This window comes from Sceloporus occidentalis, unplaced genomic scaffold, assembly GCF_023333645.1.
Source record: "Sceloporus occidentalis isolate IW3139 unplaced genomic scaffold, rSceOcc1.0.p SCAF_1, whole genome shotgun sequence".
Classification (NCBI taxonomy): Eukaryota; Metazoa; Chordata; class Lepidosauria; order Squamata; family Phrynosomatidae; genus Sceloporus; species Sceloporus occidentalis.
Genome location: NW_028316981.1, coordinates 245,214,974 through 245,287,062, shown reverse-complemented (window position 1 = coordinate 245,287,062; position 72,089 = coordinate 245,214,974). Strand labels below are relative to the sequence as shown.

The 72,089-nt window shown below is 41.9% G+C and overlaps 1 protein-coding gene across 2 annotated transcripts; it reads left to right on the top strand.

Annotated features, from left to right (window-relative positions):
• Window positions 1–18,348: 18,348 nt before the first annotated feature.
• LOC149323703 (methylglutaconyl-CoA hydratase, mitochondrial-like) lies at window positions 18,349–62,805 on the top strand. 2 transcript variants are annotated; one of them, XM_089491253.1, is made up of 10 exons: window positions 18,352–18,645; window positions 24,652–24,719; window positions 24,802–24,889; window positions 32,786–32,872; window positions 39,313–39,405; window positions 41,220–41,276; window positions 53,795–53,982; window positions 58,585–58,635; window positions 60,399–60,446; window positions 61,641–62,805. In XM_089491253.1, the coding sequence occupies exons 1-10, from the start codon at window positions 18,390–18,392 to the stop codon at window positions 61,716–61,718; spliced, it is 1,014 nt and encodes a 337-aa protein (XP_089347379.1). In that variant the 5' UTR covers window positions 18,352–18,389; the 3' UTR covers window positions 61,719–62,805. The 2 variants fall into 2 exon arrangements, with proteins under 2 accessions (XP_089347387.1, XP_089347379.1); XM_089491261.1 differs by lacking the exons at window positions 58,585–58,635; window positions 60,399–60,446; window positions 61,641–62,805 and adding an exon at window positions 54,400–54,546 and having other exon boundaries at window positions 18,349–18,645.
• The last annotated feature ends 9,284 nt before the right edge of the window (window positions 62,806–72,089 follow it).

Below are 72,089 nucleotides of genomic sequence, written 5' to 3'. Positions count from 1 at the left end.
AGATGAATCATTCATACTGAGATCCCTTGAAAAATATACCAGTGCCACAAGAGTGAGATGGTGCAAGGTATCCAATTTGTTTAGGCAGAAGACTGCCCTAATGTTGTTGGAGACCACTTGAACCATCCTGCTCTGTAGGGAACACCTGAAAAGCCATTGTGACTGCCAACATTTCAAAAGTGTTCATGGGAAGAGTGCCCCTTACCAACAGACCTGCAGTGTGCACAACAATCTCCATGGCCTTATCAGTTTTTTAATTAAAGAGGCCTTCTTCATCTAAGAGGGGGCTTTCTTTTTTCTCTCTTTTTATAATATTTTTATTTAGTATTAATACAATACAAACATAAATGACATTACAAACAAATATTACCAATTATCACAATATGCATACATACCAACCAAATACATATAAATCTCTATACTTCTAAAACTAAAAAAGACAGAAACTTTTCTGATCTCTACCATCTTTATTGTTTTCCTCTCTTAAAATTCTTTCTTGTTGTTATTCCCCTTTCCTTTTCCCTGCTTTCTTTCTTTCTACACTACTACTCTAACTTTTTCCCTTCCCATTTTCTCCTTCTTCTCTCTCCTTTGCTCCTTCGTCTTCATCTCCTCTCTTCTACTTTATCTAAGAGGGGGCTTTCAATCCTCTTTTTGCTGTCTTCTGAGAGGCCTGCTGATCTCAACCAAGCATAGAGCTAGGGACTGATGGACACTGCCCATGGCCTTAGCAGCAAAATCTGTACCATAACGTGCTGCACCAATTTGTTTGGAACCCGATGGCGGGCCTCCTGCTGAAATAATACAGCTATGTTCCTCTTGTCCTGCAAGTATGGAATACAGGACACAATCTTTTCCCAGAAAAACTGCTGATACCCTGCCATATAGGCCTTGTAGTTGGCAAGTTGAGGAGATATCTCCCAATGCAAACAGAACATCTGGGAGCCCTGGTAAGATGTGCTGATATCCCATGACCTCTTCTTCTTTTCATATGTTTTATGTAAAGGCTTCTGGTGCTCACCACATTGATCCACCTTGGTACTGATGGATCTGACTGGAGTAGGAGCTTGGGACTGAGCTTCAGGTTCAGAGGCTGTTGTGCTATGGTCCTTCGGGGCCTTGCAGGACGTCTCCAACAAAGACTGTTTGAGTGCTATCTGAACCCAGCGTTGTTGGTACAGATGTGGAAAGTGGTGTTACAGATGAATGGGAAGAGGAAAAACCAACAGAGGCTGTGTGCAAACTCCTGTTCTCAACTGTCCGGACAACTGCTTTTAATGCATTTTCCCAAAGGAGAGCCTTTAGATATGAAGAATGAGTGTGGTAGGCCTAAGGGATGAACACCTAGCACTGTGTACCTGTCCCTAAGTTGTGCCCCTCATTTAGACACAAAAAGGCACTTAGTATGTCCATTCTTCTCTGGGATCTTCCTGCCACAAGTACACTTCTTAAAAGAAGCCAAGGAGGCCATAAACTCCTGAGGCAAGTACAGCTAATGACAGCTAAACCAAAACATCAAGGAAAAGATGTAATCCAAGAAGAGAAATTCAGGTAAGTTTGAAGTCAAGTACGAGAAGAGAAGCCATGCTAAAATACCAATGCTAAAAGGCAGAGAATGAGGGAGAAAAAAAAGTCTGCAATTCGTATCAAAGGCAGAAATCAGTCAGAATATATACTTGAGAACAGTTCCTAATGATGCTGCTGCAGCAGTGGACATAAAGGGATGGCAGGAATTGAACGGGAACCATGCTGGTTACATGACCAGAGGATGGGAGGGGATGTTACCAAAATATATATTACATAGCTCTAGAGAAAGGGTGGGGAACTACAACGGGGAAGGAGCTGCAATGAGCTTGGCTAAAATTTCCTTTAGATTGGCAGGAGGTGATGGGAACGGTAGTTCATCAGAACCTGGAGGGCTGTAGGCTCCCCATCCCTGCTCTAGAAGGTTCCAAGAGATGCACTGAAAAGGAAGAGATGACTCATTTGAATGAGTCAAAGACTATGCAGAACTTCCAGCTTAAGCCCACCAGACTTCTATAACAGTAGTTGTTCACACTTCCTGAAAGATAAGTGCTTTCTTGTGCTTTTGCACTCAGTGGACTTAGCCTGCACTGCTGTTGTTTCCCAAAATCCAAGAGTCATTACAGAGGATTTGTTTGGATAGTTCTAATGTTCACAAGCAAAAGTTAAACCTATATTACTGCCATTCTTTTCCTTATCCTTTGGGTCTTCTGTCTTTGATAGCTTGATCTGAAAACTACTTTTTTGTGATCAACTAATGTTTCTGTTGTATTGCGCAAAAGAAAACTAGGGTATGTTGTGTAGCTTATGCTGGGAGAGATTTGACTCTCAGTGTCTCTAAAATGTGGAGATAAAACAGAGCTATGCTTATAAATGTGGGACTTTTAAGAGTGATTTATTATGTGAAAACCTAAACTGCGTGACAAAGAATTCTTCTTAAAGTACATTAACTGAGTCAGCTTCTTAATAATGTGCGAAGCTCTCAAAGTACACACTGAGAGGTTTATTTATTTTTATTTTTTAAAAAAACCTAACTTCTGAAGCATTTGCAATTTTCTGAGCTCATTATTTTAAATAGCATTTTATCTCAGGCAAATAGTTGAAATTCCACAGGATGAATCATAGAAATACGAGGACAAAACTAATTAGGACTTTTTTTCTTCAGCAGTGCTGGATTTTTTTGCAGTGGTGGGGGAGAAACACACAGTTTTCTCCATTCTTCTGCTAACCTGACCACAAGCCCACAAGACTTACTCACCAGCAGTTGTACTGAAGAAAAAAAAAACACCCTACAATAGTTCAGTATTCCCAGGGGTCTTGTCTTTGTGAGCAAATGGTTCCAGGACTTCTGTCTTAGCTTTACATAGCTATTTGTTGTATTTAAACATGGCTTCATTTTATTTAAATGTGTATCCATTAGGAAGTTAACATACCTATAAACATGATCAGTGCTTGACAAAGTTATTTTTGGACTAGAAATCTCCAGTGGCTCAGCAGTGATTTGAGATGAGAGGTGCATAAAGATATCCATTAAAAATGTGCATGTGTGTTTGTAATCTCTTTTGTAGAGTAAGCACAATGCTTTTGATCAGGAGTAAAGAAAGTGTGATCTGCATGCCGTCCCAATCTCTTTTTTATGACCCACAAGCCCTCATCCCTCCCATTTTTATTTTTATTTTCATTTTGAAGGGTGGATATCCACCTGAACATCATCCAAATTGCCACCAAATCCACCCAAGTGCAGCCGTTTGGCTTAATTTTCCCTCTATGAGTCAACTCCCCCAACAGGGAAAAAAATAATTTAAAAATAAACGTAAATCAAAACTTGAAATTATTTTGCCCATGTGTGTCCCATGCGCAAGGCTTAATAGCAAAAACTGCCCCCCTTCAGAATAGTTTCCCATCCATACTTTTGACAAGAAATCTATTTTGGCTTGTACCTTCCCAAACTTTAAGCAACACCATTTTCTTTCTTGATGTGGTACTTATGAGTTTATCCAATCTAAGGTTTGTCTGGTACTTTATAAATGCACTGAGATGGAATGGTCAACCAGAACTCAGGAGAGTATAGATTCCCTTTCAGCCATGGTTGAAGTATATGTTGTACTACATCATATCCAGAGAAGTACAGTCCTTTTGGTGCTAGACAGGGAGATTGGGATTCTATTCCTCACTAAAACGCATCTTGGACTGCCTGAAGGAAGAAGCCCCTCCCTCCTCAACTGTCATCTCGGCCTCAGAGGGAGCCATCAGGCAGACCCAGCAACATCTTGGACTGCCTGAAGGAAGAGGCCCCTCCCTCCTCAACTGTCATCTCGGCCTCAGAGGGAGCGATCAGGCAGACCCAGCAACATCTTGGACTGCCTGAAGGAAGAGGCCCCTCCCTCCTCAACTGTCATCTCGGCCTCAGAGGGAGCGATCAGGCAGACCCAGCAACATCAGGGACTGCCTGAAGGAAGAGGCCCCTCCCTCCTCAACTGTCATCTCGGCCTCAGAGGGAGCGATCAGGCAGACCCAGCAACATCTTGGACTGCCTGAAGGAAGAGGCCCCTCCCTCCTCAACTGTCATCTCGGCCTCAGAGGGAGCGATCAGGCAGACCCAGCAACATCTTGGACTGCCTGAAGGAAGAGGCCCCTCCCTCCTCAACTGTCATCTCGGCCTCAGAGGGAGCCATCAGGCAGACCCAGCAACATCTTGGACTGCCTGAAGGAAGAGGCCCCTCCCTCCTCAACTGTCATCTCGGCCTCAGAGGGAGCGATCAGGCAGACCCAGCAACATCAGGGACTGCCTGAAGGAAGAGGCCCCTCCCTCCTCAACTGTCATCTCGGCCTCAGAGGGAGCGATCAGGCAGACCCAGCAACATCTTGGACTGCCTGAAGGAAGAGGCCCCTCCCTCCTCAACTGTCATCTCGGCCTCAGAGGGAGCCATCAGGCAGACCCAGCAACATCTTGGACTGCCTGAAGGAAGAGGCCCCTCCCTCCTCAACTGTCATCTCGGCCTCAGAGGGAGCCAGCAGGCAGACCAGCAACATCTTGGACTGCCTGAAGGAAGAGGCCCCTCCCTCCTCAACTGTCATCTCGGCCTCAGAGGGAGCCATCAGGCAGACCCAGCAACATCTTGGACTGCCTGAAGGAAGAGGCCCCTCCCTCCTCAACTGTCATCTCGGCCTCAGAGGGAGCCATCAGGCAGACCCAGCAACATCTTGGACTGCCTGAAGGAAGAGGCCCCTCCCTCCTCAACTGTCATCTCGGCCTCAGAGGGAGCCAGCAGGCAGACCAGCAACATCTTGGACTGCCTGAAGGAAGAGGCCCCTCCCTCCTCAACTGTCACCTCGGCCTCAGAGGGAGCCATCAGGCAGACCAGCAACATCAGGGACTGCCTGAAGGAAGAGGCCCCTCCCTCCTCAACTGTCATCTCGGCCTCAGAGGGAGCCATCAGGCAGACCCAGCAACATCAGGGACTGCCTGAAGGAAGAGGCCCCTCCCTCCTCAACTGTCATCTCGGCCTCAGAGGGAGCCATCAGGCAGACCAGCAACATCTTGGACTGCCTGAAGGAAGAGGCCCCTCCCTCCTCAACTGTCACCTCGGCCTCAGAGGGAGCCATCAGGCAGACCAGCAACATCAGGGACTGCCTGAAGGAAGAGGCCCCTCCCTCCTCAACTGTCATCTCGGCCTCAGAGGGAGCCATCAGGCAGACCCAGCAACATCAGGGACTGCCTGAAGGAAGAGGCCCCTCCCTCCTCAACTGTCACCTCGGCCTCAGAGGGAGCCAGCAGGCAGACCAGCAACATCTTGGACTGCCTGAAGGAAGAGGCCCCTCCCTCCTCAACTGTCATCTCGGCCTCAGAGGGAGCCATCAGGCAGACCCAGCAACATCAGGGACTGCCTGAAGGAAGAGGCCCCTCCCTCCTCAACTGTCATCTCGGCCTCAGAGGGAGCCATCAGGCAGACCAGCAACATCTTGGACTGCCTGAAGGATGAGACTTCTCCCTCCTTTAACTGTATTTTTATTGTATTAACGATTTTACTGTACACCGCTATGATCATCGCGGAATAGCGGTCTATAAATAAAACATATTATTATTATTATTATTATCAAATTTACTGGGTTACTATACCTGTCACTCTCTCAGCCTGATTTACCACACAGTGTGTTGTGGGGATTTTTACAGTCTTGTTGAGGCCATATATCAGTTTTAGGTTTTGTAAGTTAGAGTGTGTATGATGCAGAAGCCATATTATCATTTAAAGGAAGTATAGTAAATAAGGGAATATATTCATCAGTTGGAGGGTGGGAAGTCAGTAATATTAGTTTTGTTTGTTTTATTATTTAGTAGTATTTATAGTGTTGTTATTGTTTATGTATGTATGTTTTGGATATATAGATAAAATATGTGTCTTTTTATGTTAATAAAAATGATTTTTTAAAAATAGAGTGTTGTAAGGATAAAGTGGGGAGGAAGAGAGTCAAATTCCCCACCTGAGCTCATCAGAGGTATGGTGGAATATAAATGTTAGAAATAAAACATACAATGTTACAGTAGTCCTATCCTTAAATAAAATGTATAGAAGGTAATGGGTGGGATGCTAATGTCCCTTAATTTTTTTAAAAAAGTTAATTCACAGGAATAGCAGATTTTCCTAAATATCCTCTGAAGTGTAAAGGCCCAGTTCCAGAGTTTAGTTCCTAGCTGATACTGAGCTGCTCATCCAATTATGCCTGTCTCATTTTCACTACAACACAAAAATACACAGTGTTCCTTTTATGCATTGCTCTCACAATTTATTATTGGATAGTTCCTATTACACAGAAACTAACAATTTCTACAGCTTCTGTTTAAGGGGGAATGACAGTGAAATTGTTTTAAAATGATACATAAACACTTCAGAAAGTAAAAGCTTGCACAAAATCATCATGTGAAAACTGATTAATCTACTCTTATTACTTACAGTCTTCATTAACTTAATGAGGTGTTTGGATGTGTAAATCATGTTTGCCAACTGCTGCTAGCTCCAAGAAAGTACAAGATCTAATTTCTTACAAAGCAGATTGAATGTCCTTTTCCCAGTCAGCTGTACAAAGTTGCCAGTTGTACTTCCTAGACAAAGGACTATGGTCCCAGACTGTATAAGGCAGTAACACATGAACAGATGCTTTATGAAAAGTAGCTATTTATTACTGCCTTGTCTATGACACTGAAAACAGCCTTACCTACTTTTTATTCCCAATCCAATTTTAGCATTAAGTAATAAATAAACAGGACTACATTTTGTTCTTGAATTTTAATTAGTTTAGAATTTGACAGAAGGCCTAAGAATTTTTTTATGATAGCATATCATTTACTAAAATTAAGACTAGGGACCCATCCACACTATATAGTTACAGTGTTATCTTCCACTTTAACTTGAATGTTTCCATCCAATGAAATCCTGTGGTTTGTAGTTTAGGTAGGGATCTTTAGGATTTTTAGCCGGAGAGCAACTCTGGTGTTTCACCTAATTACAAACCCCAGGATTTCATAGGATGCTGCCATGGTGTTTAAAGTGGAATAATGATGCTATAATTCTATAGTGTGAATGAGTCCATGGTCTCCTGTTTTAGGACTTCTAAAAAAAGAAAAGAAAGTTCAACTTATTTTTTTAAAAGTTCCACCATGAAGAAGTCTTTATGTTATTCTCTCTGGACTCTTTCACACGAGGTTAAATTGGACGGTTAAAGTAGCACCAATTCGGTGTTATCCGTCAGGTTTACAGTATTTCGGGAAAGATGATCAAGCGAGATTGCTGGCAATGCAGAGCCAATGTGGATGCATCTATAAGTCATTCCAGGATTAGGTAAATTCAGAAAACATTGAAGTTACAAGTCCTTTTTCCATGCAAATTTGCAGTGAATTTGAAGGTGTGGTGATGTGAAAAACATCTGTAGTTTAGCCCTGGGATTCCCCCTGCATCAATTTGCATGATCCTGTGTTTTGTTTTGGCTTCTGGGGGCTCCTAGGTCCTGGTTTTGTCCACTGAGTTATGAGCCCTTCTCCCCTCTCCCAACCTCCTGGCTTTGCCAGGGTTTCTGCCTTCAAGTCCTTTCCGATTAGGGAGATCCCATGGCAACCCTGTCACAGCCTTCTCTGGGAAGGTTTATTCAGAAGAGGTTTGCCGTGGCCACCCTCTGAGGCTGAGAGAGTGTGACTTGCCCAAGATATTATTGTCCAATGTGTTGTTGTTTCACCAGGTCACCCAGTGGGATTCGATCCCTGCTTTCCACATACAATGTTACTTTGTACTGTTTTTATGTCCATATTTTTTTTTTTTGGTCCCTTCAAGTCATTTTTGACTTACGGCAGCCCTTCAGTAAACCTGTTTTGGGTTTTCGTAGCAAGGTTTGTTCAGAGGAGGATTGCTATTGCCGTCCCCTGAGGTTGACAGAGGAAAGGGAGGGGGGGAGATAAGGATGGGCCCAAGAGTGTCTCTTGCCTCCTCTGTCCACCTCTAACAGGGGGAGGGTTTCCTCAGGTCCTCATATGGTCCTCATTTGAAATGGTGAATTGCCGAATTAATGCAAAATAAAGGGTAATGAATAAACAGAATAATGTGAAACAAGGCAATGCAGAAAACCATGGAAACTGGAAGCAAGCCCCCACCAGAAGTGTAAAAAGGTCCTGATCCTATTCTGCCCTCACTGCATATGTGCAGGGATGCTAATTCGAATTCTAGACTATGATGGGTACGTGCTCATATGATAATTTATTTTGCATTCGCACTGCTTTGACTTTGGGATGGGCACTGTATTCTTCTGTGCGTGTGATACCCTCCATGTAACTGCGTTCATTTTCGAATTGGCCCCACTTTCTTTTCTTTTGCAATTGACATACAATCCCCCCATGTGAAAGAGCCCACTCTCTCTCTCTCTCTCTCTGTCACAAACACACACACACACACACACATTCAGTCACATAGGCAGCATATAAGACAATTGGTTCCAGGGTTACAGTTGGTTGTTTTGAATGTTCATAGTTCAAAGGCATGGGGGGAATCACTTAAATCTGAACTGGCATGTCCTTTATTTGTCATTCCTCATATAATTTATGAATCCAGCCACTATGCTGCCAACAGTATTAAATGTATGAGTATGGTTAGCTGATGGTTGTCATGGTTGTCATACACCTTCCTTCACTGGAAACAGAGATTAATTTGGGTGACAGCAGTTCCCCCACATCCAGTATTGCCATCTTCTTTGTCCTTGCTGTTTCAAATGTCCAGAATTCCTGCCCTTGCTTTGTACGGTATTTTGTTTTTCTGGGTGAATTCTTTTGACACATCCCCTGTTAGGGGCAGCCTGCCATTAGATTGCTAGTCCAGTCTTTATCTGCATAGTGTTGGGAGTAGCAAGTTGGACGCAGTCTTGTCCTTGGCTTCAGGAAGCCAAATGTTGAGGGCTAGTTCTGGCCTCTATAAAATGAAGCCAAAAATGTCATGGTGGCTCTTAGTTTGCCAGAGGCATTACATCGATCAGCCTGTAATGGGTATCAGTAACATGCTACTCCATATTCTGATGTTGCCCTGTTTACTACTGGCCAGAGAAACTCTCTAAGGTAGGGGCTGGTCTGCAGAAAGTATATGAGGATGAACCAAGATTTCTTCATAAATTAGAAAGACGTGTACAAGGAAGAGAATGTACATATGTTGTCTCATGCCTCTCCCAATGATATAATAAAAATTTGATTCTTCAGCGATTTGGACAGCAGTGACTCCTCCAAATAGCTGCAATTTTTTTTGCAAGTTTTTTTTTTTGCAAGTTTTCAAGTCCTTTCTTTGTACAATGACAAAATAACCTCAGTGCCCTGGCACTTTCCCTAGCAGTTAAGTATAGCTTTGGAAATATAAACACTGCATGACACAGTAAAAATGCAAACAAATTTCCATGACTCTATCTTGACATTTCACTTGTGAATAATTTCTGCATAATGTAACACATTCTTAAAAAATAGCTCTACAACCGCTTTTGAATTTAAAAGGAAGACATGAACAATTTGGTAAATGTGATTTTAAAGTTCATGGCATCTGCTGGAACCTGTTTACTCATCGTGAGCTCAGTAATTGGCTACAAGGATATTGTTGAAGCAAGGACATTAGCCAAGTAAAGTGTAATTATGCCACTGCACACAGGTTAACACATGGCCTAAAGACCTTAAAGGGCCCAGACATTGCCTGATCTTGGAAGCTAAGCAGGGTCAGCTCTGCACTTGAATGGGAGACCACTGATGAATACCTTGTGTGGCAGGCTGTATTTTAGCAGAAGGACCTGGGCAAAACCACATTTGACTAATCCCTTGCCTAGGAAAACCCTATGAAATTCATGGGATCGCCAAAAGTCAATGTGTGACTTCGGGGCACATACACACATTTTTTTAACACAAGCAGGAAAATTCCTGTTCAATTTAATTTAAATAAAAAATTATGTCTAAGAAACATCCCCTATAAATGGCCGTTGAAACTCTCATGGGCAGGGTTGCCAGAGTAAAAACTAAGTAGGAATTTAAGCAGGTGTTGCTTGTCATGCCACAAGGTAATGGTGTCTACAGAGGAGGGGAGATACAGGATAGAAAGGTGAGTTTCCAGTAGTCCCACAAGATAGTGTGTGTCTATGCCTGATGACTTAATGAATATATTTCATTATTTTTTTCCCTATCATGAATGGAAAAATAATGGTTAAATGACTGTCTATTTTGACAGATACGGCTTGTTCCTTTTTCAGAAGAGGTCATCCCATAGCATGACCAAGGCAATTTCCATTAAAAAAGCAGGGGAACTATTCTGAAATTTGATAAAATGGTTCTATAAAATCAATTTCATCCACAAGTGCTTCACCTAAAGGATACATCTAACAGTAAAGTTACATGGAAAGTCTTCTTCCATATTTTCCCACTTTTCTATCTTCCAGTATATATTGCTACCCAATCCCACACCAATTAAACACCTGCAACAGGGGAATTTGTCATCCTCCCATGTGACTTCTTTTTAAAATCAATGGAACTGAATTTCAATTGGCATGTTTAAATCTAGTGTATGATCAACCTTTTTCCAATTTGATATTTCTATACTATGGTATAATTTTCAGAAAAATATCCCCAAAATTGTGTCTTAGGGATAAACAATGTTTAAAAGGGCAGAGAGCTTAAAGAGAAAAGAAAATGTTCTAATCAATGCATGGTTATTTAGCCTTCGAAACTCAATACTGTACTAAACAAAGAGAATAGACAATTTGAGGAAACAGATGCCTTTGAAATACACTAAAGAGGCAGAGTGCCAAAGGGGGAATGCCATGTGTGCTGCTTGTTTATGAATGATTGATAACAATTAGGGAGTATGTTTCTGCCATAGCATTGTTTAAACAAAGAAAACAGGAGAAGACGTTGAAAAAACCTGAAAACAGGACTGGGAATACTGTCCCCAAGGCAATAAAATATAACTGAACTGCACAATAATAATAATAAGAAAAACCCTACACATTTGTTCTATACTTTCATGACAAACTATTGACTATATTCATTGCAAAAAAAAAAGTTCTGGGTAGGTGGTATGATACTGAAAACTTTCATAAACACACAAGTAGTCAAGAAACAGCTCCTGGAGTCCCCTGATAATAAGAAAAAAGAACCAAGAAACCAGTTTCACAAAGGCTTTGAATTTACACATTGTGAGATATGCATGAGTGGCTTCTACTGAATAGAAGGGACTATGACTCAGAGACTAAGCATTTCTAGTTATAACATATTTAAGAAACCTTTTTCATCTTCAGTATTAACGTAGCAAGTGTTCATTAAAAGCAAGAAATACAGTGCTTCTTTTACAGTCCAGAGCATCTTTTAATGAAAGTAAAAGGAGGTACAGTCACACAAAACCAAGAAATATAGGCCTCATTTGCCCATTCCTCCCAGAATCTATAAAGTCCACAAACTCCAAGACAGGAAGAAGGGTTTCCTCAAAGAAACTTCTTGATCTTTTTCCATCTAGATGCAACCATTCCCTTCACAAATTGCTACCGTGTTTTTCTGCCCAACTTGATGTTTGATGCCTCAAGAGTCACATCAAGTATCTCTTAGTGGTTTGGTCCACTGGGCAGCATTTGGAAGCCAAAGGACTGTTTTGCTCAAGAAACCTGACCTGATCAGCATAAAGAGGAGGAAGGGAAGGGAAAGGAAAAAAGAAATATGGTAGCACCTTTAAGACTAACTGGTTTTTATTTTAGCATGAGATTTTGTGATATAAACCTACCTTCAAATGCACTACAGAGTGATATTAAAGCCTCCGGTTATAAAGCATATTTATAGAGTTGTGGGGGGTGGGATGGAATGTAATAGCACCCAGAAGGATGCAAGCAACGTTCCTTGTCCTAAATTTTCCAAGGGTTGGGTGAGGTGATACAAGTCTTTCAGATCCATATAGTGGTCAGTTAGTGTTGATCCTTGTCCTTCGAAAAGTCAGGGCAAGGGTCATGATTTATATCCTTCTGGATCCTATTATATTCCATCCCGCACCCACAGCTATATGAATATGCTTTATAACCTGTGGTTTTAATATCACTCTGTATCTGAAAAAGTGGGTTTATATCCATAAAAGCCCATATTAAGGGGTTGTTCCCACTACAAAAAGCTCTGAATCCTGATTTGAGCTATATGCCCCTAATTCCCACTGGAAATCGATCCTGATCCTCATTTGATCGATTCCAGTGGGGAAAATGCAGAGCAAACGCAAACAGCCCAGGGTTTTTGGGTAGCAGTTATTTTAAGGTTCTTTTGAGAAGAATCGATTCCGACGTGTGTCCAGTAAGTGGGAATGCCAGATTGGAATCGATTCTTTCAGAGGGGAGGGACAAATAGCAGAGGGGTGTGTGTTTACCATCCCTCCCCAGAGATGTCACACATACCCACAATGCTGCCTTTTTGGATCCTTTTTTTAAAAATAAAATTAATCACAAAACTGATAGATTGGCAAAGCAACTACTTGCAAAGGCGAGTAGCTGCTAAACCATTCTACTGATTTTGCAATTAATTTTGATTAAAAAAAGGCTCCCCATCCTCCTCCTCCCAGCTCCTTCGCCCAGCCTCAGTGCTCCGTTCCCCAGCCTTTCCTTGGCCCCTTCCCTGGTGTCCGCGCTCCCTCCCCTGGCCTTACCTCCATCCTCCTCCTCTTCCTCCTCTCCGCTCAGGGTTCCCCTCTGCTCTTCTCCTCTTTCCTCTTAGCTCGGTGTTCCTTAGGCCCTTCTGCAGGTCGCTTGTGGGCCCAGGCACCTGCACCGGAGGGAGGGATGGAGAAAGTCAGTTGCAGGCGCTGTCTCTGCCCTCCGGGACCGGGGCGCTTCCTCCTCCAGCCCAGTGCCTGCAGAGTGACGCACCCGTTGGCATGCCACTGCTGCACATCCAGAGCCGAGAGGTCCTCCCAGAACAGCTGGCACCACATGCTCCGGAGCAGTGAGAGGGGCCCGGCCGGCCCCATAGAGACAGAGGAAGGGCTCTCCACCTGCTCCCCGCCTGAACCCCAAGCCTGGCCCCCCTCTGCCTCCCCGAGTGGCGGTGCCTTCTGTGCTGCCTGCCAGGGCCGCCACCAGCCTCCCTCCCCAAGCTCAACAGCTGATCCACACTGGGTTACAGGCCCTTGGGAAGGGAGCGTGGAGACCAGGGAAAGGGCAAAGGCCAGGCCAGGGAGCAGGAGCCAACTAAATGGGGATGAGAATTGTGCCAAAGAACACTGATTCCAAAAGGTCCCAATTCATAGTGTGGATGAGGGACCTTTCGGAATCAATTGGCATAGCGGAGCAGAACCGGATAGGGACTTGGATTTTTCTGTAAGTGGGAATGAGCCCTATAATATAAACCAGTTCTCTGCTAGGTGCTGCCACATTCCTTTTTTCTCACTCCCCTTCCCTTCCTCCATTTTATGCTACAAGAGATTTTGGCCTGAAACACATGGGCCAAATGACGTGGATTCTGAACACACACAGAGCGTAGCATTCAGATAATGCATGCCCTGAACACAGCTGGAAGCCGTGCTGACACCATGCCATCCAGAAAGAACTGGGCCAAGAAGGACATAGGACTACTCCTTCCAGCAGCCCGGTTCAGGACCCTGGCCTGCATCGGGGCTGGGTGTGTATGGTTGCGCACTGCTCTTTCGGTTCCGTCTGTTTCAGGCCTAACACAGATATTTCTTTAAAAACTACTACAATGAAAATGACCTGATCATGAATGTGTAAAGTACGCTCTTGTATTTTGCAAATATCTTTGCTATTTTTGTGCTTTTATAAAATTCACTTATTGCAGAAATGGTTTCAATTTATTTTTCTTGCTAGGGCTTCTAATTATGGGTTGGAAAAGTAGATTATATATTCATTAACAAATAAATACAAATTGATTGCAGACCTCTGACCTTGAGAGCAAAATAACTGACATTTCATTTGCAGGATGTGATGTGTTGCTTAGTGGCCTAACACATTTCAAAATTCCCAACTTAACAGAAGTGAGTGGGTAAAGGAAGAGCAATGACTAGGGAAAAAAATAAGTGTCATTTCACAGGTTCTAACATTAATTCAGTAGATGTAAGACAACTACTTAAGGAGAGAGAGAGAGACAGCAAACATCTTCCTGTTACTGTAGCAATGTGCCCTGGAGGTCCTGGACCATTGAAAACCAAATTTCCCAAATAATTAAACACCTTCTTGAGCCAGGAGTTGAAAAATGGACACCTGTTTCAAAATCAGTTTCTACAACTTCAGTAATAACTGCAACAAATTCATATGCTGTTCTGTTTCACTATTCTGGCTCATAGGATGAGTGGGATGAAGTATAATGCAGAGAACAATGAAAGAGTTCTGTATATGGAAAACTTTGCTTTCATCCAAATCTTCTGACTCATATTTGAAATGCCAGTGTAATGGGAGGAGTCACTGGGCATTTTGAAAACTGCATTGTGACTCTAAAAACAGGAACATAAAGCAAGCTTTTCCAATTGAAAATTCTGACAAAGAAAGGCATTATTCAGCAAAGGTACATTATTATTGAGAAAAGCTATGTATGCAGACAAAATATTGTATTTATTTATAAACATTATAAATATTATAAACATACAATATTACATATTCATTAAACAGTTTTACTGTCATTAATTATATAAATCACATATTGATTTTCGGATTTCCCCTGGACCTCACTGCTTCTGCATGACACGGTGACCCCTTCCTTTCAGCAGTGACCTCCACATACCCCAACAGTTCCAGTGGGCCAGACAACCCTCTGGAGTATTGCTAGGAGCTGAAGGGGAAAGAAAAGGAAATCCCAATTCCATTACTGCTGGATACTGAAGTATTGCTGAATTTGAGGCAGATTTAAAATACATGAAACAAACTACTCAGTGCATCACTTTCTTAGGGCCTTGACAGTGGTGATAAACACTGGTCTGGAGGCAGAGTGAGGGTGTGCCATCCACACAATGCATGCCCCAACACTGCCTTGATGCTGCCATCACACCATGTGCCTGACCACATGGTGGGCGGCGTCATGGCGCTCCTCTGGTGCTGTGTCCAGATGATGCAGCACTGAAAAGACGCAGCGCCAGCGGCTATGGCGCCCTTTCTGTGGTGCAAAAAGGAGCTGCTTTTTGCATCTCCCTTTTGTGCCATGGATATACCAGATTGGTGCCACGGCATGTAGTTGCTGCAGCCCCAGTTCGGTGCTGAAAGGGGCGGCCTGTTTAGCCCCTTACTGTACATTCCCGAATGGCATCTCCTACTAGGATTACTCCAGTTCTCTAACAGCAGTTTGCTAGTTTGCAACTGTGCAGCCTCCTCTTTCCTTTACTCAGCATGGGCCTTATCTGTTCTTAGTAACAGTGCAATGTCTATTTAAGAAAAATCCTCTGAAAGGCTGGAATGCTCCCAATTTTTAAATTAAATATCATCTGCTGAGCCAGCATCACTTCAGTATAATGCCAGAGCACTGAATTTCCAGTTTTCAGACTGCAGCCCATCTTTGAAGTGGTGGCATTTATTTATTAATTTACTTGCTTGTTGTACACATACTCGCTCCCTTGGTCCAAGAAGGACCCATTAGCGATTATCCAAAACTTGCTTTGATCTTCATAAATTTGTATCTGACTAGTCAGGATTTGCAAACATATTGCAGAGTGGAAATGGGTTAGTTGGCTCAAGAGCTGGCAAACTGCTGCAAAACAAGATTGCATCTAGATAATGATTGTGAATGTAATGTGGGCAACGTTTGTAGGGCTCAAACTATTCATCTTGCATATTAGTACTTGCTGCTTCAAAAAAAAAAAAGATTGTGTTGCTTCTAAAAAAATGAAAACGGTGTTCCTGATAAAAAGGACTAAAAATTCTGATTAAATTAAGACAAGTTGACTGTGGTGCAGAGAACACGCGGCTGACCAATCAGAAGGCAGCTGAGGTCCAGCCAATAGAATGTGGGCTGGGACTTTTGAACATTCCGTGTGTCGGTTGGTTTTGGCAGTTGGAATGTTGACAGTTGGGATTTGACAGTTGAGGGAACAGTTGAGTCCAAGAGAGGAATAGTCAGTTAGGGCTTGGAATCCGGAGAGTAGTGAGGGTTCCAGGGATAGAGAAGGACGGTTAGGAGTAAAGTCTGAGTGGGAAAGGGATCCCTACTGTTTCACTTCCAGGACTCTAGGAAAGGGAGTGGCTGGAGGGTGATATCCTGCAGGATAGTGTTAGCTTTGGTGGCTGTTAGGTCTAAGTTTAAGAGAGGAACTTAATAGAAGGATTGAGTGAATCTTAGTTATAAGGAACTGGTGATTTAGACAAAGATTTATAAACCCAACGGTAAATATAACAAAATAGAACGTAACAATTACATAAAATATTATATTAAACCAACACTGTTAAACCTTCTTGTAAATAAAGTTTTAGTTGTTTGATTCAAAAAGGACACACCTAGACTTGAGTTAATACCACGCTACTCACAATACAAAACACGGGTGGCAGAGGTGGGAAACAAACTCCCAGTTGCCTGCCATCACAGAAAATGATTGTGCTTTGGGTGTGCATCACATATTTTGGTGGCAGCGTTAGGGTGAAGGTTGACTAGACGGGGCCTTCACATAATTGGGTGGCACAATAGAAAGGGTATTCGTTACATTGACCATCAAGAAATGAAAAAATAATAGAGCAAGTGTATTGCTGAAACCATTAGGAACAGTTCTTCAAATCCAGCAAAAGTAAGAAAGTAGTGAGAGAGCCAGCATGATGTAGCATTGGACTAAGACTCTGGAGACCAGAGTTTGAGTCATGAGTTTGGCCATGAAAACCTACTGGGTGACTTTGGGCAAGTCACATTCTCTCAGCCTCAGAGGATGGCAATGGCAAACCCCCTCCGAAGAAACTTGCCAAGAAAACTCCATGATAGGGTCACCACAAGTCAGAAACAACTGGAAGAAAAACAATGTATCTTGCGTATTAGTACTTGTCGCTAGGGAGGTCTCTCTACACTTCAGAGATAATGTACTTTAGCACCATTGTCATGGCTCCATCCTACAGAATCTTGGGATTTGTAGTACTTGCAGGTGCCAGCACAGACCTCATAAAACTACAAATCCCAGGATTCCATAGGATGGAGCTACAACGCAGAAAAAATCTGGTTTAACACCAGTTTAGCTGCCACAACTACAGGCTACAGAATTCCAGGAATGGTAGTTTGTTGTGGCACCAGAGAAACAGTCTGGTTTGATGGCCCTTTATTATTATTATTATTATTATTTATTTGTATCCCACTCTTTTCCCAGGACTGGGACTCAGAGCAGCTTGACAGCATTAAAAACAGTATAATTAAAAACGTTTAAAAAACCCCCATACATTAAAACAGTTAGTGATTAAAATAATAAAACATAATTTAAAAAGATAAAGCTATATATAATTTTTTTAGCAAACTTTTAAAATGGTCCAGTATCCCAGCTTGTCCTTTTAGTAATTCCTTAAATGCCTGTGTGAACAGGTAGGTCTTCACCTGCCAACAGAAGGCCATCAAGGAGGGAGCCAGTCTGATCTCCCTGGGCAGGGAGTTCCAGAGTCTAGAAGCAGCCAAGAAGGCCCTCTCTTGTGTCCCCTCCAACCCTGTTTGTGATGGAGAGAAGGGCTTCTCCAGAGGATCTCAGAGTCCAGGCAGGTTCATACAAGGAGAAACAGTCTGCCAAATAGTGTGGACCTGAGCCATGCAGGGCTTTGTAGGTAGTAACCAGCACCTTGAATTGTGCCCAGAAACAAACTGGCAGCCAATGAAGCTATTTCAACAGGGGCGTTGCATGATCTCTGTAATCTGCCCTTTGAAAAATGGTAGTTGGTTGTGGCACCAGAGCGAAAATCTGGTTTGACACCCCTTTAAGTACCACAGCTCCAGGCTACGGAACTCTAGGGATGGTAGTTTGTTGTGGCACCAGAATTCCATAGCCTGGAGCCTAGGCATTTAAAGGCGTGTCAAATAGGACTCTATGCACCCATAAAGTGGTATTAAACTGTATTATTTCCTCAGAGTAGCAGGAATCTTGTGTGGGCCATCCAACGGTCTCCTTGCTCTTGGAAGGAATGCTCCCCTGAAGAGTTGAGGGAAGGAGAGCCGAACTTTTTCTAAAGGTGCCCATATGGACAGTACTTTCTCCTTTCCTCCCTTGGGCTCGCGAGGGGGCGGGGGCGGAGCTTAGCCACAAGCCACCGGCCTTGGCGCGCGCATTTCGTGCAGCGATTGAAAGAAGGGGGGGGGGCGTTGGACCACGTGACGCTGCGTTAGGGAACGACTGGGAGAGAGGGGGGAGGGTGCGTGGCTTGGCGCGCGCTTGTCAACAGCCAACATGGCGGCAGTAGCAGCAGTAGCCAGGGCGGCAGCCAGCCTCCTCCACCGCAGAGGCGGCTTGGCTGCGGGGACGGCCGCTACCACTAGCTCTTCTTCTTCTGCTCCTGCTGCTCAGAGCCGCTTAACCCTGAAGGGTTTGTCGCCCGGGCGCCGCTCGGCCTTGTTCTCAGCCTCTGCCAGAGGCTACAGTTCCGAGGCGAGAGGGGGGCTGGAGGAGGAGCTGCGGGTCCGCTATCTGGACGATGAGCATAAAGGTAACTGCGGAGGGAATCGTGGAAGGGGAAGGCGCGTGCCTCCAGGAAGGGACAGCAGGGACCCTTCGCCGCCAGACTCTTGCCCCTTCCGCGTCAGAATGAGCACTGGAGCATCGCCGCCGGCGCCGCAGGGGACCGGGGGGGGGGTTGCTGGCTCGCTTGGCGTGACGCGTCCTCGCTCTGTCCAATCAGCGGCCCGTTGCCAAGGAAACCAAATGGCGGAGGGTCGCGCGCGCCCCTTTTAAACGCCCCCCTCCCGTTCGTGAAGCGAGGAGCGTTATGCGGCGACGCATGCGCAATGCTTCCTTTTCTTCCGTTCCGTCGTGGAAGTGGAGGTTTACATCTGGAGCGACTCTCGCACACATAATAAGATTACCGCACTACCCTCTTATAGTGCTGCTATTCCACTTCAACTGCTCTGGCTGCCTCCTGTTGCATTCTGGGGTTTGTAGTCCAGTGAGGCCCAAGAGCTTTCTGGCTGATAATTCTAAATGCTTCTTTTTAAATTGCAAGTCCCAGAATGCAACAGGAGATTTGTTCAAGATTTCAAGATTTGTTCAGAGGGTGTTGGCTATTGCCAACCCTCTTGAGGCTGAGAGAGTGTCACTTGCCCAGGGTCACACAGTGACTTTCCATGTCCAACCCAGGATTCGAACCCTGGACTCCTGAGTGGTAGAATTCAAAGATATAGCCATGTTAGTTTGTAAAATCTGCACATAGATCTTGTAGCACCTTTGAGACTAACTGAAAGAAAGAAATTGACAGCAGAAGCTTTCGTAGATTTCAGAGCCAAAACACACTGCGGGAATAATCCAGTTTGAGACCGCTTTATCTGCCCTGGTTTAATGCTAGGAAATCCTGGGAACTGTAGTTTGTGAGACGTTTAGCCTTCTGTGTCAGACGTACTACAAGAAACTACAGTTCCCACAATTCCGTAGGACAACCAAGGCAGTTAAAGCGGTCTCAAACTGGATTAGTCCTGCAGTGTCCTTTCGCCCTTCAGTCTACCTCCTTACGAAGTCTGGGAAAGTTCATGTTGCTGTCAATTTCTTTCAGTTAGTCTCAAAGGTGCTACAAGATGGCTCTATGTCCTGGTCTCCTGAATCCACTTCTCAAACCACACTGGCTCTACTGTCGAATATACCATGTTGGAAATGAGCTTTTGGATTGTTGGTCATTCTAGGCCAAAAGTAAAGGCTGCAAGGAAGTTCTTTGTGTCTTTTCTATCTCTTTTAAGACACAAGTAAGCACCCAAGACAAGGGTCTGGGTGTGGAAGGGGCAAAATGAGGGCACTTTTGGCCCCCAATAACAATTCTGGCACCCCAAGTGAAATTTTCATCCAATCCCCAAATGTCTAGCCTTGCAGGGAGTGAGACATTTAAAGTCATTCACTTTACCACTGTCCCTTTGCATTTCTTGGGCGCATTACAGACCACCCATTTGGGGCGGCCTGTATCCGGCCCTTTCCCCGCCAGATCAGGGCCTCAGCTGCCACAGTGGCAGCCTCTGAGGCCCCGATCCACCACTTTCCAGGCCACGGGGAAGCGGCAAAAGGACGCTTCCCCGCGGCCTGGAAAGGGGTGTCCTTGGGGCTTCATTCCCCAAGGACATCCGACAGCGGCGGGGAGGAGGAGAAAGGAGCCGCTCAGCCCCTTTCTGCCTTGCGTTGCTGGCGCAGCCATCTAAAGGCTGCGCCAGCGACGCAAATCCTAGAAGGAGCTCCGTTTCGGAGCTCCTTCCGGGGCTGCGAAAAGGGCGCCCCAGGTGCCCTTGCATGGTGCAAGGACGTCACATCTGTGCCACCTCGTTTGGAGGCAGCGTGTTTGTGACATCCTAATGGCGGCGCCCATCTAGAATGGGTGCCACCATTTTGTACATATCATGTATGTACTAGGGTTGGGAACGTCTGGAAGAGATGCCCCCGGGCAACCCTAGTACGTACACGGTACGTACTTTAGGCGCGTCTGTAACACACCATAGAATCATAGAGTTGGAAGAGACCACAAGGGCCATCCAGCCCACCCCCTGCCATGCAGGAACTCTCAATCAAAGCATCCCTGACAGATGGACATCCAGCCTCTGATTAAAGACCTCCAAGGAAGGAGAGTCCACCACACTCTGAGGGAGTGGGTTCCACTGTCGAACAGTCCTTACTGTCAGGCAACTGCATGCTTCAGAACCCTAGTCTGTATGGGTGTTGTTATTATGGCAGCATTATGTCCACATGGGCGCTGCCATGATGACGATGACGATGCACAGCGTCTGTGTGTCGCTGCACGTTGCATACATCACGAGTGTGCCAATGGCGTACTTGTGACATACGCAAAGTGCCACAAAAAGAAACCAGAAGAACCGGCTTCTTTTTACTGCAGAAGGACGCAGAAAAAGCACTTCTCTAGACATTTTGTGAATCCTCCAGCATGATTATTATGGTCAGCTTCTGGCTGATGTTGGCCATAGGGATGAGGTAGAGGACCTAGAGGTTCCTAGTGAGGTGTTCTCTCAGGTAAAAAAGAAAAAGGTATTTTTTAAATTGCAGTTTTTCTGCTTACACAGAGGTCCTCTGCCCCTAAACCCAGTGAATGTGGAGAGCCCACTGTATTCACATTCCTTTGGTGACTTTGCCTACCCCTTTTCTTAGGTTGCCTAAACCCCATTGCTAAAGTTCAACTGCAGTGCTAGAAATTTTGAGTCAGAAAGAAAATGCCATGGCGTGCAAAATCTCATTTGAAGGGGCAATGCCCTTATTTTGGCACTCCCCCCTAATTACCTCCTGGCCTGGGAGCAGCTGGACCACAGAGAATGCAATAGGGGAGGTTAAGCCCCTGTTAAGTTCCACCTCCCTCATGAAAAAAGAAAGATCCATATTTCTTGGCCCTGTGTACTTAGAAATGAAAAGCAAAATACAAAAAAGCAAGGTTACCTTGGATGATAGATGTTTAATGTAGGCTCATTTGGATTTCAAATAACAGTTATAATACTGGTTCTACATTTGTGGGATCATGTCATTTTGAAAGTGGTGGGATATACTTCTTGGTAAACCGGCTATATTTACCTAAGAAAACCCTATGAAATTCCTGGGGTTGCTATACGTCAGCAGGCAACTTGAAGATACATACACATGCCTAGGGTTATGATGTAAATCTCTGGTGTGTTGCTTGTATTTGACTAGTGGAAATTACTGTGGCTTCTCCATAATTAAGCATAACTGAAGCTTTTCTTTAGTTTCTTCAAAATGCATACCAACCTGTTCAACACTTTCCAGAGTGTGAACTGAGATGCAGATATCTTACTGCAGTCAAACATCTCCAAATCTTGCAGAGTACCTGTTGGGTTAAAGAATAAAAAAACACATGCACCTTTTAAAGCACCCCATGTTTACAAAAACATGCTTTTTCTTTAAAATAGTATTTTTTAAAAATTTGGCATGTTACTCGATGTTCTTGAAAGCAGAAACCTTCAATTTAAAGCAAAAAAGTTAGAGTTGGAGCTGTTCCCTAAAACAAAGACATTTGTATTACAAGAAGTTCCCCTGACATGTGAACACAAAACATGGTCACAGTCACCTGCTCTTGGGAATTCTGAGATTTATAGTTCGGTGAGGAACTTAACATTCTTTTCTAGGGAGTTTCCAAGATATATTTCGGAGATATCCCTGTTTTCACTATAAAACTAAAGCAATTTAATCTTCTGTCTTTTCTCAGGGTGACATAGCTTCCTGAGTATCTCACCAAATTATACACAGGAACCCCCCCCCCCAGCACCCACTTCTCTTTTTCATCATGGGAGATAACACTATCAGTAATAAAAATGCAGTATAATAAAATCAAGTTCCAAAATAGTGGCGTTGTATTAAAAATTCTATACAAGAACACTTTATAGGTAGCCCAGATGATATAGCATGTGGGAGAGTGCCACATGAACACCCTGTTCTAAAAAAGTGTGGAGTTCAAATGAGGCCTTGTCTACCTCTGGGCCTCGGTCAGTGCATCTCTTCCCAATCTCCATTCCTTCTCCTTTCTGGCTGGGAAACCTCTGCCTTGCAGCAGAAAGGCTTTGTCAGTCAAATAGGTAGTGCTCATTAGTAAAGTAGCAAGCAGTAGGTGACATATTTCACCATTAGAGTAGTTCTGGTGGTGCTCTCTCTCTTCAAACGGGGAGCTGAGCTTTTTCAGTGGAATAAACATGGAAAAGCCTAACCTGTGCCAAGCAGCATTGAACCCAAACTAAGTTGGCAGAGCCCTAATAATGAATAAAGAAAACAGTTAACAGGAAATTTAAAAAAACACATGAAATTACTTTTCCCAACCAATTCTAGTCAGATCTCTAAGGAAACATACCTACTCAAAAAAGAGAGGACCTTGCTTATGCATTTAAGTCTGATCCTTTAAGATGCAAGTTCAGTTATACCACAACACTCGTACTTATAAAGAAAGCTCCCACAAAATGTTGCTATTCTGTTTTGAGATCCCCCATAAAAAACACATTCCAGGATCAAAGGGATTCTCTCAAAAGCTAGTCCTACTGGCGCGCGTGTGTGTGTGTGTGCTATTTAGAAAACCACAATTTGCATCCCAAATGTAGTACTCATCATTGTCCACTTGAATAAAAGACTCAGGTAGAGATTTCATAGGGCCTGTTTGCACATTCCAAAAGGTCTGTATTCCTCCAATCCTTGCATTGTCCTGTTTGGTCTGTGCAGGTCATTAGCCTCGGGGCTCAGATCTGGCAGACTGGATGTAGTTCTGATGGATCCAGCCCTATTCAAGGGCAAAGAGGCCTTAATATAAGTCTAAATGACCCACCCTTTGCTGTGGAGTTTTGAGCAAACCCTGGCAGAAGAGAACCTTGTGTGTGTCGCTTGTTTTACGTTAGCTGTTGCCGCTAGTGAGAAACCCCCAGCACTACAACCATATGGCCAGGTGTCTTGCATCAGACACAGTGATGAAGGCTTCTCACTAGCAGCAACAGCTGAGTAAGTTATGGGGCAAGTGGTAGTAGCAGGTCCATGATACGGGGATGGGTTGGTGTGTAAACAAACATCCATTCTTCCCTGCACCAGCCAGGGGACCACTCCAGGTTGGGTCAGGATAGCACAGGCATGTCCTGTCTGCTCACCTCCATAGTTTTAAAAGGTAGCAGGATTGAGAGGCATTGGGATAACAGCCATAATAAAAAGGTTGCCAAAAGGGGGAAATGATACCATCCATCATTTTTAAGGGGGTAATAACAAGGAAACCTGTTACTGTTCATAATGAAATGGTGGCTAGTGCAAGTGCATAAAAATAATTTTATTTAGAGAAGAATAATAGTTGTAATGTATCCAACTCTACTATGTCACACTTTAGTTTTATATCAAGTGGCTTTGTGTCATAGTGTACGTAGTACCTAGTTATAAAATTTCTCAGTTCATTCCCAAAAGAAGTAGGTGTTAGAAACTAAGGTGGGTTACAGACCGCCGCTTTGCGGTCTCCCGTCGGCGCAATTTGCTCCGTGAGGGAGCCGCAGCAGCCACACCGCGCGGCTCCCGCGCGGAGCAAAAAAGAAGCTCCATTTTGGAGCTTATTTTTGTGGCGCCTCTATGACATCGCGAGGCGCCTGGGGCGGACTCGCGACGTCATAGATGCCGCGCGACGTCCGGACGCACAGCATCCGATACGTAAAGATGGCAGCGCCCGTATGAACAGGGCGCCGCCATCTTGTACGTATTCTGTACGTACTAGGGTTAGGGGGGTGCGGAAGCACCGCCCCTTCCTAACCCTAGTACGTATAGAATACGTACTAAATGGCGGTGTGTAACCCGCCAAACTTTCAATAGTGGCATATTTTGATTTATTCCAGTAATAGGGTGTGCTACCTACTTCAAGCAGTTACTAATAGAGATCTATATTATTTATGCATGTATTCATGATAGTTGCCTAGAGAATCTGTTCATGTAAATGTAGCGGTAAACCTTAAATAAAGAACTGATTCATGTTATTATTATTATTTTCTTCTGTGTATAGGAATTGTTGTACTTGGATTGAACAGAGGACATGCAAAAAATGCACTTAATAAAAATCTTGTAAAAATGGTAAGTAGATGACTCATTAATATTCTATACATCTGAAATGCTGAAAGTAAGTGTTGATAACTTGCACACCTTTTTTCTATAGATATCAAAAGTTATGGAAGCTTTGAAAACTGACAAAAAAGTACGGACGGTTATATTCCGAAGTGAAGTTCCTGGGGTATTTTGTGCTGGTATGCAAATTTAATTTTTACTATGCATTTGAAAATCCATAATTTATCAAAACTCAGTAGAAAATACTGAGAATCTAAAATCTATTTCAGCAAATAAATATAGAGAACTTCTATATATAATCATTATTAAAGCAATACTTTTTCTTAGGCCATATAGAAAGATCACAAAATTTTTTGCAAGCTTCTGAGTCCCCAAGTTCAGAACCTTCATTGGACAAGTTATATTAAACATAAAAACAGGTTGGGAGGATAGAGAAATAAAATGGCTCATGTTTAAAACATAAAATCTCTTATTGGTTATACTCTGACAAGTGGGAGGATGCCACAGAAATTAGATTATGTTTTCTTTCTCATTCCTTTCCAGTTGTCCTTGGGACAGTCCCAATGTATCTAAAACCATCTGAAGTTTTAGTGCATCCTAATCTGAATGTCTGTAACCTTCTACTTTACATAATGAGACACTTAATAGATGTAGCACCAAAACACATTGCAGAAATAATCCAGTTTGAGACCGCTTTAACTGCCCTGGATCAATACTAGGAAATTCTGGGAACTATAGTTTTGTGAGATGTTTTCTGTCAGAGAGCTCTGGTGCTACAAGAAACTACAGTTCCTCGAATTTCCTAGCACTGAGCCAGGACAGTTAAAGCAGTCTCAAACTAGTCACCCGGCCCTTCTGTGGAGGCAGCGGCAAAGAAGTAGAGCCACCGCCCGGCCTTGGTCTCACCGCTGCCGCCTCCTCCTGGCCCTTTTGCGGAGGCAGCTGCAGCAGCCGCGAGGAGGCCAAAGCCTGCCCTGCAGCCCAGCCTCCTCCACCTCACCGCTGCCTCCGTGGGAAGACTGGGCGGCGCTGGAGGCCAAAGGGCCTCCAGGCAGCCACCCGACCCTTTTGCAGAGGCGGCGACCACGAGGAGGCCGAAGCCTGCCCAGCAGCCCGGCCTCCTCCGCATCACCGCTGCCTCCGCAGGAAGGCTGGGTGGTGCTGGAGGCCACCCGACCCTTTTGCGGAGGCGGCAGCCACGAGGAGGCCGAAGCCTGCCTGGCAGCCCAGCCTCCTCACAGATGCAGCCTCCGCAGAAGGGCCGGGTGGCTGCCTAGAGGCCCTTTGGCCTCCAGCACCGCCCGGCCTTCCTGCAGAGGCCGAGGGCCATGCCTCCTCGCTGCTGCTGCCACCGCCGGTAACGGCAACTCGGGGGCCATGGCGGCGGCAACGAACAAGGTAAGTGGGGAAAGGGAGGGAGGGAAGGAGGGAGGCAGGAAGGAAAGGGGAGGGTAAGCCAGGGACTTTTGTCCCCAATGGCAGCGTGTGTGCACGCGCGCCGCCATTGGGGACAACTTCTGGGTTTGCTTTCCGCGGATGCTCAAATCCGCGTAAGGCAAATCCGCGTATAAGAAGGACCGACAGTAATAGATATGACTGACAAGCCTTTAGGTAAACCAAAATAGGAACTTTATTGAACAGAAGGTTTGAACATATTTTCTTTGAGCATGTGTTACTTAGTTACATTTGTACTCAGTATTTTGCTACTGTTATTCCACTTTCCCCAGATTCTCTTCAACCACCTCAGGACTTTCCTGTCCCTTTTTGGGCAATTCATATTTCTAGCTCCGCCACCAAGGCTAACAATATCTCTCACGATATAATGTAACTGAAACCCCTCTTTGAGAGTCTGGCTACCCTGAGTCTCTCTTTTCTAGACTCCCCCAAAACTAATACAGTCCCTCTCTCTGGAGCAAACAGTTCCCTATCTAACTGTTCCCTCAGGAAAGTCTGGAACCCAGTCCCCTCTTGGACTTGACTGTTACCCTCAACATTCTAAACCCTAACTGCCCACTCAACTGCCAAGTGGAATGTTCAAATTCCTCATCTAGCACCTGGTTGGCTCAGGGCATCCGCCCTCCGATTGGCTGTTTGGCAGTCAGCTCATTACAACATGTGTGTGTTGTTGTGTACTGTATATGCTCGTGTATAAGTAAAAAAAAAAAAATTGCAAAAAAAATTGACCCAAAAAACCTGGGTAGACTTATACACAGGTCAATACGGTAATAGGCTTGTCCCCATCCTGGCTGTCTCCTGAAGGGACAGCTGGGCTATGGAGGAGGATGAAGGGCAAGCGCTCGCCCTCCAAGCCTTGTCTCCAGCCTAGCTGTCCCTCAAAAGACAGCCAGTGTGGTAAGGAGGATGGAGGGCAAGTGTTTCGCCCCCAAGCCTCATCCCCAGCATGGATGCCCCTTGGGAGACAGCCAGAGTGAGGAGATGGATGGAGGGCAAGCACTTGGGGACAGCCAAGCTGCGGAGGGGGGAAAAGGGTGCTGACACCCTATGTTTTACCCTTGACTTATCCACGGGTCATATCAAAATCCCTAATTTTGGCCCCAGAATCTGCCCTTGACTTATACATGAAATTGACTTAAAGTCAACTATGTACCGTATAACACTGCATAGCGAAGTAAGCACTCTCTAAGCGGCTTACAGTTGCCCCCAACAAGCTGCGTTCTCATTTTACCAACCTACGAAAGGATGGAAGTTTGGCAGTATGTTCAGAGATCACACTGATTCTGATGTTAGATAATTAGTCTCTCTGTTAATATGAAATACACTATATCTTGAAGTGAATTCTCCTTTATTTTATTATTTATGCATCAAAGATACAGTGATAAACCTTTATCCAGGCAGACAGGACACATTAGTCCATCTGAACTAAAGTTTTTTATTGCAGAATTGACACAGCTATCCCTGCAAGGTAGACATTTTATGACATTGTCCCCTTAAGGAGTTATAAACAAGGTCCCAGAGTTTCAGCCACCGGCCATGTTCAGTTTTAATTGGAGAAAACTAGCAGTATTTTTAAGATTCAGACATTGTGTTGTTTACATTTTGGGGGGCAGAAAAAGATAACTCATTTTTGCCTGAATGAGAAGTAAAAATGGAATTTTGACTTGTTTTCATCTTTGAAGGTGGTCTTTGCTACTTGTTGATTATACTGATAAATGAAGTGCATTTTTTCAAAACTAAAAGGTTTGCAGCTGCAAATATTGTAAAGTGTACAACATGCTTGTTATGTTGGGTATAACATTCTGAAATGTATTTTTGTAAACAGAAATACATTTGTCCCTTCGTATTCGGTAGGGTTAGGGGCACAAGACCCCTGTGAATATGGAAAAACTGCAAATAACAAAAACACCACGGTTTTACCCGAGAGGACATCTCTAGGAATCTCTAGGTCCTCCAGTGGCACTGTCTGTGGTCAACGTCTGACAGACATTGACAATAGAACTGCACTGGAGGAGCTACAAATGCCTAGTAGAGTATTCTCTCTGGGAATCTCTAGGTCTTTCAGTGCAACTTTTAGTTAAAGTTGACCATAGAGTTGCACTGGAGGACCTAGATATTCCTAGAGAGAACATATTAATCAAATCTGTGAATAATCAAATACGCAAATATCAAAGCTGCAAATATAGAGTGATGAGTGTATTTGTGGCTGCAAAGCTTTCTAGTGTAATTATAAATCAGTTAAAGAAGAGGCACTCTGTACAGTTTGAGTCTAGCGTGAAAGGAAAATAGAGACAAGGGAGGGAAAAAATTAACTCAAGCATCATTTTTAAAATTTAAACAGTCTATATTGTCTAAGATTAAAAGTGGATGGAGCTAGATAGAAGAACCTGGGGGCTGTATGCATGAGCCCAAAGGCCCATGTTCCCCTTGGCTTGCCATTGTCTTATATGTGTGACACAGACCGATAGCCCTGAGTTGGGGTAGGCCAGATCAGACTCCGATCCAGTGGTTCTGGCCCAACCCCAGCCCCAAGGGTCCTTAACCCAGTGTCTTTTAACCAGCTGTTTGCAGCAGAGTTACCTAGAAACTCAGCCATGATAGCCAGCAGACTGCAGGACCATGAGCCCCCTAACTTTCCGTCACTGCCATGTACCCTCTGAAGGCCCCTGTCATGGCCTGTGACATTGTAAGGAGGCACCTGGCCATGTGGGTGAAGCCATGTGCTCCATTTCTGCCCTTATAGGATGTGGTGGGGCCTTTAGAGGGAGCACAACAACAGTGGCAGGTAAGGGGTACCCAGCGGGGGCTCCACATCATGGTGGTGGCCAGGTGTATGAACACATGCTCATCGCCATGTTTGTCCAGGGTCAGGGTTGGCCTGTGTTACCCTGCCCATTTGTATTGCCCCCCCTCTCCTGCCTCAGTATTGTTGATGCCAGTATATCTTTGCTTCTTAGCTTTTCCTATACTGTAGTCAGATGGAATGGCAGCTGTAAGGTGACAGTTGAAACAGTGTGTCTAAGCAGAACTGTTGGAGTGGCCTGTTTTCCTGCTCCCTCTGATGCAGCCTGATGGACATGAAATAAAGGTGTGCTAAGAGTCTACTCACTTCTGTGTATTTAGCTGTCACTGACATTGCATACCACTAATTGAAGCTTGTGGACATGAGGTAGGCTGCTCCATGTGTGCAGACAGGCTGTAAAAATACTTATGAATTTTCTTTTTCTTGACAGGAAACAAAGGGTGTCTCAACAAGTTGAACCACCCTTTCAGAAAAATAAAAAAGATGAATTACTGTGAAATTTACATTCCTAGTGTTCGGATGGTTCTATGCTGCTCTAAAGAACAATACTGTGATGACTTTATGTTTTTGACTGCATAAAGAGTGCAGTATCTAATTGATATCTAATTATGGTCAGTGGAAGGAATTTTCATATTCCCCTAATGCTCTCCTGTACGTTCCAAATCTTCTTCATAGGATTGGTGAAATTTCTCTTGTAGGTGTTAGGAAGGAGGGCTCTGCATAGGGAGGACGGTAAACGCCCACCACTTGAGTGAAAATCTGCTTAGGTAACATTGGATTTAAGCTTCTGTGTTGAACTGGCACTGTTTTTGCAGGTGCTCGCTTGAGTCAGTTGCTATCTTTTGGCAGTGCCATTTTTGTTGTTAATAAGAAGCAGAGGATTTGTAGTCTTTTGTAGGATTATTCCAAAGTAGGTTTTCTTGTACTGAATTTCCACAGAGGTGGATGTTACTGCTGCTCCATGGGATCTTTCCTATGGGATCCTACAGTGTCCATTCTGTTCATTCCTTAGTTGAGGTGTTGGGCAAGATCAGGAAACATTTGGCACTCAGGATGTCACAAGTATTAGGACATGCTTCTTTATCTTTCATCTAATCAAAATTCTCCCTTCACATTGTGCACTCAGTTTTAGGTCACAGTAGGGAACTAAATTTGACCTAGTTAATTGACAGTTAATCTAGCCATCATCTAAGTAAAGATGAATTACAAGCTAAGAAGTGGATTGTTTTTCATTGTTTGGATTAAGCGGGCATATGGAGTAGATTTGCTGTGGTATGGTGGTTCACTTTTTCTGTTTTATTTTTAATGTATTTTAAAAAATAATACCCACCCAAGTTCCTGATGTGGGTATGATGCATTATTGAAAAACTGTTTTTAAAAACTTTTTTTTCAAGCTCTGACACATGGCTTTAGTTTTATTTTAATTTTTTCACTTGTTAAACATGCTTTTTATGTTCTCTTGGCAAAAGAAAAGCATACTAAGTACATCACCAGAATTTTGTCATCTTTGGCTTTTAATATATGTCTTAGCTATTTCTGTAACATGAGTGGGATGATTATATGAAACTTTGAGTCACATTTAATTATGCATACATGTGCGTTTGGTCTACAAAGCATAAATCCCCCTGCTCCTTTTTGCCGATAAGTGGTTTGTTTTTAGACTAGGTAAGAAGACTTAAATAGCTTGCTTTAATTTTAGTAATTACCCCCCTCCCCATATTTATTCTAGATAAAGCAGTCTGTAAAAGCTGATATGGAATGTGCTTCCTAAGGCAGATCTTAAATATGAAATTTCTGAAAGATGTTCAGATACTGGGTATCTTCTGCAACTTTGACACATGCTTTCATTGATATTGATAAAGGTCATGCTTTTTTTTCACTTGTATTTGTATTTAAAATATTTTTTTCACAAATGTACTCTATCTCAGCATTACATTCCTGAAAATGTGTATTCATGTTTACACTACCAAAGAGTCATATATTGATTTTAGGTTCATCTTGAATTAATACATTCAGTGTAACCATCTTGACAAGAAAACAAGGTGTTCATCTTGAATTTAGTTACTGATTGTTATTTCCACTTCTTGTGCGTCACCTTTGTAGAAATTATGAGACAGATGTGGACTATTCTTTTTGCAGATCTTGTTAACACTCATGAAGTAGGATTATAAGAAAAAAAAGTCACTTTGGATTATCTGAATTATGGGATATTTTCTGATCCTTTTCCCCATGTAAATTCTACTTTTCCATGGAGGAAATCTAAGAAATGTCACTTACTCCTGAATGGGACCAATTTTCTGATAACAGAAGAGCATGTCTGTTCTGCTCTGCTGCTTCATACATTGCCAAAAAACAAAACAAAAACAGTATGGGACATTATTTGTCTCAATATGTTATATTGGCTGAGACAAAAGGATATTTCAGTGGCAAAAATTTGTTGGGGTATGTTTGTGACTGGAATTTGGGGACATTGTTTATTGTTTTTCAGATGATAATGTCACCAGGGATGGGCAATTGTGTGGGAAGATGGGTGCCATTTTCTCACTCTGCCTGCCTGCTGAGCTGTGACTTCACTTCCAGCTGCCATTTTGACTGATTTGGGGGCGATTTTCTTTTGTGTTTTCTAGTGGTGGTGATGGTGGTGGGGCTGGAAAGTCATGGGAACTTCTGTGCTTTGGACTCATTTTGGGTCCATTTGGGGCAAGAAATAACCAAAAATGGTCTCCTCATTTATAAATTGATTATGGGGGTTGGGAGGGAGTGTTAAGGGCTGCACTTAGGGGTCCCATTTGCTAAAGGTGACCTGCAACCAGCACTTTGCTGACCTCTGGCCTACTCTGTATGCCCAGATCTATGTGGGTTCTGCAACAAAAATTGTCAGAGAGATTAAAATGTCCCATCTTGTTGCACAAGATTTAAAATCTGTCTTTCCCCTTTTAAGGCAGGAATTTCTCAAATCTACGTATGACCCAACCAAATATTGTTCTTTTTACTTTGTTAAATTGGTATGTTTTTACCGTGCAACCTTTCATTCTGTATTGTATCCAACAAGCATTCAAAGAAGCATATATTTGCTTCTTTTACCTTACCCAAATGATTTACTCTCTGCCCTTTTAGTTGGTCTAGTGTTCACAACTTTTGATCTCATTGGTTATAATCTCTGGTTTTAAGTTAATCATGGCTAGTGTTGCCTCATTGGAGTTGTTATGCTGCAGTATGGTTATCTGTCAAAGGGAAGTGATGAATGAATTCACTTGTGAAGTATGTTTTAAATGCCTGATAAATTACTTATATAATTATTTATCAACACAGTACAGGTAGAGTTTCCCTTATCCGGAATTCCAAAATCCAAAATTGTCCATGTGGGTGGTTGAGATGGTGACACCATTGTTTTCTGAGGGTTCAGTGTACACAAACTTTGTTTCATGCACAAAATAATTAAAAATATTATGTATAAAAGTATATTTAGGCCATGCATTTAAAGTGTATATAAAACATAAATGAATGTCATGTTTAGACTTGAATCCCATCTCCAAGAGGTCTCATTATGTTTTTGCAAATATTCCAAAATACAAAAACATCCAGAATACAAAACACTTCTGGTCTAAAGCATTTTGAATAAAGGAGGGATAACCTGTATGCATGATTTTGTGAAGCGAGTCATCAGCCCTGGGGCTAATTTTACACTTATGTTTTGTGAAAAATGTTTACATTGCTTTTATTGAAAGTATGAAAGATTGTCATTATGGTTTATGTGAACTGATGCTTTTGTTTATATAATTTGAATATAAATATAACAAGAAAATATCACTTGCAGGTGCTGATCTTAAAGAAAGAGCCAAAATGCACTCCAGTGAAGTAAGCTCTTTTGTCTCAAAAGCAAGAGCCACTATTAATGAAATGGGTAAGTGGGAATCTCATTGTTTATAAATAATCATGCCATATGCCTTAATTTATTATGGACTAATGAAAGCACAAGACCGTGCATGGGTTAGAATAGCCCTTTTAGTATGATATACAACACTTCATGAAATATTATGAAGCTATTAAATTCAGATACATCTTATAAGAATGACACTATGGAATCCAAAGGCATTTCTTCCTCCTTTTTGTAGAGTGTTTCTCAGCTGAACTTTTTCAGCATATTCTTGGAGATTCTCATTTCTATCTGACTCAAGGCAGTGGATATAAAAAGTCATTATTGAGCAACTGTGATTAATAGATTAGACCCATAATCCAAAATTGGATTGCAGGATAATGCAAAGTTGTTGCTTTACAATCTCAAGGTCTTTGGAGCCAGTCTTTCCCACTCTGCTGCTCTTTGGTCTCAATTCATCTTGCTGCAGCTTTGTGGCACCACAACAAACTGCCACCACCTCTGACAGAGAAAGTTAAATACACTAACTTGCAAATCCCAAAATTCCAGAACATTGATCCATGGCCCTTAAAGCAGTGTCAAAGTGCATTAATTCTGCAGTGTAGATGCAGCCTTTGATGATGTACTAGAAGGAATGTTTATCAAATTTGCAGAGGATACCAAATTGGAATGGATTGGTGTTGCCTCCAGAAGACAGGATTAGAATTCAAAATGATGTTGATAGATGGGGGAACTAGGTTAAAGCTAATAAAATGAATTTCAGCAGGAATAAATGTAATGATCTTTGGAATAGCGGTATATAAATAAAACAAATTATTATTATTATTATCTGAATATTTAATCAAATATCTTCAAACATATGAAGGGATATCATATAGAAGATAGAGCAAGCTTGTTTTCTGCTGCACCAGATACTAGTGAACCAGTGGATTCAAATTATAAGAAGGGATTCCACTTGAACATTAGGAAGAAGTTCTTTGCAAGAGCTGTGGAACAAACTGCCTCAGAGTGTAGTACTGCTCCATTTTTGCAGGTCTCTAAACAGGTTGAAAGGGCGTCTTTTAGGAATACTTGAGCTGTGTATTTTTCCATGGCAGTGGGGTGGAATAGGTAGTCCTTGTGATCCCTTCCTACTCTGTGGTTTTCAGAAACTCTTAGGAAATTGTCCATGGTGACTGAGGAATTAATTCTACACTGCAGAATTAATGCACTTTGACACTGCTTTAATGGCCATGGATCAACGTTCTGGAATCAGAAGGGCCAAATAAAGCACCTCCTGGACACTTTGAGGGTTTGCATTAAAACAGCGCACACCTTCAAAGTGGCCAAATACAGCCCTGGGAACGGCTAACGCAGCCCAGAGGCAGCCTGAAAAAGAGCAGCAAAAAGTCGTTCCTGCTGGCAGCTCATTTGGGCCCACACTGCCTGGTCACTGCAGTACGGTATTTTAAATTCATTGGTTTTAGGAATAATGTGAAGTTGCATCTTTTCAGATTGGTTTTTAAATATTGTGGGGATTTTAATACAGTTACCCCTTCTTTCTTGAGGATGTGTGGGTTTATTTTCAATGGGGTGCATCCCCCTGCGCACTCATAGGCATGAGCCCCATTCAAGTCTATGGGGCTTGAATATACGTAAGTCTCTGTTTTTTTTAGGGGGGGGAATGGATCCCCTGCAAAAATGGAGGGCCAACTGTAGTTTTTATTTCAGTGGTTTGCAAGTTGAGAGTTCATTATGTAGTTTAGAACAGTAGTTCTAAAACTTTGAACTTACAGATGTTTGGGACTAGTGATGTGGGGTTCTAGGGGCAATACAGTATCAAATTTTTAAAATATCCTAAATTTGCTTGGAAATGATCTAGCATGTTTGAAAATAAAACAAATTATTAAAATATATTTGGATAAACAAAACTTTAAAAGGTTAGCCATGTTATTATGCATGTTATACAAGTATCTCAGCAGTTTTCTCTATAGCTAATAGTTGAATAATTGAAATAGTTGATTGGGAATCTGCCCCAGTAAAACACACTTAAAATCCTGTGCATGCTTAACATTGGTGCAGAGCTCCAAAATCTAGAGGAACACACATTTTAACACATTCTCCTTACTATGAGAAAAATAACAACAAAAAAGTAATATCATTCTCAGTCATGCTTGAGGATAGAAATTTACTTCATTTTAGCTGTATATTGCTGTCCATATCTTGTGAGATATTCCCATCCCAGCTGCAGCCTAAAGTCCTTCTGTAGAATTGGATGCTTCTGGAGTTGAACATAGAGTATTTTAATCTGAGAGGCAGATTTCTTTCCATCTATTTGAAATTATCTGTCATTTCAATAATTACAATTTCTAGAGTTTCCTGTTCATATGCAGGAAAGATGGATGCATAATGGCAAATTCAAAGCATCATAAGACTGTGGGAGCAAATTACAGTCAGCCCTCCTTATACGTGGATTTGTCATGCGCGGATTTGAGCATACGCGCATGGCAAATCCGGAAGTTGTCCCCAGTGGCAGCGCGCATGCATGTGCGCTGCCATTGGGGACAACTACCCTCCCCTCCCCTCCCCTCCTCCCCAACTTTTCCCTTCCTCCCTCCTTACTTACCTTTTCTTCGCTGGCAGAACTGCTGCCTCGGCAATAGCTGGGGGAAAGGCCGGGTGGGGTTTTTGGAGGCCAAGAAGGCTCCAGCCTGCCACCCGGCCCTTGCGCGGAGGTGGCAGCGGCGGCGGCGGAGGAGGACCAGCGCCAGAGGCCTCCTTGGCCTCCTCTCTGCCGCTGCCACCGGCACCTCCGCACAGGGGCTGGGTGACGGGTTGGAGGCCAAGAGGCCTCCAACACCCTCACCCGGCCCTTCTGCGGCAGCGGTGGCAGTGAGGAGGCCTCTGGCGCTGGTCCTCCGCCACCTCAGCCTCCTCTCCACCACTACAGCCAGGGGAAAGGCCTCCAGGAGCATCACCCGGCCTTTCCCCCGGCAGTGGCGGCGGAGAGGAGGCGGAGGACGAGCGCCTGAGACCTCCTCCTCCGCTGCCGCCGCCAGCACCTCTGTGCAAGGGCCGGGTGGTGGGCTGCAGGCCTCTTGGCCTCCAGTCTGCCACTCGGCCCCTGCACCGAGGTGCTGGCAGGGGCGGCAGTGGAGAGGAAGCCTCTGGCGCTGCTCCTTGGCCTCCTCTCCCCCACAGCCAGGGGAAAGGCCGGGTGCTGCCCCTGGAGGTCAAGAGGCCTCCAGGAGCAGCACCCGGCCTTTCCCCCGGCAGTGGCGGCGGAGAGGAAGTGGAGGACAACGCCTGAGGCCTCCTCAGCCTCCTCTCCGCCGCCGCCACCTTCGTGTAAGAGCCAGGTGGCAGGCTGGAGGCCTCTTGGCCTCCAAAACCCCCACCCGGCCTTTCCCCCTGCTATGGCCGAGGAGGCGGCGGCGGCAACAAGCCAGTTCTGCCAGTTAAGAAAAGATAAGTAAGGAGGGAGGGAGGGAGGGAGGGAGGGAGGGAGGGAGGGAAAGAGTTGGGGAGGAGGGGAGGGAGGGGAAGTTGCCCCCAATGGGACTTGAGCATACGCAGATTTTGGTATACGCGCGGGGATCCGGAACGGATACCCCGCATATTCCAAGGGCCGACTGTATGTTTCTTCTTCTTCTGGTAGGATTTGCAGGTTGCTGGTCAAATAGTTTAATTCGCTTACAGCTACAGTTTCAGTACAACTTTGTACAATGTCGTTTATGCATTACAGCACAAATCAACAACATTTTGCAGAGAGTTCCTCTGGAGAACATTTGTAAGATAGCCACCTGGTCCCACTGCCATCTCAACTCCTGGGATCAGGCAGGCACTGGCTTCAGCAGGGCTGTCCTTTTATCTTCATTGACTTGAGTTTTTGGCCTCACCTCTATGGCCTCCTTTCTAGCAGGTCACACCCTGCACCACAGGCAGGTGCTTGCTAATGTCTCATGTCTGTGTGTGAATCACAGAGACCACAAAAAGGACAGATTGGTTACCTGTAACTGTTCTTCAGGTAGTAATCTGTGGAATTAATGCAACTTGTCCCACCCTCCCCTTGTAGTGTCCTGCTTATGTTAGTTTCAGGGGTGCTGTATATGGTATCTATGGAACTGAGCTCTGTGAGCAGGAACCAAGGGTTAAGGCTACCATAAGGTGGGCAGGGCCTAGGCCATATTTTTTTCTAGCAGCTGTATAGATTCTGAACAAGCTCTGTGCAGCGCCAAAAAACCCATGTGTCATCACAGATGACCGCTCAAAGAACTACAGTTACAGGTAAGCAATCTGCCCTGACCTCCACTTGTATTATTATGAGATTTATCAGAAAAATTTTTTAGTGAATTTTCATCTGGTGATCAGTCATCAAAAATCGTTGTGCTCTACAATTGGGCAAGAATGGTTAATTGTTCATTGGGAGTAAACTTTCACTTACAAAAATTATGCTGGGAGGGGGCTAAGTCATGATTGTGCAACAGAGAAGCCAGGAAAATAAAACCTTCAAGTTAATTCACCCATTGTCAACAATCATATTAGTCCTTTAGAATAAAAAGAAAATAATTTCATTGACAGGATAATCCATTCATTATTGAATAAAAAGATCCAAAATATCTATATTTAGAAAACTGATAGGGTTCTCAGTGAAACAAAAGTAGCAAAGGAAGGTATTTGTCAGAAATGCAGTATATGTATCAACAATTTCAGAATTGAAATTAACTCTTTTCAAGATTCATGACATTATATGTATGGAATGAGGGATTGTGGTGACAGTCTAAGAACCAGATCCATTTAATAACTTTTTACCCTGCACCCCTCCCCCCCCCCCCCCCCCCACAAAAGCTGCTCGAAGCCTCCCTGGAATAGATTTTTTCCAAGGAGGCATAGGAATGGGCTATTAATGTGAGTTTCATGTTGTATTCAGATCTTTGCTTTGTTAAAATAAAGTAATGCAAATGCAAATTTGTCTATTTGAATCGTGTAGGCAGTGTAATCCTCTGTGGGGATTCATTTTGGAGCCTCCAACATATCAGAAGCAATGCTGGCACAACAACATTTCTATTCTTCTCTCCCTCCCAAGCACCATGTTTTTCCATGTGCTAGCCAAATTCTCTTCTACTAAAATCAGATGTAGGTTCGTGGTTGGTTGGAAGTATATATGGGGCTCCTGTGGACCTACAGTTTCTCCTGGCCCATTTCCTTAACCTTCTTTCTGATAACAAATGATTCCACAGCAAGGTAGGGGGGAATCTAAATTCAGTCCTCCTCTTTCAAGGACAAACATTTATCTCAATAATTTAAGGGGAAAATTCTAGGGATCCTGTAATATTATCCCACAAGGCATAAGATTACAGCCTTAATTTCTCCTGCAGTTGTAAAGGAGATGCTTCTTTTTTCCCCGGAGTACAGAACTAACCAGTCATGAGTTAGAGCCACCACTATGTTGATGGCTTTTTAAAAACTCAAAAACTTTGAAAAGAAAGATGATTATTTCGGCTAACAACTCAAAGTATTTGAGAGCAGATAAATACTGTGTCATAAAAAATATTTGCTATTCAAACCACAAGAGATAGAATTGAAGGTTTTGAGAACTGGATAAGACTGAAGGCCTACATTTTCTGCATTTTGTACCCAAAGCTGCCAACCAGATGCCTATAAGAAACCCACAGGAGTGGAATGGCACTCTTCCATTTCTGTTCCCAAGCAACTGGTATATTGAGGTGTCTTGATAAATTCTTGTTCAGCTGTGTAGGAATGGCTACTTTGATGTCAACAGCAGTGTGTCCTAAAAATCTTAATTGTTCTTTCATTTTTGTTGTTATTTCTAATGTCAGATTTGCATTCATTTATTATTTTAAAAAGATATTTGTGTTCATCCTATGTAGAATGCAGTGGGGTATTTGTTGGCAACTCATGGGATCTTTAGAATCAAGATCAGACTTTTGCAAACCTCAGATAAATAGTAAAGGAATCTATCTTTTGAGTTCAAAGATATAGTGTTTCCTGTAGCAATGTACAGTCAATGTAGCTGGCATACATCAAGACAACTTCAGTTTTTTAAGGTATTACTATTATTAAACATTCTACTTCTGTATCCTTCAATTGGTTATGTAGTCAGTCCCACTTAACAGAATTAATAACACGATTTCCTTACTAGTATATACAGAGATCCAAAACTGCACCCTAATCAGAGCAAGTGGCTATTGTGAAAAGTAAACCGTCAAATTAACACTGATAAGTCTGTATCGTGAATTTCGAAATCATTGTGCCATTTAGTTTTTCATCATCATTAATGTTCCAACTGTCGGACAAGTCTGTGGAAAAATTCTGTTAAAAAAACCAGAGGAGGTAATTTGCCAATAGAAAATACTAATTTCACTGAATCAATTTAGTGCTAGAAAAATTGCCCTGAGGATTGAGTGAAATGTACTGAGCAAATGACTTTGCTATCTTCATGGTGCTAATTGTTGCTTTTCTTTCAGCTAATCTTCCAGTACCAACTATTGCTGCAATAGATGGGATTGCATTAGGTGGTGGCCTAGAATTGGCTTTAGCCTGTGACATACGAGTGGCAGGTGAGGCACTTCCAGTCTTGTAGGTGTCTTTCCTTATCATTGTTTAGGGAGGTGATTTTCGTGCTTGAATACAGTAGTAAAATTTTCTGTTTAGTTAGAATCTACACATGAATTAATGTCACATTTTCAGCATGCATTTACGTTGTCTTAGTATAAACTGCAGATTTTCATTGTCTGGTTAATTTTTGGAGAGCATCTGGAAAAGATAAATCAAATTAAAAAATTTTTTTTTATTTTGTCACTTATAGGTGTAAGTATTAACAGATGTAAGATGAAGATATGGCACTTATTTTACTTAGGAAAAGCCTTCTCTGAGGCAGTAGTCAATTGAATTTACCACAGATTAGTTAGAATACCACTGAGTTTTCTTGATGCTGCCTAGAGATTCTTGAGAGGAGAAAAAACAAGTCTACTGGAAACACCAGGATCAGCACATATTGTTTCATCAACTGAGACCAATCAATCCTCTTTGCCAACACAGAGACCCTTCCATCACTGGTTTTTCCCCACTGTTGATGTTATGTTTCTTTATTCCGTTGTAACAGTGTATTTACGGACCATGTATCCAGTTGTAAATGGAAAACTTAAAAAAAAATTATGTTGAAAGATAAAAGGGACATGAGAAAAATTGTATGTTTAGGGGCACATCTGTTTAAGAAGGAGAATAATTGGTCAGAGAAACTTAAATAGGTGGAAAAGATTTTTGTTTTTCACTCTTCAAATTATATTTTCTCCCCCTCCCACCAGCCATGCTTCCTCAAGTCTTTTACAATTACTTGGAATGCAAAAAATTCAGTAAACATTTGTGATTTGATGTGATGAAATTGTATTGCCTGTACTAACTTTGCAAAATAGTACAGACTATGAGCTAAATCCTGTTTTAATCCCAACTGGAATAGACTCAATAAATAGGATTTGTTAATTAACACAGGCCCGAAACATGGGCCAAAAGTGCCAGCTTTGGGCCAATCTGGGGGCATGGTGTATAGATCATGCATGCCCCTGGATTGAGGCAAAAGCACCGCAGCTGCCTAAAGGCAGCCAAGGGCCACCAGCAAAAGGAGCACAAAAAAGCACTCCTTGCTGGTAGCCTGTTCAGAACAGCGGAAGTGGCTGGCTTCAGGATTGTAGCGTCTGGTCACTATGGTCCCATGCTGAATGGGGAGCTATCAGAAGTTGCCGGTCTGCTTGACCCCACACCCATATATGAAAGCGATATATTTGAAGATGCTACAAGGATAACGTTACTGTTTAAATTTCTGATGTATTTTAGCCTGTTAATATTTCAAAGCAGTAGGACAAAGAAAAGAACCTGCAGAAATGCCAGATCAAAGCATTTCTAATACAAGTTACTGGTATCTTAAAATATTGACAGGCCGGAGCACATTAAGATTTTAGATAATGAACCTAACCTTGCAGCATCTTGAGACATGTTTCTTTCACATCTATGCTGAATAGGATGCTCTCCCTCCCCTCTCTCCCCAGTTAACACTGGTACCAGCCCTGTTGATTTTAGTGGGTTTACTCAAGATGTGGATTATATTGGATTTAGCCTTATAAAATATGAAATGAGGGCAACACCATTCTTGTCTGCAGTTTCTTGATCTGTAACACTTCAAAGATGTATCTGCTTGAAGAGCTTGTCTGATCCTGATCATTTTAGAACATTCAAGAATAAAATAGTTACTAGAATCGCAATCCCAAGGCTTTTGTTTGTGTTCAGTGCATCTACAGTTTTTACATAAGTTCCTGTTTATTTAAATAAAGCAACTGGTAGATTTCACAAGAACTAACTTTTTGTTCTTCTTTTTTAGCCACTTCTGCAAAAATGGGTTTAGTTGAAACAAAGTTAGCAATCATTCCGGGTGCAGGTATGAACATTCTTTATAGTAATGTAAAAGTTACAGCTGGTACCTGTGATTTTTCTGAGGACATACTGGGTGTCCTGCTTGTTGGTCATTTTAGGACATCTTTATTTTGGGTAATGTTGGAGACTCCTGATTTTTTGTTTTGGTTTGTCTTTTAACATTCATGCCACAATATGTTGCTGCTGGTTTTTGTGGAGCCATGATGCAATACAACAGAATAACACACTCTTTATTTTCATGTGGAAGCAACTCTGTGGGGAAGCAAACACTGCCCTGTACCAGAATTCTGCCCATACTGATAAAATGAATAGATAGGGAAGGGAGGGGCAAATTTATTCTGCACCCTTTACTTCTAAACTGCATGAGATGATTTGGGTATTCATTCCTGAAGGTCTCTTCACCTATTCATTGTGGAACTATTAGGGAGGATGAAGGAATAGAAGAACGGTCAGAATCTGGAAAGAGAAGGGTCCCCCCCATTCTCTCTCTTTCTCTTAGTTTAACCTTGCCTCCCTGGAAGTTCCTTAAAAGACCCACTTTTGTCTTTATGTATGACAGTGTTTATTAAACTTTTTATCCTTGTGACCCCTTTTCCATCTATATGTGGATGTACTCAACATAGTATATGAAAAAATATTTTGTTTGTTTAGTGTGCATATTTTCATTTGCACATTCACATATATTCAGATTTGAACATTTTATAAGGAAATAACATTCAAATTAGTAGTTTTATTTTTAAAAAATCAGTACTTAACACATGTGTAAGCTTTACTGTCTCACACATAGCTACACTCACATACACCAGTGCTCACAGATATGTATGCACTCAGTCATGCTCTTTCATTCTTTATTTCACTCACACACACTCCTTGTGCTTCTCTTCCCCTTCAGGACAGAAAAGGTTTAGGAGGGGGGCATAACGGCCTCCAGGTCTGACACCCGCTGTAAGCAGCTCTCTTCCCTTTGGGTCCCATCCCTCAGTTTGAGAACCATTAATATATAGAATTAAATAGCTTTCTTATATAGTGTAATTACTTTCGCTGTTGCTATATATGCAAGCCTTCTTAATTTATTGATATTAAAGTTTGAAGCTTCATGAATAATAATAATAATAATAATAATAATAATAATAATAATATATTTCTAGCCCGCCCAATCATGAAGAATCCGGGCGGGTTACAACAATAAAATACATCACATTACAATGAAGGATAGAGAGGAGATGTTTATGCCAGAAACAGAAGTAGAATGACCAACTGGCTTCTGAGTTGCAGAGTGTGGTTGGACAGAGTTAATATAATACCTCTTCTGAGTTTCACTATTGAAGATTGTGCTTGCTTTTATATTTTATTCCAGAAACATTTAAAAGTATTTTTGTTTATGTCTGTCTCCTGCAAACTATGGGAACTGCTGAAATATCAGTGATCCCTTGTTATCTGCTGGGGTTTGGTTTCAGGACCCCCAGTGGATATAAAAATCTGTTGATGCTCAAGTTGAGAAAGAATGAAAGGACATGACTGATTGCCTACATATCTGTGAGCACTGATGTATGTTCCATTGTATTTTTTAAATGATTCAGACTGTTGGTTCATCTTAGTCTGATATTATCAAATCTGACTACAGTGCTCCTGCGGTCTTGCCATCCGCGGTTTGAGCTTCCATGGATGCCAAGCCCTGGCTTTTTCAATGGGCACATGTGCACATGGCAGCGTAACCAGGCACACATGTCCATTGAAAAGAATGGGACTTAAGGTCTTGTGTTTTTTTGTTATCCATAGGGGAGGGGCATGGATAGCAAGGGACAACTGTAGTAGCAATTCTCCAGGATTTCAGGCAGGTTTCTTTCCCAGCCCTATCTGCAGATTCCTTGCATCCCTAGTAGTTTCTAATCTAAGTGTCGTACAGGCCCAACACTGCTTGGGTTCTAAAGTCTGATGATATCAGGTGTGTTCACTAGCATGAGTTTCCCTCCACCTCCATTTTCAAATGACAGCAGAAATCTATATCAATTCAAAATGTATATTTAATATGCAAGACATAAATAATGGTAGTAAATCTGGGTTGGCCTCAAAATCAATTGAACACTTATGATAAATTTGAATGCTTACTTTAGTGAGCAAATTATTTCTCACCATTACCAATCTGTTGAAAAGTTAGCTTTATTTGCATTTAATAATATTTTATAATGTTTGTTTTATGTTCCTTTTTAAATAAATAGCCTCAAGAGGAATTGTTAATAGTGTAGGAAGCAGATGTTTGAACAGCCACTCTTGCTTCCAAGCAATTAAACAAAGTATGTAGAGTGTTAATGGGAATAGGTGGATTAGTTCTGCTTCTGTAAATTAGGGGGGAATTGTGGTTTATAGAGGCTTCCTGATGCTTTTTTTTAAAAAAAGTAAAAATAAGTCTTAATTCAAATGAGTTTCTTTGTAATTGGTTTTAAAAATATTTCTGGCAGTAATGCTTTCAGTGGTAAATATGCAAATATTATACAACAATTTTCAGATCCTTTTCAAATTATTGTTGTATATTAGAAAGTCTAATCCAATGCTAAATATTATGGTGTTATGTTGAACTCCCATCCTTCGGCCTCTGAGGGAGTGAACAGGCAGGCCCAGCTCCATCAGGGCTAGCCTGAAGAAAGAGAGCCCTCCCTCCATGATAACTGTCATCCTTTGACCTGTGAGGGAGTGAACAGGTAGGCCCAACTCCACCAGGGCTAGCCTGAAAAAGAAGAGCCCTCCCTCCAGTCCATCAGCCTTGGTCCAGGCCTCAGAGGGAGAGAATAACCACTGGACCTCATCCCCTTTCTCACCACCATTCCATTCTCCTTTTGTGTCATGTCTTTTAGATTGTAAGCCTGAGGGCAGGGAACCGTCTAATTAAAAATAATAATTGTAAGCTGTTCTGATAGCCTTTAGGGTTGAAGGGTGGGGTATAAATACTATAAAATAAATAAATAAAATTAAAATTAATTTTAAACATTTTAAAATATGTTTAAAAGAAAGATCAAAACCCAGCATACATAAACCATTAAGAAAACTCTTCTGCTACAGCCAATTAAAAGTCAAAGCCCTGCCAAAATAAATAAGGTCTTTGCTGGATGGCAAAAAGAGAGCCAGGGGGAGGCCAGCCAAGCCTCCCAGAGAAATTAATTCCATAGTCTGGGAGCTGCCACCAAGAAGCTTCTGTCCTGTGTTCTCACCAAAAGAATACTTCCCCCAAAGGCCTAAAAACATGAGCATGTCCAAACAGGATAAGGTTCTTCACATAGCCTGGACCTAAAATGGGTCTTTATTAGGTCATAACCAGCACTTTGAATTCTGCCTGGAAGCAGACTAGTAGCCACTGAAACTCTTTCAGCAAGGGAGTTATTTATATGTTCCCCATAACCAGCCCAGGTCTGACTGCATCATTTTGGACTAACTTAAGGTTCTGAACAGTTTCTAAAGGTATCCCCCAATAGATTATGTTACAGTAATCCAAATGGGATTTAATGAAGACATGTGTTACTATGGCTGGACCTGATATCTCCAGGAATGGTTGCAGCTAGTGCACTAGCTTTAATTGTGCAAATGAACTCTGACTGTAACTGGAACCTTAGGTTCCAGGAGTGCACCCAAGATCTCAGATGGCGTACCACGCCATCCAGCACTGGCTGAATCCCTGTTCCCTGGCCTGCCTTTTGATTGACGAGGAGCATCTCTGTTCTGTCTGGCTTATGCTTCAATTTGTTCTCCCTCAACCAGTCCATTACTAGCCGACACTAGTTTAGCACCAAAACAGATTCCTTGGAATTGGACGGAAAGGAGAGGTGAGAACTGAGGGTTACTAGCATACTTCAGATCCCCAAACTCTGGACAGTCTCTCCCAAAAGTTTCCAGTATATGTTAGCATGAGGGACAAAATAGAGCCTTGAGGTGTCCCATTGGCTAATGACTAGGACGTTGAGGAAGAATCCCCCAAACCTTCTTCACTCCTCTAGGAAAGACTGGAACCCCTGTGAAACTGTCCCTAAGTGAAATCCCAGAGAGGGGGCCCAGAAAGGTACCATTGTTAATGATATAAAAAGCTCAAGAGAGGTCCAACTAAACCAAGCAGGACACACACCCTGTCCCGTTCCTAGGACAGAACTAAGGTGACAGAAGTTGTTTCCGTCTCATAACCAGACCTGAAGCCAGATGGAAATGGATCTACATAATCCATTTCATCCCAGAACCCCAGGAATTGGGAGTGCACCAGATACTTCAGAACTTTGTCCACAAAGGGATATTGAAGACTGAAAGGCAGTTATCAAATGTGATGAGATTTAGAGGACTGAGCAAAGGCCTCACCACAGCTCCTTTTAGGCAGGTTGATGTGAAGCATTCACCACCCTTTTACCCTCTCATCTAGTCTCTTTCTGGCTGCTTTTATAAGCTAAAATGATTTAGAATAAATAATCTCTCTGTATGCATTCCAAGTCATGTGTTGATTTATGGCAACCCCAAGAATTTCATAGGGGTTTCTTCAGAAGCAGTTTAAAAATATATTTTGAGCACACAGCTGTATATCTAGTTACAAGTGGCTTTGAGTCTTGACCCTTCAGTATGTTCCTCGCTTAAAACCCATAGTTGGAGTTGGTAAAATGCAGCAAGCATCTTGTCTGCTCTCCTTAACATAATACAAATAAGAGAAAACTTTTTTCTATATCTCAGATCTTTATGTGCATATTAAATGATTTGGGAGAGACTTAACTCATTTGTATTGAGATTTCAAAAAGATAAGTACACTGGGCCCTTCTCTTACGTGGGGGATCCGTTCCGGATGATCCTGCATAAAAGAAAAAACGTGTAAGCTCAAGCCTTATTGAAAGTAATGGGGCTTGTGCCCGCCACGCACGCACCATTACTTCTTCTGGGACGCATGAGGCTTTTTTTCTGGCATGGCTTCCAGCGTATGCTGGAAGTCGTGTATGACGTGCCCGCATATGACGTGGGCACACTGTATCTTATTTTTAGAGCATCCCAACTAAAATGAAAAAGGTCACAACTCATCTCCAAGGTTCTGTGAATACTGGAAGACTTTGGGGCTGAACAGACCACCCCTAAGGGGAGGGCTGCAGCCACCTCGTTCTTCACTGGATTGGGGTCGATCTGCCCTTTTTGTGCCGTGGAAAGGGTGCCATAGTTGCTGGCGCCACAGCTTTTCAGCACTCCTTTAGTGCTGCGTCCAGTGCCAGAGGAGCGCCATGATGCCACCCACCGTAACGGTGGCATCAGGGCAGTGTCGGGGCGTGCATTGTGTGGATGCCACGCCCCCCCTCTGCCCCAAGGCCGGCGTTTATCGCTGGTCTGTACAGGGTGATTGGGAACAAGAAAGAGTAAGTAGCAAGTGATAGGAAGCAAAATAAAATATTTTTAAAAATCTGGATACGTGATCTTGAGGCTATTATTACATCGAATTATAATTTTGAATAGGAAATTTTCTTTGGCTTTGCATGTTACTGAAACAAAAGTCTTTAGAGGAAACACTAAGTGTGTAGTTTGCACCAGCATAGCTAAATAATTTCTTTGTATTATAGATCCAATTTAAAGACCAAATTAAGGATGACTATGGCAGTACCATATGTTTAAACACAAATCTTCTTTAATGATGTAGAAAGTGAAGCATATATCTGAGGGGAGAAGAATGCAGTATAAAAAGAGATTTAAAAGGGTTATTCCAGTATTGATTTTGCTCCTTAAGTCAGACCTGGTGTTGTTTTCTTTATGTCTCTGGCAAATCTGAGTTTTAAAATGTTTATCTGCTCCCATTGCTTTTAGTTTACCTCCAGAACTCTATATACAGTAAAGGACACAAGATTATGAGCGATCCTTGGAACTTGTTTCATTATTTCCCCCATAGAATCATAGAATCGTAGAGTTGGAAGAGACCACAAGGGCCATCCTTTTCTTCAGTATGACTTAACTACAATATACAGTGCACCCGCATTTTACACGGGTGCGCCATATGCGGCTTTCAGCATACGCTGAAAGCCATGCTGGTAGAGCCCCTTGCACGCCCCAGAAGAAATAATGGGGTGCGCACCACCGTGCCAGTGCGCACCGCAGGCAGAAGCCCCATTATTTCCTATGGGTCTCTAGCATACACTGATTTCCCCTTACGCGGAGGGATCCAGAACAGATCCTCGCATAAGGGGAGGGCCCACTGTATTAACATTTTTCCAGGGCATCAATTACAGGATTTAACCTATTTTCTTCAAATAGTTTAATAATTAACTGTAATTGATTTTTGGTTGTTTGTTCCTTTTATAACATATCATGTATGATGTAAGGTAGTAGTTCCCAACCTTTTTCATTTTCATACCCTTTGGCAGCCTATTTCCATAAATTATACCCTTCATGTTAACATAATGTTTGTAATTAATATAGTTGATGTTATCACTGTAAATAAATAGCCCAATAATTGAATTAAAAATCAAATAACAAGGTGAATAGACAGTGCATAAAAACACACACAACAAATATTTTATACTCAACAAATGTGGTTTAATAAAGCAATATGTCAAGCAGTATATCAAGAGATCCATAATATATCACAACTATAAAAAGAAAAGTCAAGCTTCAGATGGTATGCAAAAATAATAGTGAATTGCTGTGTCCAGTCATTTGATGATAGCCTTCAGAGGTAAAGGGTCTCCATACATCTTAATTTGGTAAACAGTAAAAGTTTAGACAAAGTAATGTTCATTGCAGAATATCTGAATAATGACTTGGTCTCCCAATAAATTAACATATGGTTGAGGCATGCAAGGCTACAGGGAAAGAGATTAGAGCAAATTTGAGTAAACATCTAATCCATGCAAAAAGTACTGCAGGCAAGATGGAAAATTGCCCTATATTCTTAAAAAGACTGGCTATTTTCCCCCTAAAAAGTACTGTAAGCAAACCTAATGAGGAAAGTATAGGTTTCTTACATAAGACCTTGCCCAACCACATTTTGAGGGGTGGGGTGGGGAATCAGCAAAACTTGGTGTTACTACAAGAGTTGTCAATATAGGTACCGTATTTTCCAGCGTACAAGACAACTGGGCGTATAAGACGACCCCCAACATTTCCAGTTAAAATATAGAGTTTGGGATTTACTCGCCGTATAAGACTACCCCTCTTCCAATGCACACCAAATAAAAATTTAAAAAATCAAATTTGATTTCAATATGATAATTTTTATTCAAATGCTTATGATATGCAGGTACTTAGCAGGAAAACTTGTTGTATGCAAAGCTTGCTTGAATTGGTCAGCTCTCCCTGCCTGCCCAGCCCTCCCTGTCTCCAAGATTTTATTCTACCGTACTTGTACAATGCCTCACTTCTTGCTTTCCCCTTACGCGGTCACCACATACGGAGGGGATGCGGCCGTGGCCATTTTGAGCTCCCCCCACCATATGCAGCAACTGCAGATTCTCCAGTCCAGCTTGGAAGTTTCAGCATCTGCCCTATAAGGCAACACCCGGCGTATAAGACCCCCGACTTTTGAGAAGATTTTCCTGGGTTAAAAAGTAGTCTTATAAGCCAGAAAATACAGTATTTGTGAATGTGGTATGGAGCCTAATTCTCAATGTAGTTATTTGGATGTAAAGCTTACTGGGTTCACTGAGGCAGACTTCCAAGTAAGTGGGTACACGATTTCAATTTAAGTTTTTTTTGGTAAAGAAAACAATTTTCTTTCCTAAACGGCTTGCCTGGTAAATTTAAAGGATTTTAAAAGTATTTAATATTTGAGATTGAATTGTATATATTGTATAGGGCTGTAACAATAATGACACTATGTTGAAAGCTTTTCTTTTTTTATCCTGATGCTGCTTACAGTCCACAAGTATTTTCCTACATGAAGTTATTCTGCTAATCTATTCTCATAGCACTATTTGCCATTCTTTCCCCATCCCATTTAAACTAGGTCACTGCTTTAGGGCACTGGTCCAAGCTGTGAGATTTATCTGATGGTTAAAACACAGTCATAGAAATAATGATGCACTGTCAGCAAAGCCACTTCTTATTTGATGAACATAACTTCAAGTGCCCTAAAATTAATTTAACCAATGACCTGTCACTAACTACAGCCCATTTTTCCTTTACAAAGATTTAAAAAATATTTGGAAATAGTTACAGACTCCTTGTTAGGTGATTATATGCAGTTTTGTGTACTGTGTGCTATAGAATCTGTAGTGTGCTTTTTCTGTTCTTTAAAAGTTAGGATTGCAGTAGTAAGTTGTCAGTTATTTGTTAAAATTCTTCACTGAACTAAAGACAATAATTCTAGGAAAGCTAGAAGTCAGTAGAGAGGAAGACTGTATTCTAGTTGGCTAGACTGAGGCCCTGAGCAGATAGGCCAGGAAAGCACAGGTTAAGCCCATGCTGTTCTGTCTGAGGTGATCACCTGGGTCAGTCTCTGGGCCAGCATAGGTCCAGGCAAGTGTTTATGTGCCCTTCATCACACCTTTGTAAGTCATCATGCCTACTTGGAATCCCCTCATCACCAGATCTGATGCAGAAATGGGAGGCCTGGCTGCACCTATGTAGCCAGGTGTTCCATTTCTGCTCCATACATGGCAACAGAGAGCTTCCCATTAGTAGTAATAGTGCAGAAAGGTTAGGTGTGTGCAGAAGCCATTTAAATAGCTGGGGTTTGCCATGAAGTTTGGGGGAACTCCATGGCAAACCAAGGGATATTTGACTCATGTCTACTTGGACCCCCAGATCCCTTTCACGTGTAGTTTCATTCAGCCAGGTGTTGCCCATCCTATATCTGTGCATTTCATTTTTCCGCCCTAAGTGCAGTACCTTACATTTCTCCATGTTGAATTTAATTTTGTTAGCTTTGGCCCAGCTTTCTAGTCTATTCAGGTCATCTTGAATTTTGATCCTGTCCTCTGGAGTATTAGCTACTCCCCCTAGTTTGGTGTCATCTGCAAATTTGATAACTATGCCCCCAATTTTGTCCTCCAAGTCATTGATAAAGATGTTGAATAGCACTGGGCCCAGGACAGAGCCCTGTGGGACCCCACTGGTCACTTCTCTCCAGGATGAAAAGGAGCCATTGTTGAGCACCCTTTGGCTTCGGTCAGTCAACCAATTACAAATCCATGTAACAGTTGCCTTGTCTAGCCCACATTTTACAAGCTTGTTTGCAAGAATGTCATGGGGAACTTTGTCAAAGGCCTTACTGAAATCAAGATATACAATATCCACAGCATTCCCTTCATCTAACAAGCTGGTAATTTTATCAAAAAAAGAGATTAGATTTGTCTGGAAAATCTTCAACTATTTTGATTTCCTCTGCAGTCCTCTTAAAACCTCTTAAAACAGAATTGGCAAACATTTGTTGTTGTTAACTCATGACGACCCTGGGAAACATCTCCAAGACTCCTTGTCCTCCACTGCTCTGTTTAGTTCCTGGAAATTGAAACCCTTAATCTCCCTATTTTTTTTTTATTTTCTTTTAATTGAGTCTGTCCATCTAGAGTAGGGGTAGGCAACCTTTTTGAGCCGGGGGCTGGGTTGCTGTCCCTCAGGCGACTGGGGGGCCGAAGCTGGGGGGTGGAGCTTCCACCCTCCGGGGGCGGGGCCGCATGCCGGGGGCAGATATTCCACCCTCCAGGGGCCAGGCCTCGTCCTCTTTGCCGGCCCCAGGTCCTGTCAGAGGCCGGCAAAAAAGCCGGCAGGGGCCGCCAGCGCTGGAGGCCTCCTCCTCTTTTCTGGCCCTTTTGCCATCGCTAGGGCCCTCCAAGAGGGCTCCGGTGGCGGCAGCGGGCCTCTGGGGGGCCCTTTTGCCGTTGCCGGGGCCCTCTTGGAGGGCCTCAGCGAAGGCAACCAGCCTCCCAGAGGCCCCCTGCCGCCGCCGGGGTCCTCTTGGAGGGTGCCGGCGAAGGCATTGGGCCTCCCAGAGGCCTGCTGCCGCCACCGGGGCCCTCTTGGAGGGTGCCGGCAACCAGCCTCCTGGAGGGCGACGGCAATGGCATCGGGCCTCCCAGAGGCCCCCTGCCGCTGCTGGGGCCCTCCTGGAGGCCCGCTGCCACCATCGGAGCCCTGTTCGAGGGCTCTGGCGGCCACAGCGGGCCTCTTAGAGGCCGCCACCAATGGCGGTGAAGTCTCACGCGACCTTTTATGTGGTCGCGCAAGACTTCGCCTCTAGGCCGCCGCCATTTCCCCCCAAAATGGCGGCGAAGTCTTGCGCGACCTCGGGGAAGGTCACGCAAGACTTCGCCGCCATTTTGGGGGGGAAATGGCGGCACCCGGAAAAGCTGCAATCGGCGGCAGCGGCAGCCAGGGGCCGGCCGAAAGGCCTCCGTGGGCCGGAAGTTGCTGACCCCTGATCTAGAGTATGGCCTTCCTCTCTTTCTTCAATCTCTATCTTTCCTAGCATTATTATCTTTTCCAATGAGTCGTGTCTTCTCATGATGTGGCCAAAGTATGACAGCTACAATTTTATAATTTTGGCTTTCAGGGAGAGTTCAGGTTTGATCTGTACAAGAACCCATTTGTCATTGTACAGATTCTACACTATTCTACACTCTTCTCAGCACTCTTCTCCAACGCCACATCTCAAATGCATTTTCTTCTTATCTGCTTTCTTCACTATCCAGCTCTCACTTCTGTACATTGTGATGGGGAATTCAATGACTAGTATGATTCTAATTTCAGTGCTTAGTTGCACACTTGTCCCTCGACATTTGTGGCTTTGACTTTTGTGGTTTTGATTATTCATAAATTTTATTAATATGTTCTCTCTAGAATATTTAAGTTCTCCAGCACAACTCTGTGGTCAACTTTAACCAAAAGTTGCACACTGAAGGACCTAGAGAGAACACACCACTAGGCATTTTTAGCTCCTCCAGTGCAATTCTATGGTCAATGTCTGGCAGATGTTGACCACAGAGTTGTACTGGAGGACCCAGAGATTTCTAGAGAGGTGTTCTCTCAGGTAAACACATCATGTTTTTGTTATTTGCAGTTTTTCCACATTCACGGTGGTCCTGTGCCCCTAACCCCAGTGATTGTGGAGGGAAGAATGTATATCATTACTCCTTAGGATCTTTTCTAGTTCTTTTACAGCTGCCTTTCCCATTTCTAGTCTTCTTCTGGTTTCTTGTTTGTAGTCTCTATTCTTATCGATGTTTGATCCAAGGTCTGGGAAACCTTTAACTATTTCAATGTACTCATTGTCTAGGTTGAATTTATTGAAATTTCCATTGTCATTATTTTTTTCTTAATGTTCAGCTGTAAGCCTGCCTTTGTGCTTCCTTCTTTACCTTTCCTTAATAATTGTTCCAAATCTGTGATGCTTTCAGCTAGTAGTATGGTGTTGTCTGCATATCCTAGATTGTTGACATTCATTCCTCTGGTTTTCATTCCTTTTCTTTTTGAGTCTAAACCTGTTCTTTGTATGATATTTTCTGCATACAATTTGAACAAATGGGATGATAGAATGCATCCTTGCCTGACCTCTTTGCCAATTGGGAGCCATTCCATTTCTTCATATTCTGTTCTAACAATAGTCTCTTGTCCTGAGTACAGGCTTCTCATCAGGGCAATCAGCTGTATTAGCACTCCCATTTCTTTAAGGGCACCCCATAGCTTTCTGTCATCTATGCAGTCAGAGGCACTAGGACCCATTTATTTGACTTTTTGGATATCTACTGTATCTGCAGAACTCTGTTCCTGCAGTGTGCATAATAGAGGATGTGGGATTCAAATAATAAGTAAGTATGTCACTGGTATGTGGCACCACTACATCCAACTAAACTACAGGCATACTTCAGGTAACAAAGCTTTTGACAATGAAGACTCTTTTTAAAAAATATTTTTGTATCCATCCTGCTACCACTTTTATTTCTTGATCTCTGTCTAGCTTGAAGTTTTTCAGCAGCATTGGAGTTGGGGGGATGAAGAGAGAGGGGGCTGGAAAAATACAGACACTAAATCATCTGGGAAAAAGTGGTATTCTACTCTAGCTGATAATTCTGTAGATATGAGTGCTTGCTTCTAACAGGCACAGTAAACAGTAGCTGCTTCCTGAATCCTTTACTGAGCGTGCATGAACAGAAAAGGGTGAACAGACAAGGCTGTGTCACCATCTACCTCCAGTATGTTAAAAAACAAACAAACAAACAAACAAACAAACAAACATAGCTTATAAGTTGGGCTATCAAAATGGAAATCATAAGAAAGTTGGAGGCTAGTGAAAGAAAAAAGTAATCCCTGAATGTATTTAGGTAGTTTCTAGAAAATTGAAAATGTTTGTATTTTGTTATGTAAGGCTTACTTAACCAGATTGTTTCATTTCATACCTGCATCTTTTTGTTTGGATAAAAAGCCTGCTGAAAACTGTTGAACCTATCTCTGTTCTTTCCATGTTATTTTACCACTGGTACAAAATTTTCTGTTAAAGAAGTAATGCCCAGGAGCACATCTGCTTCATACCTGTATTGCAGAATCAGTTTTTGCATTTCCCCCCTTTCTTCCTTTTCCCCTAAACTATAGGAGGAACACAAAGGCTACCTCGTACAATTGGAGTGTCTTTGGCAAAAGAACTTATATTTTCTGCACGTGTAGTTGATGGCGAAGAAGCAAAATCAATAGGATTAATTAGCCATGTGGTGGAACAGAACGAAGCTGGTGATGCTGCCTATAGAAGAGCTTTAGCCCTGGCAAGAGAATTTTTACCTCAGGTATAATCCAAATGAAGAATGCTTTTTAAACTGTCATGTCATTACAGTGAGGTGAATGAATAACAAAAGAATTAAAATTTAAAAAAGGGTACTTGTCACAAACTATAAGTAAAATTCTGTTTAAATAAAAAACAGACCCCTTATTTAGCAATTATATGTAGTGCCTCTCGGAGACAGAGTCTTTCTCTCACACACACTCTGCCATGTTATCATACTTATGTTTGAATCCATCTATGTTTTATTTGTTATAATTTTATTATGTTATAATAACTTAAGCTAAAAATTATTGTTAAAAGCTAACCCTTCCAGATATGACATCCAAATCTCTCCATTCATTTCTATGAGGCTATAATTAGAAGAGGGTATGCCATTATTGAAGTCTCACCATGGTGAATTTTTTTATTTCTTTGTCTCTAGACCTCTCTATTCAGTTTTCCAAACTAAAATCTACAGATTCTCTGCATGAACAAAAAGTATTGAACAGACACTTTATAGTTGGAGGCCCAAATTCTAAACACAAGCAAATTCCATTAACTGATGGGATTTGCATGCATGTTAAATGTGTTTAGGTATGTAGCTTTATATATTCTTAAAATAAATGTCTTCTATAAATGTTTATCATGAATTGTTTATTTCATTACTACTGATATAATACTATGATCTTACGTTTATTTGGATATTCAGAGCTACTTTAGGTATAATGTGGAGGGATTGTTACTGATGTTTAGTAGTTAAAATAGTTTGCTTGGTGTGACTGAAGGATAACATAACTTAAGCCTAGATCTACTATGAATGCATTTGGCTTTTGTCTGGTTACTCAGCTATAGGCCAACCAATACTAATCCCAGGGTAATTTGCCCAAATGTATGTGAGTTGTTTTCTCCTATTTGTTGTCCAGTAGAATTTAATGAAACTTCGTTGTTCTATTACTATGTAATATAAAAAGATACACAATTTATCCTATGAATTGATAGGTTGCGTTGAGTCTCCCTTATCCAGAATTTTGAAATCCAAAATAGTCCAAAATACAAAATTGTCCACGTGGGTGGCTGAGATGATGACACTTTTCCTTTTTGATGGTTCAGTGTACACAAACCTTATTTCAGGCACAAAATTATTTTAAAATATTGTGTTTAAAATTAGCTTTAGACAATGTGCATACAGTGTATACAAAACATAAATAAATTTCATGTTTAGACTCCCCTCTCCAACATACCTCATTGTGTATATGCAAATATTCCAAAATCTGAAAAACTCTAAAATCCAAAGCACTTCTGATCCCGAGCATTTTGGATAAGGGAGACTTAGTGTGTGTTACAATTACAGGAAATCAATGATCTTGAAAGGAAATGGTGAAAAATGTGCCCAGTTTATTGCACAGCTCATTTATGGGAATGGAAATTTTTTGGGGAAAATATGGAGTAATACTTGCTTCCATAGATGGTTATAAGCAGAAAACAGTGGACACTCCATATTCGTTGGGATTAGGGAATCAGGACCCCCATGAAAGTGAAAAAACCACAGAAAATAATCCACTTCCTTGTTTAACCTCTGGGAATCTCTAGGTTCTCCAGTGCAACTCTATCAACATCTACCAGATGTTGATCATAGAATTGTGCTGCAATATCTATAAATGCCTAGAGAAGTATTTTCTCTAGGAATCAGTAGTAATGAAATTAGGACCTCCAGCGCAACCTCTGGCAAAAGTTGTCCATAGAGTGATATTGGAGAGCCTAAAGATTTCTAGACAGAACATATTCATAAATAACCAAATCTGCAAAAATCAAAAGCCACAAATGTGGAGGGACTTGACTGTATAACAAGAATGAGAGAGACTATTGGAAGCTGGGACAAGAGTCTGGTACTATAATACAGTTCATTAAAATAATGTTCACTTCCTTTTTTATATGTCCACCCAGCTCCCTCTAACAGTGTGGATGTGTCAAGAACTTACACATTTGTTCATGCGTGCATTTGTTTACTCATAGTTCTCTGTAGCTTTTAAATCAGCATGCTTCCATTAATGCTTTTTAAAGTGTTGTTAATGTGGGAATCTCATGCCTCTGTCCCTCTGTAGCAGTAATTCTTTAACTGTGGTTCACTTACTATAAGAGTTCAAGGTCTTGACAAACATCAAGTTAAATTTAACCTTCACTTCTTCAGTGCAAATTTCTGAAGTGAAAAATCAAGGGACGGGATAAATGCTCAGATCTGAAGAAAGGTGTCTCAACTGACAAATTGGTTACAGTTGTACCAAATACATGAAAATGAGTTTAAAATTAATTCTTTCAAGTAGCTTCCTATGTAGTAGTTTTTTACTGTTGTTCTTTGCCTTTAAGTTGTTTCCAATTTCTGGCAACCCTTTCACAGTTTTCTTGGCACTGTTTGTTCAGAGGAGGTTTCCCTTTGGCTTCCTCTGAGACTGAGAGTGTGACTCGCCCAAGGTCACTTAGTGGGTTTCCAGCGGGAATTCAAACCCGGGTCCCCAGACTCATAGTCCAACACTGAAACCCCTACATCTGTGGTACTCAAGCTTTCTACCCTTGAAACCTCCCTACACGCGGACATCACACTCCCCCTTGATGTAGTATATGAATAAAACTACCTGTATTTTATTTAGTGTGAATATCTTCATTCACACATTCGTGTGTATTCAGGTTCTAACATTTTATAAGGAAATAGCATCATTAAAATTAGAGTTTTACCTAGGTAAATTCGTATTTAATTCAACATGTGTAAATTTTACACATAAATTGTTTGGGAAGAGGAGGAGGAGGGATCAAGGCCTCCAAGTCTCATGTGCCCCTTGAACAACTCTCGTGCCCCCCTTGGAGATCCCACCCCACTGTTTGGGAACCACTCTTGTATACCATTCTACCATAAGGAAAAAATGACAATGAAAACTGAAACGAGTAGTAGTAACTACCCTGAATAATAAATAGTGGTCTGCAATTTATCTGAAAGATTGTCTTTTTTCCACCATTAATACCTACATGATCTTCCTCAGTGGCCTTGTTCTGAGTGCCCCAACAAATGACTTGAGATGCTGGGCTACTAGACAGAGATCTTTGTCAGTGATGACATCTTAGATATGGAAAAACTGCCCAAAATAGGTTCAACTGTGACCACCTTTCTGGTCATTTTGGTTCCAGAAGCACCATTTTATTTGCACAGGATTTTTGAATAATAAGTGTTTGTAAAGCATGGGCTTATTATGATTCATGTTTTGATTTTTTTTCTTCTTTTGCCAGAACAATTTCAGAGTTTCTTTTATTGTTTTCATATTTTGTGTCAGTACTGTGTTTTATTTTAACATTTTTGTAATCCTCCAAGAAAACATTTTAGTCAGAACCATATACATTTAGTTAAATTAAACTGATTCTTTCATTTAATAATCTTGCTCTATGAGTCAACAAGGATTACTGCAAATGACCTCTTTAATAGCATATTGGGAAGTAAGAAGTTAGATGCCACCTTTAACATTATTTGGGCATCCTTGTTTTAATATCATTCACAAACTAAGCCTAAGTGTCTTATTTAGACGTTGTGTCATATTATAAATTCTACAACTATACTTTGAAAGGAGGATATTGCTTTGTGTGTGTACCTATAAAACAGTTTTTCTTAAAAGCCTGTAAATTCAAGTATCATACAGTGGTACCTGTGGGGATCTGTTCCAGAGCCCCCTGTGAATACCAAAATCCATGGATGCTCAAGTCCCATTGTCCTCAATGGTGGTGTGGCCACTATTGGGGACTTTGCCCCCCCCCCGAAAAGCCTGCCTCACCATAGCGGGTGGCTGCCTTCCTTCCTTCCTCCTCCTCTGGGTATTCCTCCCTCCTCCTCCTCCTCTTACCCTCCTTGTCACTGCCACCGCTCTTCTTCCTCCTTCTCTTATTTCCCCTGCAAGTCCACAGATATGGAGAGCAGACTGTAGTTTTGATTCAAATTTTACTTTGTAAATACCATTGAAGAGTGCAGGTCTCCTTTCTTTTAATTTCAAATACTACATTGTAGAATATTTATTCTGAAGGGGCTTACATTGTAATGCTTGTGGTAGCACTAGTCCAGTGGTTCCCAACCTTCCTAATGCCGTGACCCTTTAATACAGTTCCTCATGTTGTGGTGACCCAAACCCATGAAATTATTTTCATTGCTACTTCATAACTGTAATTAAATAGGTATTTTCCAATGGCCTTAGGCGACCCCCATGAAAGAGTCATTCGACCCCCAAAGGAGGTCCCGACCCACAGGTTGGGAACCACTGCACTAGTCAAAGAACATGTGCAGCACTAAGTAGGTGTCTTCTGTCCAATATTTTTAAAAATATTTAGCGGAAAATACATTAAGCATGCAGAACTGTTGCATCTAATCTCATTGGTCAGCATGCCAAAATTCTGTTTAAATATTAAAGCCCGAACTCTTATTCCCAGATGCTTTTCAGTTTTGTGGTCTTTTCCCAGATAGAGGTCTTGCTATTGACATGTTAGTAAATAGTACCATCAGATTCTATGAATGCCAAAATCAAACATAAGCCTTTGAACATTTTAAATCACAAATCTTTTTTCAGGTGTGGAAACTTATGTCTGTTTTTAATTTTAGGGACCAGTAGCAATGAGAGTCGCAAAACTGGCCATCAATCAAGGAATGGAAGTAAGAAAACATTGGGTTTTTTTCCTTGTTATCTAAACTTCTTATTTAAATAACAAAATACGTGGTGAGAGTGGTACAATCTTCTATGGATTTTAGCAAATTCTTATAAAGAGGCTTCAGGTATTATTTAAAATGGGAGGCGGTTCAGTTATGTGTGCTGAATCTTTCCTCTGAAATCTAACCATTATTACTTGATGATGTTTCAACTTTCAGAGCACCACTTTGGAAAACATTGATTAGAAATAAATGTTATTTTAGAGTTGGAGAGGGGCAGGTTTTGGAATGTTTTGGTATTGCCTATCCCTTATCTACATAGATTTGTTACAAAATTGATTTGAGCAACTATGGCTCAGTACAGACCGTCCCTTTTCATGCTGGATTGGGGCCAGGGCAACCTCACAGCAGCCCTATGGCCCCAGTCCAGCATTTTCAGGGCCATGGAGAAGAGGCAAAATGCTGCTTCTCCATGACCCGGAAAAGGAGTGTCCTTGGGGCTTCATGCCCCCGGACACCCCGGCCCTACAGAGGAGAAAGGGACGGCCCCTTTCTCCTCAGGATCGTTCCCATGGCCGTGCAGTTGCCACGGGAACAATCCGCTCTAAGAAGGAGCTGCAAAATGCAGCTCCTTCCTGCAACATTGTAAGGGCTGAGTTGCAGCCCTTATGATGTTGCTTCTTGTTGCGGACGTGCAGACACTGTGCATCACACATGTCATCATGGCGCCCCCATGGGGACGGGAGGCCGCCATGATGACGACGTCTGCACGTTCTAGGGTTCCGGATCATGTGGTTGCCACACGGTCCAGATCCCTAGAATCAGCGGCAGTACGCCGCTTTGTGCCCTTTGGGGTTTTTTCTACCCCCATGGAAATTGGAGTGTACTTCAGAAGATCAAAATGGCCTATTTCAACAGGATTGTTCAGTAGACATAAAGTGATAGCATCACTATCACCATCATTATTATTTCTTGTGTCCCACCTTTTTTCCCAGATTGGGACCTATCCATCCCTATTTATACCTTTATTTATTTTCTCCCCATAATAGTGCAGTCAATGTAATTACATTGTCTTAAAAACAGTGCCAATAGAAAAGAAGAAAAGAAAAACCTCTTGTCTTGAGCAGTACCAATATTAGGTTATATTACCCTTCTAAGCTGGTGAAGAATGGTCTTCCACTTCATTTCATTCATATGAATGCATAGGATCTGTTTAAAAGAAGTATTTCTGAGCACTTTTGTAATCTAGAGTTCTTAAGAAAATATTAACTAGAATTCTGTGAGCAAACTGTCAGAGTATTTATTGCTGAGAGTTCCTAAAATGAACCCCAATCCCAAACTGAACTCTCAAATGTTATTTTAGTACCCCTTAGTTTTAAGTGGAGACTTCAACTATTTTGTTCTAGAGTTTGATATGGAAACCTAAGGATACATTTTATATTCCAACACTGGATTTCTTATGGCATATGGCACTGCCTAAAAAATGAGTATGTGAAATGACCTATCATCAAGTACATATAATGTAGCTAGAAGATAGCCATATTTGGGTTCTGCTAAAACGAATTTGAAGAAATTAGCAAGTTTTGTGTGACTTGGTGCACTTTTAGCTTAGTAAAATAGAGAAAGAATCATTTTGTAAAGATGAATTTTGCTGTCTAGAACCTGTGGGAGTACTGCTTATATTGAGCACTATTTTACTAAGAGTGCATTTTTATCTATTTTTCAGGATGTTTATAGTGTTAAAAGTTTTTCATATTTTTGTTTCACAGGTTGATCTGCTAACAGGTTTAGCAATTGAAGAGGCTTGTTATGCTCAGGTATGTAATTCAAAAGCTGCCTCTTCAGAAAACTCCTACCTCTCTATGTATCTTGTACATATTCCTCTCATCTCTGGATATTGATAATCTGAGACTTGCAGTTTAATTGCTATGTCTCAAATATCAAGTTAGCTTGCATTTTAGATCTTGGGATCCTGTGGGACCTTTAGGGAGCTCTAGTGGTCAGGGTTGGAGAAACCTATCTCATCCTTACCTCCAGATATTTTGGGGGGCAGGTAGCAAGGAAAGGGTGGGCTTGTGGTGGAGAAATATATCCAGCCTTCTTCGTAGTCCTGATTGTATCATTGGCTTGGAATGGACCTGAACTTCAAACAGTTGGAGCCTGTGCTGAATTAAGTCCACATTATTTTAGGCAGCCACATTCTGAAATGACCCTGGAAATGATCACCCATTACTAGTCAGATACTGTATGAATTTTTAACTTTGTTGCAAGTGTTAGGGTTTAGAAGAGGCAAAGGGTGTTTAATCTGTGTACTTGTAACCAAATAAACAGTTTGTTCTATAAGTATTTGTTTGTTTATATCCTGCTTTTCTCCCAAATGAGACAACCCGTTTGAGCCTGTTTGGGGCTGGTTTGGAGGCATGGTGTTTAGATGCGCCATGCTCCCAAGCGGGGTAGAAGCCAGACCAGCAATACAGGCCACTGGGCTTCTCTCCTACTTGGGGGCATGACGTTTAGATGTTACGTTCCCCAGAGCCAGCTTTTCCAAGGGAAAAGCTGGCGCTTCAGGAGAAAAGGCGGCTTTTTTCTGCCGTCAAAAGGAGTGGACCTTATCCTCTCCTTTTTGTGGTGGAATCTGGCTGGATTGGGGTTGGGCATCTCTTTATCCTGGCCCTGATCCAGCCTAAAAGGGGTGACTCTAAGCTGCCCTTTTGGGCTGTCTGTATCCCCCTTATATTTCCTTCATGGAGATGATCTCAGTGCAGAAGGAGCATGATATGTGAAATTGTTGTCAGAGTTCTACTAGTCCTTCAAGTGGTAATCAACAAAACTCCTCTGTAGTCATGCTCGATTTATGTCAGCTGCAGAGTAGTTTGCAATCATGACTCGAAGTGTTTCTGAGCTCACTTTTTGTATATTACTAATGGATTTAACAGTTCTTGAGAGTCAAGGTTTGCATGGAACTGTGTTGTATTGTGGACACTGAAAATGATTTTTTTTTTTAATTGTAGACTATTCCAACAAAAGACAGAATTGAAGGCCTTCTTGCTTTTAAAGAAAAAAGACCCCCTCGCTACAAGGGAGAATAGAAGTGGGGAAAACCAGATGCCTTTTAAAATGCAGATGAAATAAACATACTGCTGGAAAGACTTTTCAGCTATCTTTTTGCCTCTTAACATGGAATATTGCAACCATGAAAGTAAACATGGAATATTGCAACCATGAAAGTAAATGTAATTATCCATACTTTCATCTCTGTAATGTACTAAAATATGTATTTAGTCTTACAGATGCTGAAGGCTTCTCTGTGTATTTGCAAGGTCATTGATCTGCTTAGCACTTTATTCCGTATGTTTGAAATTACATACCTTGTCAGTTAAATACATAAATGCTTAATGTACACAGAATCAAAAGTGATCATTAAATGTCTGTCTTCTGCTCTTGTGATAAAATAATTTAATTTTGCACTCACAAAATGTGATTTGTATCACATCAAGTTTCTAAATGAATCTTATTGATCCAAAAGATCATGTTTCTTCTAACTGTGAATGTATAAATTTAATAATAAAGGTAGCTGAATTGAGAAGAGAGAGTAACTGAGAAATCATTAGTTTTCATGATGCATAAAATCCACTTGGAAACTTTATTGCAGCGTGATGTTCCATAGTTATAAATTACTATTTCAGTTGCATTCTGGTGAAGTTTAGCATCATGATTAATAAGATTCTGGTAAGAAGACAGAAGCTGGTCTTAGGTTTTTGTCACAATAACATGTTATAGATGGAAAGTTGTGATATTTTGACACATGATATCAAATGTGTCCTGGAGCCAAAGTTTTGCTACTTAAGTATTAAGTGCTAGTGTATGTATGAATGTTATTAATGCAGAGTCAAAAGTATTACAATCATTTAAAAATCATTATATACATTGTCATATTAAAAAAAGATCTCCCTACCATAACAGCCTGATACTTTATTTTAATGTACACTGCAGAAATAGGTAATAAAATTCCAGCCAGAGGATAAAAGTATTATAGGATTGCACCTACTGTCATTTGAAAAGAAATACTTGTTAGCTGGCATGCTAATTAAAGTTGATAATAAGAACACTGCAGACTGTGAAAAGCTTGCTTAGATGTCAGTTTTGTACTTGATTTTGAGATCTGACACCATCACATAAAATTCACAGATTTCAGTATGGCAGCCATGTAAAAATGACAGGTCCCCCCCCCCCCCCCCGGTTCATGTTTAAACCTTTCCATATGGCATAACAAAATTTCATCTTCGTGGTCTCTGCACCTACCACAAATGAGATGATCTGTTAATCCATTTGTGAACAAATGCATTTAATAAGTTTACATTTATTTAAATTCTGTAAAACTGTGATACCTTTATTTGGCCAACAAAAATGCACAAAATACACAATGCAAGCTTTTGAAGTTCGACTGGCTTCTTCATCAGGCAAAGGTGTTAAAAATCATACAGGCAATACAAAATGCAAAAGCATGGAGGCTTATCTTGAGAGAGCCAATGTTCTCTGCCTAACAAAGAAGTTGTGACCTCACAAGGAACTGAGACATCTTGGATCTCAGTGGAAGTACCTTTTTGTATTGCTAATGGAATTCAGATTTTATTTCCTGGACTCTGGAATGCTTTGTTCCCAGTGCTACATGGCCAGGAGGAGGGCCTGTCTGCATAGATATCCCCCTACACCAACTCAACCCTGAACAATACACTAACAGCATCTTGACAAAATGCAGGCCCGAAACTAACATTGTCATTTAAAAAAAAAATCTCTGATATTGATTGTAACAACTTTGCATGATGAAAAAGCAGTGGAGCTTCAACAGCTTGCATGGTGTATTTTGTCCACTTTGGGGCCAAATAAAGGTATCACTGTTTTGTGGGGTTTGGATGTTATTGTTATATGGCCAACACAGCTACCGGTACCCCTGAATATTTTACCTACATTTATATAATTTATTTTAAAGTAATATGTTATATATTACTGAGAAAGTAGAATAAATAAATCGTATCAGGGTGTAATTCACAGAAGATAAAATAACAGGAAATCATTATTTTACAAACAAAACATTTCAGAGTTAGAAAAACCCATCATAATTAAAGACATTTTTGCTTTACCTATTTTAAAGTAAAAACTGTCTTGTGTTTCATTTTAACAAAGCCAGAAGCAATTTACAAAAATACAATAGCTGAGATTTTCAGACATTACAGTGTCAGACATAGTTATGAGAAAGCTCTATTGTCATAGCTACGTCTGCCAATGCCACCCCACAAAAACCTACTTCTTAAGCCTGACAGTGCCTCAACTGATGGGTTCCCAAAGCACTGCAGATCAGCAGCTGGAGAGCTGCCACCGCTGGTTAGTTCAGTGTGTCCCACCACTGTAATTTCCCAGTGCCCTGATCAGTAGTGACTCAGGCTCCTAAAAGATGCAGTATCATATATCCAGTTTATAATCTCATAGATACTTAACAAAATGTCAGCAGCCAGTGTTTTAAAAAGTATAAGAAACTCTTTGTCTCTTTGGTAAAGACAGGACTTTACCTGTCTTTGAAAAGACAGTAAGAGGGGGCCATCCAAAGCTTGCAAGAGGTATCAGTCTGAAATGGACCTCACTTGCTGATCTTAACTGCTAGAGTGAAAAATACAGGACACATTTTCTGAGATAATCTGGACCTGAGCCCTTTGGTAAATAAGAAAATGTGATACCAATTATCATTTATTTTAAAATATTACTCAATTTTTAAAAAATTAAAAATATTTTAATGTCCCAAAATACATAACATTGTTTTCAAAACCCAAACAGCAGTGCTATAGGCATTCTCATATGTCGCATGGGACAGTTTAATTATGAAAAAGTAGCCTTTCTGTGTGGTCACCATACTGGATTGTACCTTTTCTAAAGCACATCCACTTCTGAAAGTGAGTAATCATAAAGCTGATAGCTATAATCCTGCTAAATTAGTCTTCCCACAGTCATTTACCAGCTAGCATCCCAACTGTTTGAATTTATTTAACCATTTTAAGTACTGACCCTTTCATTAGTTTTAATGTATCAGGATGTATAGTTTAATCTGAGGTGTTTGCATCTCACCTCTCCAAGGCCTGAGGTGGCTGTCTACATTATAAACAATTTAAAAAATAACACCTCAAAAGGTTCATTCTATAACAGCAGCACTACAGAAACAGATAAACAACTCAATAGAATTAACCTTTTGGACTGTTGTTGTGTGCTTTCAAGTCATTATGACTTATGGAGGTCCTGAGGCAAATCTGTCATGAGGTTTTCCTGTCAAGATTTGTATACAAGGGGTTTGCCATCAACTTCCTCTTAGGCAGAGAGAACGGGACTTGCCCAAGACCACCTACTGTGTTCCCATGGGTTAGTGGGGATTGAATCCAGCTCTCCCACAGTCATAGTCTAGCACTCAAAGCACTACATGACACTCGTTGTCTTCAGTTACAGCTCCCTATAGAAAAGTAATGGCGAAACTTTTCGGGGCCACATGCCCCAACTAAGAATTTTTCCAGCAATCCGGGGGCAGGACTCCTCTCGCCGCCCCTTTCCGGGCCTCCAGTTGTCTCCAAAGAGACAGCTGAAGGCCAGGAGAGGCCGGGGACAAGGAGCCACAGGTGCGTGCCTGTGGCTCCTTCTTCCCTCATGCTTTTCCTGGCCTCCAACTGTCTCTGAGAGACAACTGGAGGCTGGGAAAGGTACAGGAAGTGAAGCAATGGGCGTGTGCGCACCTGTTCTTCAGCCTCCCCACTGAGTGCCAGCCAAATGGCATCACATGCTACCTCTGGCATGTGTGCCATAGGTTCACCATCACGGCTATACAATGTGCCCATGCCGTACGCAGGTTCGCCATATGTGCACTTGAGGTCACACTAAAATGGTGAAGGGAGCACGCACTTGTGGTGCACACCCCCATTCAATTGAAGGGGGCTTGAGCATACACTCAATTTGCCTTTTGTGGGGGGGGGGGGAGAGTCTGAACCCCTACATAAGATGAAGATGGACTGTAGAATGTCATTATCTTCATTTGTCAAGCACTACCTCTTCTCCATATACGGTTGGCCTTTGGTATCCACAGATTTTTTTATTCACATATTCAATCATTCATGACTTCTAAGTATTTTTAGAAATATGAATTCCAGAAAGCAAACCTTGATTTTATATAAGGGACACCATTTCACTATGCCATTTTATGTAATGGAACTTAAGCATCCATGGATTTTGGTATCTACGGTCCCGGAATTAAACACCTTCGGATACCAAGGGCCCGCTGTATTTATATTTGTTTCTTGTCTCAGTTGAGGTACTAAGGGCTCATTCCCACTACAAAATAACCCAGTGTGGAAACTGGGTTATTTTGTGACTGAATCTCTCCTGGGCTGTTTACTCCCCTTTTACTTCCCCTTGTCATTCACACTTGGGGGGAGAGCAAGAACAGCTGCCATGGAGAAAGAAAGTGGAGGAGAAGGAAAGAAAGGGCAAACTCCTGAACAAATCTTGTCAAGAAAACTCCACGACAGACTTCAAGACACACAGCAACAATAGAGGAGGGGTGGTGGCATGGCGGGAAGGCATGGGCCCCAGCAGCTCCTCCTTCACCTACAGATGGGCTGCCCTCCGATGCGCCCCTCATCTCGCTGGCCATAGTGGCAGTGGTGCTCTGTCTCCCTCTCTTCATCCTTGTCCTGACCCACCCTCAGCTGCCTCAGCCAGGGAGCCCCCGACCCCAACCCGCCCTCAGCAGCCTCAACCAGGGAGCCTGGCCAGAGCACTCCTGGGCCCTCCTCCTTGTCCCCACCAGTTGAGAGAGTGTGACTTGTCCAGGGGCACCCAGTGGGTTTCCATGAGCTGCAAAAGAAGACAAAGCCATGCTCCAAGGACTGTGGTGAGGCCGAGGGTAGGAAGGAAGAGAAAAAGCATTGCCCTGCCTGTCAGCCTTGGCTGAGCCCAAAGGGAGTGCCATGGGAGAGGAACCAGCCAAGATGGTGCCCCGTGGCTGCACCCCCAAGAATGGCATCAGTGCACCAGGGCTGGTTGAGAAAAAGCTGGCAAGAGCCGGTGCAGTCCCCCAATGCAAATCCGACCTGTTGTTCCCACTTGTTGAACACAGTTCGACATCGGATCTTTTCAAAAGAACGGCCCAAAAACTAGTGTCGGGAAAGAGCAGGGGGTTTTTTTTTTTGCATTTGCCTCACTTCATTTCAGATGAAACTAAGCATTGTAGTATTGGAACTGGTTTCAGGTAGGACTGGTGGACATATAACTTGATCAGCAATTTGCTTTAAACTCTAGTGGAAATGTGCCCTAAGAAAGAACAGCCTATAAATCTAAATGGGGAAAAATGGTGTAATCTGTGGCATTCACTGTGGGAAGTTGTCAGAATTTCAGTAAACTACCATCATTGAAATCTTTCATGGTATTGCCAGTGTTGAGTTTCTTGATCTACCTGGTTCTTATACTCTTGAACTTCGGTAAATCTTTATTTTGTTAAATTACTTGGTGGCATGAAGAGCATCCTTGTGCAATCGCACACATTTGTAAGTCTCTGGACTAAACTAAAATTAACTGCAAAGGAAATATGTAGGCTGCACAGATCAGTGTTCACGTACACATGCACACCAACCTCACCTCAAGTATACTAGCCAATCTGGGACTATTAGCTTTTCAAGCCTAGCCTTTGTTGTGTCAACTCAGCAAAACCTAGGCTACCCACTGTCTGGATGTAGCAACTTCAAGGAAAGAGATTGTGAATAAGTTGTTATTTTAAAGACCTTTGCAAGCAAATCATTATGAGGCATCTGGATATAAACAGAAGACCCTTCATCTTTAGTCTTGCATTGAGGACGATTCTTAATCCTCATAATTGTTCCAGGAACATAAACCCAGATTATATAATGCCAATTTTCAATGTGGCTCCAGATTTACTGCCCCCCCCCCCCGAGAGTTGTGATTTTGCTTTTTTCCTTCTTGCAAAAGTGTATTTTGAAGCTATAGGCTATGATCCTGCTGTCCAGTTAGCTATGCCAGAGGAGAGGGAGGCATAGCCTGTCAACAGACACAGAGAAAACATGGCCGTGCACTATTGGCACTGGGGGAAATCCCAGCAAAAATCATCTCCATCATGATGGAGACAGTTTTTACTGTTATCCCCCACCACCGCCATATTCCTCATGAAAAAGTGCTTGTGCTGGAGTAATGGGAAATGTGACACTCTCCTTTCTGTGAGGAAAGGGTTATGCAAATTGTGTTTTCACTCAATATTTGAATGGGACACTCACTTTATGTTATTTCCGTGATGGAAGGATACCATTCCCACTCCGTCATGAAACAAATCCCTATATGAAGTAACCCTATATTTCATCTCTTCAGAATTCATCAAACCACTTTCTTGCACTTATCAAACTATTTATTTGAAATAAGGGTTCTTGCAGTCTAAGATTGCAATGTTCTTTTAATGATGGTGAATGGGACTTTTGAAATGAGTGGGATTTTTTCAACAAGCATGTACTACTGAGATACATATCATATATCTTTCCTAACTTGTTGCCCTCCAAATATTTTGGACTACAGTTCATATCAGACCAGCCAGAATAAGCAGTGGGCAAGAGTGATAGGGGTCTGGAGGGCATCATCTGGAGGGCATCATATAGGCTGAGGATCTGTCAACAATGAAATAATTTTGTAACACTTAATTTTATTTGATGGTGGGGGGGAGGGGGTTGCAAAATTACTTCTAACATCTACAGGGCCAATTACAAAATCACAAGATTTTTCCCCAATCTCAATCTGAAGTATAACATACGGTGAGATAGCTCAACACTACATTATCAAATATCAATTTCAGTAATACTGTGCTTGTGGTCTACTATCAGATAGTAGGAAAAACTATCTATTCCACAGATTAGCTCAACATATTTTCTCCTGGAATTGTTTGTGTGGCCTTCTTCAAGATTAGGCAATGTGATAACCTAAATAGATTACAACAAAGTGTCACATACTCCCCAACATCTCACAGATGAAAACTGAGGCATAGTCAAGCAACATATGAGATGCAAAAGTTATTAATGAGGAAGAACACACAAGCTAGGAGAGGCTGCAGCAATTTGCCTTTGCCTGAGCCACCTAGGAAGGACAAGCTTCCACCAATCTCTTGTCCTTTCCTTCCTGCTGATTTACTGTAAGTGAGTGCAAAGTACTTTTGCATTTTGAATTCAGTTTGCCTCAACTGAAGTAAGCAAAGAACAAAAGTGGGAGGAGGGGGAGAGAAACAGAGACATTTTTAAAAGAGCTGTAAAGCAGAGACAGTGGAGGATTAATTTGGACTATCCCTGCCAAATTGGGACAGTTGGAGGATGTGGTGTCATCAAAGCTTACAATGAACAGAATTCAAAGATATAGCCATGTTAGGCCGTAGAATCAATATGTAGAGAGATCTTGTAGCACCTTTGAAACTAACTGGTAGCATGAGCCTTTGTAGACATAAGTCTACTTTCTATACTCCAAATGCATCCGCTCATGCTACCAACCTCTTTCATTCAGTTAAAAGTGCTACACAGTCTTTCTACATAATGACAGAATATTGTTGATTTTCCCAAGAAAAGAAACTGGGCTTCACTTTCCATCAGTATTTTTTCCCCATGTTTCCAGTTACTTTTCTGTCACTGTAGAGTACAGCTTTAACAAATTATGTTCAAACTTGAAATTTGTTAAGGAAAGCTTAAAAACTAAGTACAGATGATTGTAATTGAATGCTCTCAATAAAGATAGTTGGGTCTTGATCTCATTAATCATGATTTCAGCAAAGCTACTTGCAGCAGCAAATGCAAATTCCTACTGAATAAAGAACTGTGGTTTAAAAGGATAAGTGTTGTTCTTATACTAAAGGCTAGTCTGTCTCACAATTCTAGTAAATCTGTCAGGGATGCGGGGCTATCTGGATTACTGGTGTAAAACTTACTACATTGAGGACGTACTTATGGTCTTGCTTGCCTCACAAACGTATCTTCATGACAGAATTATCTTCCCAGTACATAAATTCCTGTTCACTATTTTCAACATGCAAGCATAATTCTGCTCTTGCTTCACACCTCTCCACTTCTCAAACTAATTAGCGTTTCTTTAGGGCACAGATGGGATTACATTTTAAAGTTTATCTCTTGGACTTTAAGAATCTCCCAGTATCTACATGGCCAGAAAAGGGAGGGGGGTGCCTGTAGGAATACCCCTCCATACCCTCTGATTGAGTGCAACAGCCACAACATCTTGATAAAATGCAGGCCTCTAAATAACACTGACAGTTTTCTTTCTCTTGTTTGATTTTTAACACCTTTGCCCGATGAAGAAGTCAGTGGAGCTTTGAAAGCTTGTAACATATAAATTGTGCATTTTGGTTAGCCCCATAAAGTATCGCTGTTTTGTGGTTTTTGATGTTATTGTACTTTGGCCAATACAGCTACCCCTGGATATTATACTACACAGTGTGAGTAATGAGAATATTATGTCCTTCAAAGTAATCCTGTGGATATCTACTAATTAGGACTGTGGAGCTGTAGGAGGTTTATGCCTAAATACATTGATATGGGATTGCAGCCTAGAAGCCTGCCTTTTGGGTTACTATGATAAGACAGCAGAAAGATGGAAAAGCAGGATTGAGAAAAACAGCATTTCTAACAGGGGTCACCATCAAATGAGACATTAAGTCTGCACTGTGATCCCACATACATATTTTATTCATTTCAGTGGGGCATACAGAGGTTACTGGCTTTAGAATTTTAACTCTAGAAAAATTATATGATGCCTTGGTAGTGATAAGTGGCCTTAAAAGGGTATTGATCAAAGGCTACAGCAAGCGGATACACACACTGTCTAGTGCGATATCCATTTTAAGATTGTTCACTGGGGCTTTAGAAGACACTGCTGGCTTTGTTCTGGCTAATTAAGCCCTGTCTCTACAGGCCTTTGTGCAGAGGGTTATAGAATTGTCTTATGCAGCAAACTTCTTTTCATTTCTCATAATTACAGCATGCTTGTCTGAAAAGTTTCGCAAACATTCCTTTCAGTAATACTGGTAGGAGATTAAGTAAGAGCTTCTCGCTAACATTATTGCTCAACAACTTCAAACACCATTGTTACGGGCTGAGATTTGATGTGCCATGCATTCCTTTGGCTGTCTTTTTTCCTTTGACCTTTATACTCCTTTGGCTCATCAAGTGATCTTGTAAAAAGTGCATGTGTTTTCTCTCACACAAATGCCAGGAACTGCTCAACTTGCCTATTTGATTCCAGCTTTCATAGGAGGCGTTCATAATGGACAACAGTAATATATTTGAGCTAGTTTGGCCATGGTTCTGTTTACTGTGGCAGAAAGCAAGAACTTCAAAGCTGCTTCTTAAAAACTTGAAAAGAAGACAAGTGTGTCCTCCTTCATATCATCAAGCTTAATTATAGCCAATAAGCAAGAGTTGGCAAGAGCAGCTGATCACATGGGTTCATTCCCATCTTAGGAAAGGTCAGCATATGGTACAAACACATCTTCTGTATTATGTAGCCTTGTACTCTGATCACATAACACATGTTTTAGAATGCATTATGCAATGTTATGCTCCTGATTAATGACTGCTTGCACAAGAAGTTTTTCATTAGCCTGAATCTTCCGATTCTGGGAATGATTAACTTTGTGACATAACTCTCATCACATAAATATGGAAGGCTCCAACTTAATGTCAAACTCATGTTTCAGGAATAACTGAACAATCTCTACTTAGTAGTGTACATGATTAACAACTGATTTCAACTTCAGAGTTGAAAACAGATAATTGCATTTGAAAAAAACAGTAAAGATGATTTAATGTTTTGGGGTCAAAATGTCGTACATGATTAATTTTCAGGAATAGTGACAGCAGCAATTCATTTAGCATTTTCTCCCTTACTCCCAGTCACACAAGTGTTATTACTGGTAAAAAGTGTTGCCATTATTTTTTCCTTAAAAGTTACATGATGGTTCCAGAATTTACATCTGGCATTCACTAGTCAAATTTGTTGGATTGATATCCCGTTTTTCTGCCAAGAATGGGACTCAAGGCAGCTAACAGTATTTTTTAAGAAGAAGCAAAATCAACTAATAAAAGATAATTAAATTCAAAGTACCATTAAAAGTACTTTACCAAGAAAAGTTGTGTGCATGGAGCTAGTAACAAGTGCCATTGCCAACAGCTGGTAAATTGACAAAGGACTGCCTGAAGAACTAAAGAAAAAGATCCAGTTTAGCCATACTTAGCCAGTAGTTCTAGACTGGGCATCCTATTAGTGGAATATAGTAGCAGTAGTAGCAGTAGTGTGCCTTCATGTCATTTCTGACTTATGACGAACCTAGGACAAACTTACAGTGTTTTCTCGGGCTAAGAATGTGTGATTTGCCCGCA

Bases quoted from the DNA above. Each gene is read 5' to 3' on its own strand.
- LOC149323703 (XM_089491253.1), top strand. From the start codon at position 18,390: ATGGCGGCAGTAGCAGCAGTAGCCAGGGCGGCAGCCAGCCTCCTCCAC. The intron at 39,406-41,219 runs GTGAGGCACTTC...CTTCTTTTTTAG, and splicing joins CTGTGACATACGAGTGGCAG to CCACTTCTGCAAAAATGGGT. The intron at 53,983-58,584 runs GTATAATCCAAA...TTTTAATTTTAG, and splicing joins CAAGAGAATTTTTACCTCAG to GGACCAGTAGCAATGAGAGT.